This window comes from Balaenoptera ricei, chromosome 12, assembly GCF_028023285.1.
Source record: "Balaenoptera ricei isolate mBalRic1 chromosome 12, mBalRic1.hap2, whole genome shotgun sequence".
In the NCBI taxonomy this organism is placed as follows: domain Eukaryota; kingdom Metazoa; phylum Chordata; class Mammalia; order Artiodactyla; family Balaenopteridae; genus Balaenoptera; species Balaenoptera ricei.
The window spans coordinates 3186326-3258414 of record NC_082650.1 but is presented as its reverse complement, the minus strand read 5'-3'; the positions used below and the strand labels follow the sequence as shown (position 1 = coordinate 3258414).

Sequence of the window (72089 nt, the reverse complement as noted above, 5' to 3'; positions counted from 1 at the left end):
CTGTCGCAGGACACTTTCTTCACTTGGTCCCAGGACACCACACTCCGCTGGGTTTTCTGCAAACTCAGTGGTCTCCTCAGGCTCCTTGCTGGTTCCTCCTCTGCCCCAGGAGTTGTGTGCATGATGTGCTTGTGTGATTGTATGTTGTGTGTGTGTTATGTGTGTGGTGTGATTGTGTTTTGGGTGTGTGTATAGTGTGGGTGTGTGTTGTGTGTGTATTGTGTGTGGTGTGTGTGTTATGTGTGTGGTGTGATTGTGTGTTGGGTGTGTGTATAGTGTGGGTGTGTGTTGTGTGTGTATTGTGTGTGGTGTGTGTGTTATGTGTGTGGTATGATTGTGTGTTGGGTGTGTGTAGAGTGCAGGTGTGTGTTGTGTGTGTAGTGTGCTTGTGTGTGTGTTGGGTGTGTGTGTGGCTGTGTGTTGTGTGTGGTGTGTGTAGTTGTGTGGTGCATGTGTGTGTGTTTTCTCCAACCACCTTCAGCTGTTCGGGTGGAGACGGAGAGATGGACTTCAATACGCTCAAGGCCCTGCTAAAGTGAGGCAGGAGGGGGGCAGGGGGGTCAAGAGTGTGAGTGAGGGAGTGACACAGCGAGGGACACAGGGATCTGAGCTGGTGAGCAGTGGAGAAAACTCAGAGGCGGGTGAGGAGCCGTGTGGGGTTAGCACAAGCGACAGTGGTGCCGGGAACTGGGCTGTTGGAGTTGGGGCAGCTAGAAAGAGGGAGCCAGGGTGAGAAAAGTTGTTGTTAAAAGAATTTCTTTCAAAATGGTTTAGAACTTTGCTTAATTGTGCTAAGAGTTTGATGCCATGAAGTTGGAACAACTATATTATTTTCCATTTGTACATTTACATGTATAGAAAGAAGAATTAAACCTTGGAGTGTTTTTGCCCTCAATTTGTCTGAGATGAGAGTCACATCATCTACACAGAAAAATATCAATGATATTTACTTTCTGCCCTTGGAATATATAAACCCATGAAGATACAGATAATGAAACCATCATTTCTCAGTTTTCTATGACATCACCATTGTAACAGTGAAAGGAAATGGTATGTTCTAATCCTACTCTTGTGAGGGCAAGAGCCTGATTGCCAACCAGAAAAAACATACAGATGGAAGATAAAATCAGTGTTATCGCAGAAACAGACTTTCTACTGTTAGGAAAGTTCCATCCTGATTCCAAGGCAGCAGGAACAATGTGATCAAGCCTCCTGCTGGCTGATGAGTGGTCAGACCTTCCCCTGTCACCAGCCCCTCTTCAACCACATGGTGCAAACACAGGTGAGGGGCACAGTACATGAGTCCTTCCAGGACTACTCAGCTGAGTTTGCGTGTCTTAAAATTAAAAAGTGAAACAATAAAGGAAGGGTGTCTTCAATATTTGATAGTTAGATATTCAGATTGGGAGTGACCCATTTTTCTCTCTTTTTTTTAAGCTAGGACAATATACGTGCTCTCCAACTGATCAAGCAATGACACCAATTTTCAAGAATAGCCAAACCCCCTCGGGTGGCCTTGTGAAGAAAAAGCACGGGAGAGATTATGAGAATGTGAGGGTTAAGCTGAACCGACTCTGACCCCTTCCGTGAGCCCCGCATTGATTCAGAGTCAGGAAGATAAGTGTGCCGACGCGGCATTGCCAAGGGGTAGGTAGATGGGCCCACAGAAGTGTTCTCCATCTTGGAAACATTGGGTCCAGACTTGTGAATGGGTAGCAAAAGGTTGCGTCACTGGTTCTGTGCCAAGAGCGGAGGCCATCGCCTGGAGGACATCAGAACCAACCTCCCTCCCCCATGAGTCACGCCTCACAGGCCCAGACGTGAAACCAGGATCCCAGAGGCCTGTAGTCCAAACTCTGGGACCGGACTTTATGTATAAGCCCTCATGTCTACACAGGTTAAAGCAGACAATTCACAGGGAGCAAAATGTGAAAATACCCTAACCCACTGAAACAGGGAAGATCTCCCCAAGAAGGAGAAAAGAAACCAGGATGTTACCTCAAGGCTTGGGGAGGTGGTGGCAGACATAAATTACACGAGCAAAAACTGCTTCTACCCTAATTATGAAACCACAAACAAGCTGCTTCTTTTTATATTGCTGGGAAAGAAGCATTGCACAAAAGTGTAATGTGTGATGCTAATGGAGTTTATAATCCCATGAAAAGATCGTCAACATCATTAACGATGAGGGAAATGCAAATTAAAACCACCACGAGCTATCATCACACACCTATCAGATGGGTAAGATTTTAGAAACTAGTGATAACACCAAATGCTGGCAAGGATGCAGAGAGACTAGATCATTGTTACGTCGCTGGTGGGAATGCAAAACGGTACAGCCACTCTAGAAAACAGCGCGGCAGTTTCTTCCAAAGCTAAACATTCATTTACCACATGACCCGGCAATGTGACTCCTGAATATTTATCCCAACAAAACAAAGACTTACGTTCATACAAAAACCTGTGCTCAGATGTCCAACGAAAATACTGGAAAGAACTCAGATGTCCTCCAGTGGGTGAGACAAACTGTGGTCCATCCCTGCCACGGACACTGCTCAGCAACAAACACACGTGGATGAGTCTCCAGATGTTGTGCTGAGTGAAAAGAGCTAGTTTCAGAAGACTGTGTAGGATAAGATTCCATTTATGTAACGCTCTCGAAATGACAAAACTGTAGAGACAGAGAACAGATTAGCAGTTGTCAGAGGATGATGAGCGAGAAAGGGAGGGAGCTGTCGCTATAAAAGGGGGAGATCCTTGTGACGGAGCTGCTATGCACACTGATTATGATGGTGGTCAAACAATTCTACTCATAGGATAAAATCGCATGGAACTAAATACGCAAACGAGTGAAAGTAAAACCTGTGAAAGCTGAGTAAGATGGATTGTTTATATAATGTTGATTTCCTGCTGTGATACTGTTCCACAGTTACACAAATTGCTACCATTGGAAAGACTGGATAAGGGGTATAGGGGACCTCTCTGTATTATTTTTTACAAAGGCATGAAAATCCACATTTATCTCGAAATAAAAGGTTTGAAAAATCTGATTTCTTGGCCAGTGTGCAGAGACGATCCCGGGACATTAGTTTCCCAGATGCATTCTGCCCGAGGTTTCCACCTGAAGCGCCCCCTGGCAGAGTGAGGTGAGTGAAGGATCAGCGGCACTTGCTGATGTGTGGTCCTTGATTTCACACGCAGGTGAGGCTCGAGGGCAAGGCAAGACCAGAGGTTTTTAGGTAAACTCTTTTTTTTTTTTTTAACATCTTTATTGGAGTATAATTGCTTTACAATGGTGTGTTAGTTTCTGACCAGAGGTTCTGACAGAGCCAGTTATGCTTAGAAGTCATGTAGCTCTTGCTTGGCACTAAATCCATCCCTTCTAATCTAGCAAAAGACACCCTTTAACCACATTCACCTAGCATTAAATGCGCTTGTGTCCTTTAGTATTGAGAAAGCACTGCTATTTTGATTTCTTTCATAGTGTTTGTATCAATGTCTAAATTCTTCTCCAATGCAAATGTTCCAGTTTAAATGGAAAAGTCAAAAACATTCAGTTGACGTTTAGAAATCCCAGTTTGCAGTTAATTGAGCAATCCTGATGGTGAGATTGGACACACCTGTGTCCACACTCTCCCTGCAGGTCCCTGCACTGGACAACAGGAGAGACAAAACAAGCCAGGCTTCCAGCCCTGGATCATTAGAACACAGTGTCCCCCCCACCCCAGGAGGATCAGACGTTACACGTCAGCCCACCTAGCGCCAAACATCCAGGACCCTCAGACAGACTCGGCTCTCCTTATCCTCAGATGATTACACGGGTCACTGCAAACTCTGTAAACCTCAGAGCTACTGCAAATCATTGTTTTTCCAATAAGGATATTCTACTTCACATCAAAAAGGATTTAATTTTCTAATAGAAATAAGTTGCACGTCTACAGATTTTGCAGTTGCACACCAAGGCCTGCTCAGGGCGGGAGAAAGGTTGCTGGATTTTCCTCCAGCTACTCTAGCTATAGAACAAACTTATTGGAAGGATACTAAGATCCTTCAAAAAGTTTAGGCCAGCTCTTAAACTACCAGGAATTCAGCCAAAGAAAGGAATTAAGGATGCAGTTAAAGATTGGGCTATAACAATTATTGTTACAAATGGCCTATAAAAGCCAACAACAGAAGATTGGTTAAATTATTTACATGTATATATTAAAATGATAACATAAAAGTATGTTAGTGATATGGAAAGATAATTATAATACAGTAAGTTTTTTAAAGGCAGTTTATAAATAGTAACCACAATAAAACGTTATTTTTGGAAAAATATAAATATATAAATGACTATACACAGAAAGTTTGAAGAACGTACACAGTTATTCTATGTGTTGGTCTGTGGGTGGAATTCAAGAGGCCTTGCATTTTCTCTTAGTTATGTCTGTATTTTCTCACTTTTCTTTCATTCATATTATTAAGGAGAACAATATAAATTAATTATATTTTAAGTATAAAATTATATATTAAAATATAAATTAATTATATATATAAATTATATATATACACAAATTATATGTAATATTTAAAAGGTACATTATATAGTTAATATTTATATATAATATTAATACATAATTATATATATTGTATACAGTATATATCGAAAGTAAGTATATTAAGGCTCAGACTTAGGTAGAAAAGGGGAAAAGCACTGGACATTTGTGAGCATTCTCACAGACATGTGTTCAAGGGTCTTCATTTGAGTCAGAAGTTAGATCTCAAAGTACTCTGCAGGAGAATCATTTTTATTTGCCCTATGAGCAGATTTATTGAAGGATGAGACTAAAATAGGGTTCGAGGAACCCAACAGAGCCCAAGAGAAGAGTGGGCTTGTATGTGGTTGCCACAGAACCTTCTGGAAGCCTCTGCAGAATTAGCGAGCAGTCAGGCCAGCAAGTGCTCGGACACCCTCCATCTAACTGCAGCGCACAGGGCCGTGGACTGCTCAACCCCTCACTCTTGACCTAGAGGGGCCCTGAAGCCTTGCTAGAACTAAAGGAGAGAAGTGTTTTAAGAGTGACAATGATGGAGCCAAGGGGGGAATCTCTTGCTGGGCACTCACTCTGCAGGGAAAGGAGGCGAGCTGTCTTCATCTTTGAAAGCTAGTGGTGCCAGCACCCAGGGTTGGCCTCAAGGTCCCGGTGTTGCTGGCTCCCCTACATTCGCTGTAACAGACATTTGTCGGGCACCTTCTTCTAAGTGTCAGGGACTACGGTAGATGCTGTGACTTCAAAGAGGAATGCGTACGTGTGTATATGTTAACCCCAACGTCCTAATTTATCCCACCCCCTTTCCCCTTTGGGAACCATAACTTTGTTTTCTAACCAACAATGACCTACTATACAGCACAGAGAACTAGAGTCAATGTTTTGTAATAACCTATAAGGGAAAAGAATTTGAAAAAAAAAAAAAAAAAAAAAAATATATATATATATATATATATATATATATACACATATAACTGAATCACTGTGCTGTACACCTGAAACTAATGTGACATTGTAAATCAACTACACTTCAATTTTGTTTTTTAAAAAAAAAGAGGAATAAGCAATTACTCAGACGCTGAACACGGAACGCCCAAAAGTGGCACTGGAGGATGGAAAACTGAGAGCTTTGGACCTTGTGACTGAAAAGCTTCCCTGCTGTCTGCTGCGATGACAGAAGAGGAATTAAACAGTGGGAAGAGGGCACGGGAAGCCACAGAGCTCTACGTGCTGCCAAACTGCTCCCATGAGAGTTGTGTCCTTCCGCAAGGGACTGCCTCTTTGAGCTCCTGATTTCTTGCCTACCAGGGAAATAATCCCTCCCTCCTTTGGGTTGTGGGGAGGACGGCCTTAAACCCTGTGCGTTAAGTCCATGCACACAGTAGTTGCTCACCAAGAAATTAATTCCAGCCACAGCCTTGCTGTTTGTAGGCATCCAATAACTGACTATTAGTAAAGTGATTGGTGTAGGAAACAAAATGAAAGAAAATGAGACGTTTGTAAAGCTTCCTTATCTGTAGATTAGATTGCATGGTGGCCGGGAAGTGTGTGGAAACCAGGAAGGATGAAGGATGGGGCAAATGCCTCCTCCCACCTCACATTTGCTTGTTTCTGGGAAGGGCAGAGTTGGTATTGATCCAGGGAATACTATTGTTCTTGCCCTGGTATTCGGGATAAGTTCCACATTTTTTGTGGAATTATGCTGACATTCCTGTGAGGTGCCATCAGAAGCATTCCAATAGGAGTGACCTTGACACGCCCTCAATGTAGCAGCCCTCCTGTAAGCAGGGAGGTGGGCGCATGCCTTGAGTTTGCTATTAGAAAATCATGATGGGTAAACAACAAGGTCCTACTGTACAGCACAGGGAACTGTATTTAATATCCTGAGATAAACCATAATGAAAAAAATATGAAAAAAGAATATTTATATATATATATAACTGAATCACTTTGCTGTACAGCAGAAATTAACACAACATTGTAAATAAACTATACTTCAATAAAAAATAAAATAAAATAGAAAATTTTTTAAAGAAAATCATGAAAAAATATTGAAAGGAGCAGAACCTTATGGTACTTCTCCCCCCATGTCCTCTGCCTGCCTTTTGTCTGTAGAAAAACTTTAGTCAAAGAATAAGTTTAATCAGAGAAGTGAGAAAATACAGAAGCAAAGTAAAGCAGTCAAGAGCACAAAATAATAATAGTTGAGTCATTAAGCAGAGTCAAGGACCTTGAGCTCCTCCTCAGGGGCTATAGATAATATTCTGAGCCACATCCTGTGGGCTGTCTTGTAGATACTGAAACCCCCGCCAGGTGGAAGAAGTTAACTACATGATGAGCAGACTGTAGCCACGAGAAAAACTGCCACAATTCTGAGAACCGGCCTCAAAGAAATGGGAACAAACCAACCCTGGAACTGAAGACTAACTTAAAACAATCAAGATGAGCACGAGCAATTTCAAAATGACTGTCAGAGCTGCCTGTGCCGTTTCTGCACGTAGCCCCCTCCCTCCTCCTAGACACCCCTGAAACTCCCCTTTTAAAGCTCTTGCCCACTGATGGCCAGTGGGGAGTCAGCCTTTGGACACGAGTCCACCCTCTGCCCCAGTTGCCAGCCTCTGGAATAAAGCAAACTTTCCTTTCCACCAATCTTGCCTCTCAAGTATTGGTTTTCGAGTGGCCAGCAGCTGGACCTGACTTTCAGTAACAAAACCGTAAGTAGGATAAAACAACAACAACAGCAATAATAATAATATCTTACTTTTGGATAAAAACTTCAGTTTGAGCAACATTTTTATACAAATTATCGCGTTTATCACGTTTCATATAACCCCATGTGATATATAATAGGCAGTATACCTCCATTACATTAAAGGGGAAAACATATAACCAAGTGACTTCCCCAATGTAAAACATGCAAGAAGGTGGCAAATTCAGGGCTCAGAAAGAGTCCTATCTGTCAGGCACTGCTTCCATGAAGCTACAGACATGGATAAGATGTTGCTCCTTCCCTGAAGAAGTACACCATCTGGTGGTGGATGCAGAGGTGTAAACCATCACGTGAAAAGGGCCCCAGAGATATGGAGGTGGTCGCTCCAGAAAGGAGAAGCCCACCACCAGCAAGAGAGGACAAGGAAGACTTGGCCAGTGAGGCCACGTTTGGGTTGCTTCCTTGAGGAATGAGAAGATTATAGGTAGAGCAGGGAAGAGGGGAAGGATGGGAGGAAGTGGTTCCAAAGGAAGAAGAAGTGTGGGCAAAGGTCCAGAGACACCAAAGCCCTGAAGGTATGCGTGCGTGCGTGTGAAGGATGTAGAAGCTTTCTGGAAAACAGGCGGGGCTCGGCGACAAAGGGCATCGCGTGCACCCAGAGGAGATTTGACTTTATCTTACAGCCAGTGGGCAGCCGCTGTTGGTTTTAACCAGGAGAAAGACAGGATCAAATTTGAATTTGGAACTATTTTGACAGTAGAGAGGAGATGAACGTCTTTTTTTTTTAATATTTACTTATTTTCCTTATTTTTTTGGCTGTGTCGGGTCTTAGTTGTGGCACAGGGGATCTTTCATTAGGGCACGCAGTCTCTTCATTGCAGCGCTCGGGCTTCTCTGTAGTTGTGGTGTGCGGGTTTTCTCTCTCTAGTTGTGACACATGGGCTCCAGGACACGTGGGCTCTGTAGTTGTGGTGCGTGGGCTCTGTAGTTGTGGCACGCGGCCTCTGTAGTTGTGGCACGCAGGCTTAGTTGCTCCGCAGCATGTAGGATCTTAGTTTCCCAACCAGGGGTCAAACCCGTGTCCCCTGCATTGGAAGGCAGATTCTTTACCACTGGACCACCAGGGAAGTCCCAAGAGGAGATGGACTTTTAAGGGAGGAGATTTTTGGCAAGAAAGCCCAGGCAGGATATGATTCTGGTCTAAACAAAGGCAAGGACCATGGAACTTGAGGAGAAGGGATATATTTTTTTTAATTTTTAGGAAGATTTTTAAATTTTTACTATAGGGGATATTTTTGAGAGATCTTTCTAGGGCGGAAAAATAGAGGGTCTGGTAATTATTTGGATATAGGTAGTGAGTGAGAGAAAGAAATCAGGAAAGATTCGAGGTTTTCAGCTCATAAATGTTGGAGGATGGTAATAATTTTAATATAAGAAGGAAAAAGAAAAGCAGATGGGCCAAGGAGTGAGGAGGAGGAATTGGGAAGAGAAGGTATTACATTTGGTTTTGAGCAATTCTTTACAACTTATGAAAGAAATATTTATTGGAATTTATTTATTTATCTATTGGAAGAGTTTACTTATTGGAAGAGTATATGTTAAGACGTTGTTACAGGTTCTACAGTGCTTGGCACATAGTAGGATTCGATAAATATTTGTTGAATGAACGGAGAGTCAACAGTAATTATTCAATGAAAGAATAGTGAATAGTCATTTTGACAAACAGATAAAAACCAGCTGAGAATGAGCTGCTGTCAGTTACACAAAGCTTGTTGTCAAGAGCAGCAATTCACAATTTAAAAATAAAATTACCCAAGTTGTCTAAACAAGATAGAACTAATAATTTACTTACTCTAAGCCAAACTGGCCTTTTCATAAGTGCTAATAATAATAGTCTTGCCAATTTCAGAGATTCTTACCTGTCAAGTCTTAAATTCAGGACACTGTAAACCAGCTTCTGCTGTTTGAAGTCAGATAATAAATGTTTAAAAATCCAGACATATGCACAGATCCTATGCCATAGATGGATCATAAGTCATTCTTTCCCTCTTAGTCTCTCTCCATAAAGACTTTAGAAGTCAAAAACTGGTCTATAAATATCAAAAGTCTAAATATACTGCATTCTCGCCTCCCCAGTAAGTCAAGAAGATTTGCAAACTGAGTCAAGAGCTTTGGCACCCTTGAAGCACAACCATGAACACGTCGGTAACTCAAGGTAAAACACCCAGATGAAACCAGCTCAAAATCAGAACAACCTGATGACATGACCAGAACAGCTGTGTCATCAAAAGCTAACACGGTTTCATAAAACTATAGTATAGAATTTATTGGCAGTTATGGGCATCCCTGAATAAATTGTAGAAATATGGTTAAGTCTTCAACTCCAATAGAGAGGACATCAACTCATATCTCTTGCTGTTTTCATTAAAATAGCTATTCTGTATATAAGTTACCTATTTTATTGAAATGCTATATATTTTTGAATGAAACCATGCCAGAAAGATGACTTTAGGCTAAAATGTTACTAAGCTTGGAAGAGTTTGAGGTGAGGACACCCTGGGCCCTAGTGCTCATTGGATGATGGAGTCCTCCTCCCTGGGCTACTATTTCAGGTCCCCAGGGAACCTGCCCGGGGCTTTCTTCAGGGGGTGAGCCCTGATGTTTTCCAAAACACTTGTCTCTGAATCCCTTGAAAGCATGTACTCAAGAAATAGATATAAAGTCCGGAAGTAATCAGGGTATAACAATAACAGGTTAACTGATCTGCATGTGTGTGGAAGGGCAAATTGGATAAAATGGGAGAGAAAATTCTGTTTAGAGATTGGAAATGAAATTTTATTTGGAGAAGTAAAATCTTCAGCACATTGGATGTATACACAAGAATATTTATTGCAGCATTGTATACAGCCTCAGATAACTGGAAGCAAAGTAAATGACCATTGATAGGAAAATGAATAGAATATAGTACATCTACAGAATATTATGCAGCCAGTATGAAGAATTAATTAGAGTATATCAGTTGACTTAGTGATATTTCTAGGAAGTACTGTCACTTGAGCCAAGGTATAAAAAACATGTATAACCTAAAAGCTGTGTGTACTGTATACAAATATCCCTTTCTCTCCAAATCCTCTTCTTCTTGAGTTCAGATAACAAGTTCAGATAATGAGATTTCATATAGTGAAGGTTACCTGTATATGTATATGTGTATGTATTTACATCTATAAATCAACAAACAGCGTTATGAGATCCCACATTTTTGCATTTATAAAAATATCTGTGTAAATACATATAACAAATTTCTATATTCAATTTTTAAAAAGAAGAAATGAAACAGATGAATTGTTTACATTTTATCATTTGTCTTCTTCTGGTATTTTCATTCCTGTAAAATAAATTCTATCTACACTTTGTGTAGATAATGTTTGAAATATTACATGTATTGTCTTGTCCTCATAATTATCTTCAGAGGGAGACTAGGTGAGAAGAATGGTCCTCCTTGAGGTTAAGTCACTTGCTTAAGCTTACGTAACTCAGGACCGGATGGTAGCCCAAGTCTGCCTAGCTCCAAAACCCTCTTTACTCCTCACAGGAGCCATAAGACCTCCATGGAGAATCAGACAGAATCAGCTCCAACAATGGAAGCATCCTTTGCCACTGAACATGTTGATTACTGCAAGTACCAACCACCTCCAGTTCTTGGGCCCTGGGACTGAGGCCCCGGGAGTGAGGAGATCATAGGATCCTCAGCTCTCAACAATCCCACATCTGCGCAGTGGAGGCAACTGGTAAACCTCACAGCGATGACAACCCACCTTTAAGCTGGAGACACCTGAAGCTGAGCACATGGGCGCCAGTTGTTTTTTCATTCAAGAGGATTTACCAGGTGCCTCCTTCACATTCAGAATAAAGGCTCTTTCAGCCATACATTGTGGCATCTTTAGCACATTTCCAGTCTGTAGCACCCAGACTCAAGCTTTTATTAGACTGAGTCTTTGCAGACAGGGTTGGCCTGAAACAATGTGGAAAAAGGAAGACTGTATTAAAACACATGCAGCGGAAACTAATCCAGGGAGCACACAGATGTACTGGCAGCTACTTGCCTACAACCAGGCCAAGGATAAAGCATAATCAGGGAAAAGTGACCAAATCCATTTCATATTGGAAGGTGGAATCAACTGGAAAGAGCAGCCCTGCCTCTTATACATTTGCTCTTGGAAAGTTCATGTGAGGCTCTGGTGCAGTTTTCCATCGTGATGAATCTGCAGGACTGGTGCTCCCACTCTCACTTACAGCACTGATACATCTGGGTGTACGGTTGCAGCATTCACTTCGTCATTTTCTGCAGACATGGCCCACAGAGCAGTCCTTTCCAGGCTCTGATCCTCTTTCTTGAGGACCCTTCTCTGGCCTGTGCCTCCCTGTGGGTTCTCCCTAGAGCTCCGAGCCATTCCACCCTCAGCCCATAGCTTCCATTTTTTAAAAGGTCTTGAATGAAGTGAAATGTGATTAGTTACTGGGAATGAGCTAACAATGTGCACAATTCAATAACCTTTGTCATTGATGAAATAAAGGAATAAAGCTAATTTTCTCCAAATTTTGATGCAATAATAGCCCATTTTTTTCTATGAAAAACACAGAACTTAAATTGCTTCATCTTCATAGTGTCTTTTCAAGAAACATCATCCACCATCAACTTGAGGACTGCCTGCAGGCAGTAGAGGCAATCCCCGACCGGGATTTGCACCCAAATCTGAAACTCAGTAGCTGTGTGATTTCCGGCAAGTTACCTCAACTCTTCCTGCCTCAGTTTCCTCATCTAAAAGAGGGATAGTAATATTACCGACTTCATAGGGTTGTTGTAAAGACTGAGTGGGAAAATGATCACTCAGAATGATGATTGGTAAATGAGAGCTATTAATAATTCATTAACAGTAAACCTGTAATAAGGAAAGTGTGACAAGTCTGCCTGAAACCAACAGAAGTCTCCCCATTTCTACAGCCATAAAGGTACTGTCTTGCAAGAGGTACAGAGATACCCCTTCATCAACTGTCTACCCAAACCAAACTTGTTCCAGTCCTTTGAAAACGCTCCAGGCTTTGCTGCCCTTCCACACAGAGTCTGTCTTCCACCTGCAATTTCCCCTCTTCTCGAGGCCAGGCTCAGATTCCGCACCATATGTGATGACTTCTTGGAGACGCCAGGCAGAGGGGTTCTCTTCCAACTCACGTGGTCTTTGGTCTCTTCTGCATCCGTGTAGCATTCATCTTGCCACGCTGTTTGCACAATGATTTATGAGTTAGAGTTTACTGCTCAGGCTCGATGGCAAGCACCCTAAAAGCACGTACATTTTGTTTTTCCTCATAAAATCTTGTTCGATAAATGTATGCTGCTGCGTCATTTATTAAATATCCCATTCGGGCTTGCCAACAAGCAAGCGTGGTAAACCATGTATGCACTGGGAGTTGGCAGGAGAGTTTAAAATGCCAATTTATGATAAAAAAAAATAATTAAAGTCTCACTGGAGCTTATTATCATTCCCTGTTTTGTTTCCACCTTGAAAATAATTACAAAAGACGCTAAAAATTTGTGACACATTTTCTTTAGTGTCTCTTTGCATCTGCAGGGGATGGTAGAGTAGATGTGTTCTGGAAGTTACTATTTTCCTCTCTGTCTGCGGTGGGACCCCACAGATCTGTGCTGGCTGGCCTGCTCCAGTTCTGGGGCACCTGCTTTGCCTTGTCTACTTTCTAGTTTCAGTTTGTTTCGTGAATCCTACTTGACTTCCGCCTGGGGAAAAGTACATTAATTCTGACCATTTATTAGGCACTTAGTACATACCAACTACTCCATTCAGTGTTTTACAACCAGCAGTGTGCTGGTAAGGATTTAACAGGTGCACGGGGCGGGGCGGGGGTGGGGTGGGGCAGCCCTGACTTGAAGGATTTGCCAATTTCCAGGGTGTAAATGCAGCCAGTTCTGCTCGGATGCTTGCTCTGACGCTTGAGGATTTGTCCCAGCATGATTGATATATTAGGGAACAACTTGAGCATAACGTGAATTTCAGTTTGCTCACGTGTGTTTCATCCCTGAGAACCCAGGTGACAGAAGCAGGAGCACACAAATGGCACACGCGCTCGGGTCACCAGGACGACAAGCCACACCCACTGCAGCTGGTGGTATCCTCTCTGTCTGATTTCAGAAGACCCTCCTGCCAGCACTTCTGTATAACATCAGCTGCACTCCTTCCCCCTCGGAGCTCTGGGCCCTCCCTATCCTCAATTTCCCCTGTACTCTCCCCTATTTTGTATTTTCCCCTCTGTTTCCTGTTCTTTTGTTCTTGGGGTCTTTCTTCTCTCTCCCCCTCTCTTATTCTCTTCCCCTTGCAGACAGGGTGCTGGGCATGGCGAGCCCCCAGCAATGTAAGCACTCACTTCCACAAGCAAACTTCAGACTTCATCAAGGTGACCTTTCCGAAGTGACACATTTATCACAGTATCCACACATTTCTTAACCAGTTAACATGGACAAACTGTGCTGCCATTTTTATTGAGTTACTATCTTTCTATTATGTGTCACTAAAAATTTTTGAGTGTTGTGGCCCTAACTGCATTTTACTCTAAGTCCCGTGGTTTTTAATGCATAATTTTGCCAACGGGTTGAATCTGAGGAATGCAGACATCACGTGATAGCAGAAGTAACTGCCCACTCCCCTTGGAAGAGCTGGTTGTGTGTGTATATCTGTCCCCAACTCTGCATTAGTGACGTCACAGTGGTAACTGAAACCCACCAGTGGGAGTGTGTTTGGGGGGTGGGACTCAAGAATTTACGTCTCCATCATTCCCAGGCGACACTGATGTTGCTGGTGCAGACTTCGAGGACCACTGCCTGAGGGTCAGAACCCCCTGTGCCTCTCCTTTGCGGGAGCCGGGAGCCACCCCACCCCTGCCCTCCTCCTACCCTCACAGGGGGAGAGGAATTGAGGAAGGCCCAGTGGAAGCCCCATTTGTGGTGTCTATACTGATGGATTCACTGCCTGGGAAGAGTGGGCTGCACTCCTCTGCTTCCGGAGTAGGGAGAAGTGACCCTCCCCTTCTCCCTGGCCTTGGCGAGCTGGCCTTGGAGTCATCTCCGTTTGGATTTACATCCACGCTCCACAGGCCACCAGCTTATGAGCTGCGGGGCCTTGTGCAGATCAATGAACTTTCCCAGCTTCAAGTTTTTTCATCTGTAGAGTGGGGATAATAATACCTTGCTTGAAGTATTGTTGTGAAAATAAATTGGTATCTGATCCCCTAGTTACAAGGCTGGGTAGGAAAACAGAAGTCCTTGTAACACATTTTCCCGAAGGAATTGAATACCTAAGGAATTGAGTCCTCACTCAAGCCTTCCCCACTCCACAGGAACGTGTATCCCAGACCATCTCATCAATACCTTTGTTTGTCAGTCTTTGCTACTTTTGCTAATGGATACGTTAAGACAGAATTCAATGCCAATGGACTGCAAAACGAAACTGCAATTCTTTCAAGAGCTGGAAGATTTCAGGAAGCCTGTGAGTCACGTGAGAGATGTGCCCTAATCATACGCTCCATGGACACGGTGGAAGCTGACGGTCAGACCAGATGGGGGAAGAGAGAATCAACAAGGACGACGATAGGGTAGGCGCCTCAAACAACATGATTTGAATATCAAAGTATGATGAACAGTCCTTAAGAAAATTGATAAAAAACTATTTTTACCAAACTGACCCTATATGAATGCTGAGAAAGTCGGATGTCATAAAATTTTTATTTTTTGTAGTTATCTGTTGAGTTCCAACATCATTCTGGCTGTTTTTGTTGTCGATAGGAAGTAAAAATGACTTAGGGGAAAAAAATGGGAAAATAAAAATATAAAATGTTATATAATTATAGAATAATAATAAGGGCTAAAATATGAGGAAGAACAAGAATGTTGATGTAAGAGATTTCTTTAAAACATATTATTTTGCATGAATCTAGTCCAATCTCTTGTTTTTCCTTTATCGTTAAGCTGGACTTCCTTATTGTTATATTATCTCCCTTAAAAAGTGAACTTAGACTGACTTAGAAAATATGGCCAATTTCCAGAATTTAATACATGCTCTATGATCTGAGTAGGAGAACCCAGAGAATGCTTCAATAGTTATCCTTACATACACAAAAGTACAATCTTTGCTAACTGTTTTAACAGGCTTCTGTGGTTTGATATTAAGTTTTTAATCCAACATAATTCACTCACAGTAACATGGTTTATAGTCTTTTTTGCCATTTTCAGTTTGCACACCGAGCGCTTCTGCAGTCTTTATCTTACGCTTTCTGTCGAGAGGATGAGAGATGAGCTTGCTTTCCTGCAATTTTGTCTTAAGGTGGGAGCATCGTCTACCTGTTTTGCATTTGTTAGTGCCCTAGAAAGGACATCCTGGCAAAAGCTGTGGTTCTTCAAAGCCTTCCCATGGGTGGTTCCTTCTGCTAGAACCTTCTTTTTTTGCACGCAGAGAGAGCTCTTTCTGCAAGTGGGCATTCACGAAGACTCCCAATACCTAGGAAGAGCAGATCCATCTGGAACGCAAAAAGGGGCCTTTTGAGTCAGGAAGACAGCAGCCAGTCTGGCAGTGGTCATGAGAACAAATTTAAACTGCACCAGTCTTCAGCTGAACCAGGGAAGTCCAAAGCACTGAAAAATGGGAAATCCGTATTAAAGGATGATTCACAGCCTGATCTAGTTAAATCCTCAGACGTGAAGCAGACCACACAGTAAACGAAACCAATGGCAAAAAGTCAACGAAATAATGTAAAACTGGAGTACAAGTTGGGAGATCTGGTCTCTTATCCAGATTTGATCAAGTATTTGTGTCCTTTTTGGAAAGTTACTGATTTCTTTGTACATTATTTGCTCATATAAGTTCAAATGATGTAAAATGTGGGTTATCTTTGGCTCGAACATGTCATGTCATTGTATATGCCTTCAAGCTCTAAAGGTCAGTTTATGGGAGGGACCAAAGCCCTACAGGCCTTTCTCGAGACCGACATAAGCAACACTCACTGTTTCGTGGTGTCCCATAAGCTGGTGAAGGATCTGAAAAACCACTTCTGAACTGACACAGAATCACACTAGACTCACCAGCTCTGTAAAGTAACAAATTAGATCACAAGCAACAGAACAAATGTCAATATGCTGACTCTGTTTCTGAATTTATTTTATGTCTTCTAGTAGGGTATTACCTTTATACTCTTTTTCCCTTTTAGGCTTTGCAGAACTTCAATTTAGGATGAATAGCTAGATCAAACTTGGTCCTGTCCAAACTGAGATCCCCTCCTCGGGACACTCTCTGAGCTATTGGCTGTCACTCTGGTTCACATCTTCAGTATCTCACCGCTGAAGTGCCTCTGCTTGCTTGGTTCCCACCAGCAGTTGGCTGCCCTTCCAATTGATTCCATGAGCGATGCTAGATTACTCTTCCTGGAACCTCACCCACATGTGCATGATGTGAAATTTCAACCCCTGACCCTCAGGTTCAGGGTCCTCTTCAATGGCTCCGATCCTCCTTTTAATTTTGGTCTCCTCCCAACACCACTTCTTCCATTTACAGAGGTCTGATCACCCCTTTCAGCAGTGCCCTCCAACTGCTGTTTCTTCTGGTTTAACTTCCAACTCTCCACAACGCTGAGTCTTTCAGATCCAGATCAAGTCATTGCCTTCTCCATGCAACTGGTGATCTTGCTTTCCTTTAATAAAGGATGTTTGATCCATTTACTCATTCAACAAACTTTTATCGCAGAGCTACAATGTGCCAGGCACTGTTCTAGCTAGAGAGTCAAAACTCCTCAATTGGCATTTTATCACACACTTGCTCTAATAATTTATAATAAAGAGTTAACCTTCATCAACAATGTACTGCTCCTAGCAGTGTGTTAAGTACTTCCCGACGTGTATTATTTCCTTTTCCCAGTAACCTTCTGAAGTGGGGACTGGTATCCTCCATTTCTTAGACGAAGCAGTGAGGCACAGAGAAACTGAATGATTTTCCCAGCCGGGATTCACAGTTGGCTTTCCGGCTCCGGAACCCCCCTCTGAGCCACTATCCCGCTTGGTCTCTCCCCACGTGGCCATCACTGCCCCTGCCACGGGCTGCCTGGCACCATTTTTAGTGTTTCGCTTGTGCATATCCTGTCTCCCCAACTTTAATAAATTCCGTGTCTCTCAGTGAGCGTAACAGCACAGCATCTAGGGCAACTGGGTTCACCCGATCGTGATGAGATTTTGCCGGAATTCCATGTTGGAATCATGGTAATAAGTGTATGACATGAACTGCTTATGTGTTATAGGATGTGGGGAAAACACTGGGAAATCATACAGCGCCTCAGTTTCACCTACACTTCCCACCTCCCCTGAAACTTGCCACCTCTATCGGGCTTGTCCTTCAATCTTACTGTTACAATAAAACCTGTGACATTTTTGCCTTAGATTTCCATTCTGTCTTCTTAAAGAAATAGGGAAAAGTCTCCAGAAGCCTAAGAGCTTTGGGAGCAGCAGGAAAACCACACCCCTCTAACCCCGCCCCAGCAGGACAGCCCGGTGTGGACTTGGGTCTGCGGCTGCCTTTAATTATCTCACCCGTGTCCCCCAAGGCCTCGAGGCCCGAAAACGCAGCTCCACTCACTTTGCTAAGGAAAACTTTTCTGTGTGTTTCCTTGGCCACTTTTTATTTTTATAAGAGCAGAAAGTGGCCACAGCACATTCCTAACCCAGAGTTGTGGGCTTCCCAACACCTCTCCTAACTGTGAAACAGCTGAGAAGCCTCTCTCCTGGCCGCCTCAATATTACATTTCAAATCCAGCATTAGGGGAAATTATGAACCGAAACAGAGAGACCTGAAAAATGAAAACTCTGGTTTTTTGAAGTTGCTGCTGAGCTACCATTTTGGCGTTCACTGAAACTTTCTAACTGAACTTTGTGTGCTAGGCTTGGCCGCATGGCTTTCTCTGCGACCTTGAGCCTCTTTTCTCTCTGTTCTCACAGAAGTGCCTTTAAACCACATACTTAATAGCCCTCCCAACTTATCCCTTACAGCATTCAATGATGACATATTAATTTCTAAAATACTTCTTCAAGGGGTAGGAAAAGGAAATTTGTTTCTTTGTTAGCAGTTTACTATTTTTTTAAATTAATACACTTTTTTTGGAGCAGTTTTAGGTTTATAGAAAATTGAGCAGGAAGTACAGAGAGTTCCCATACATCCCCTCCTGCCCTGGACTTGGGTTCCCTATTCTTAACACTTTGCATTGATGTGGCACATGTGTTACAGTTGATGAACCAATATTAATACATTATTATTAGCTTAGGTCCATTGGGGGTCCCTCTTGGCGTTGTACATTCTATGGGTTTTATCAAATGTGTATGTCACGTATCCACCATTACAGTATCATATATAGTAAAACCACATACAGAGTGGTTTTACTGACCTCAAAATCCTATGTTCCCTCTGTCCATCCCTCCCTCCCTCTTAACCCCTGACAACCACTGATCTTTGTGCTGCCTCCATAGTTTTGCCTTTTCCACGGTGTCATACGGTTGATGCCATACAGTATGTAGTCTTTTCAGGTTGGCTTCTTTCACTTAGTCATATGCATTTAAGGTTCCTCCATGTCTTTTCCTGACTTGATGGCTCATTTATTTTTAGTGCTGAATAATATTCTACTGTCTGGATGCACCACGGTTTATTTATCCATCACCTACCGAAGGACATCCTGGTTGCTTCCATTAGTGTTTTTGGCTGTTGTAAATAAAACCACTAAAAACATCCATGTGCAGGTTTTTGTATGGAGAGAAGGAAATTTTTGAGTGAAATTTTTAAAAATAAAAGTATTACAGCAGATGCCATGTCCGACATTATTACTTTTGTGATTACTGATGTTATTAAGATTGTGTTAGCAAACCTGGAGCCAAAAGCAGTGGTACTTTGACAGCTGAAGCATATTTTATAGAATGTCCACATCCACAGGGACGCCTGATTTGCTTCTAGATATTCAGGGCTTAACATCTACCTGTTAGGAAGCCTTTGGCTCCCAAGGAAGGAGAAAAGCCACTGTGCATCAGGTAGGAGCACACTCTGAAGCAAGAGAAAACCCAGCCCTCAGAGCCTGCACAACGGGGCTGTGTTTCTCTGAGATAAGAGGAGGGGAGGGCGGCAGCCGCCGGTGTGGTCCTCAGACCCTGGTCTCCCCATCCTCCCTCCCACCGTCAGTGTTGACACCACTTCTGCCACCTTCATCCCTGTCAGCTCATGGTTGCCGGGTGGGTGTGGCAGCATTCAAGCCGGGCAGACAGGAAGGGGCAGTGCCAGCATGGCCTTTACAAGGGAGCACCCGGTGTCCCTGCAGCTTCTACGTGGGTTTCTTTGGTTTGTATCCCACTGGCCAGGCAGTGTCCCATGGCCACTTTTGGACCCAAGGGAGGCTCCGAGGCAAGCATTTAGTTCTTCACAGCTCTGTGGTGGAGGAAATCAAGGGGAAGGACAATGGGACTGGTTGTCAGATTGGCTAACCCCACAGGTGAATAAATAGCCAACAACAGCAGCAAACAAACTCAACACAGCTCCAGCTGGGCTCCGTCTAAGCACCTTACAGCCCCCAAGGATCTCCTTGCTGCTCGTGGGGAGACCTGGTTGGAAAGAGACGCCCAGACGGGCTGCCGTGCTCCAGGACATCTCCTGGCGGCTACCAGAGTCCCGTTTTCCATCACTGCTCAGCAATACGCGCACTGAACGTGCCTGGACAAACCAACCTCCTGTATGACTAGTCGTTTGGCGTGTACAAGACCCAAGCTTCCCACCTTCTGATGTTGAAGATCAGCCTCTGAATGTAGGGCTGGAAGCACAGAGAGCATAGAAGAGGCAAAAAGTTCACTTTCATGGCATTTCTCATTTATCTGCCACTTCCATTGCTTTGACTTAGGCCTCGCTATCCCTCACTTAGATCTTTGCAATGACTTCAGAATTGTCTCCCTCTGCCAGTTCCCCCACATTCAATTCATCTCTCCCAGGGTTTCGAGCTGAGCTTTCCTGAAACGCGAAACAGATCGGTCCCTCACCTGCTCACACACCTTTGCTGCCTCCCCACCGCCTGCCAGGTGCAGCCCTGATGCCCTGGCCTGACGTCCAGCATCTTTACAATCTGTCTCCATCTCTCCATCCCCAATCTGGCTACGCGCCCTGCCCCTGAGCCTCCACTCATGCTGTTCCTTCTGCCTGTACTGTGTTCTTCTTCTCATCAAAATCCAGGATTTCAATGCACAAGGCATAGAAAACCAAACACTAATCCACATTAGAAAACTCTAATATAAGACACATATTAAAGCATTTTAAATGTGAGTACAAGAGTCATTTCTCAGTATAGACGTGTTTTTAAAATATGGACAAGGAAAAAGAACTACAGAAGACCAGAGAATTTAAAGACTCTGTATCCTAAAAAACGTCAATAACCTAGTAGAGTAATAACGTGTAGTGCAAACAAGGTACTACAACAAATAAAAATGGAAAAGCTGCCAATTCCTGCAGCTATATGTTGACAGGTTACATAACAGTATACACTTTCATTCATATGAAAAATTTTAAAGCTACATAGAGAAGTGCAGATTGTTTATACTCCTTTGTTACAATTTCTGAGCATATTCCTTAATCTTTTGGGCCTCAACTGTCACATTTATAAAACGGGCATATTCATACACTGAACAGAAGATAGGGAGAGAGACTAAAAAAATTGTTGGAGGTCTTTCCAGCTTTCACATGTCCAATACTATTACGTATTTAAAAGCAAAATAAAATAATGTCTCAAAAATTATTAAACTATTTCATAATAGTAGCCTCTTATTTTCAGCAGTCTCTCCTTAACTTGTGTACGCACAGGACTAATACAGGCAAATAATACAGGCAGATCTAGTCTGGAGGGAGAAATACTGCATTAGCATGAGAAATACCTAAATTGCTATTATTTCTCCACATTTATTTTTTATTTTTATTTTTTTTTAATTATTAGCACCTTTAATTATTATTTATTTATTTTTTTGGCTGTGTTGGGTCTTCGTCTCTGTGCGAGGGCTTTCTCTAGTTGCGGCGAGCGGGGGCCACTCTTCATCGCGGTGCGCGGGCCTCTCACTATCGTGGCCTCTCTTGTTGCAGAGCACAGGCTCCAGACGCGCAGGCTCAGTAGTTGTGGCTCACGGGCCCAGTTGCTCCGCAGCATGTGGGATCTTCCCAGACCAGGGCTCGAACCCGTGTCCCCTGCATTGGCAGGCAGATTCTCAACCACTGCGCCACCAGGGAAGCCCTCCACCTTTATTTTTAAGAGTTCAAGAGAAGGACTCAGTACCCCTGGCAACTTCTCTCCATTTCACTTAGTCCTTTTCTAAAACCTCTGTTTGGGTGACTTGATTCTATGGTTTCCTGTGATTTAATTCTTTCAAGTGGTTCTACCCAGCTCCAAATTTTACTGATGTCTCTACAAACCTAACAAGAATGATGAAGGTCGTGCAAGAAAAACAATTATTGTGGAATTTCAGCATGTTCAGAACTGCAAATCCTATGATACTCACTTGCAGGATCCTTTTTGTTTCTGTGAGTGAAGAAACTAACCCTTCCTCCACGTGTGAGGAATATTTTAAAACTTTCTATTTAAACTGTGGCCTAGTTCACCAGATTCTACGTCTTCTTGTGGTTCTCACTTGATTTTCAAAACTTAACTGTTCGTACAAGAAAGCAGGGAATTATAGGATTTTCTCTTTACATCGTTCTCTGTCCACTGAGCACATGAGATGTCACGTCTGCTGTGGTTCAGAATTCAACCGTGTCATAGAATCAAAGGGTGAGTGGGATCTTAAGATTCTGTCGCAGACATAGGGTGGTGCGTTTTCAAATATATCTTTTCCTAAAGAGGGATTAACTGCCTACGTCATGATTCAACCTCCGCCCTGTCGGAGCATTTGATGGAGTGATGGGCGGCCCGGAGGCTGATGATAAGTCACCATCAGCCATGCAGCTGGACCAGGAGCAAGTCCAACAGCTGCCCAGCCCTGCCTTCCAGGAGGGGAGCATTTGCCAAAACAGCTCAAGGTGCAGGCACCGTGCAGCGGGCAGGATGCACTCGGGAGGCTGTCAGATGTTGGGGGTGGGGGCATTATCTCTAACACCTTTCCCTGAAAAACTGCTTAAGGACTCATTCAAGGAACATCCATCCCTACTGATAATGGAAACTAACATTTTCTAGGTGCCCCCTCTGGCCGTCACTGCGCTAAGCTCTTCACACGAATGACTTTCAGGCAGTTGGACTCCAGAGCCCAGTGGGGTCTAAGCCCACACCACTTCGCTCTAGGACCCCCTATTAGTTAAGGGCTTCTGGTGCCCAGGGCGCTGTGCTTGGGCTTTGGGAGGATAAAATGAGGAACGTGCACAAGATACAGCCCCCAGCCAAGAGCTTAAAAGCTTTTGAAGGAGGTAAACATGTTCAGAGACAGATAATAACACAAAAGCAGCAACCGTCTTTTAAACAGATTTGTTCTCTCTTGGTTTGAAATAGTTTTGTTTGAAGGAGTCCAGGCCCACATCACCCTGGAGACACTGCAGTGCTCAGGGCCAGGCAGGGGACCGGAGTCCAAGTCCACAGGCCTGACTCAGCTCACGTTAGTCTAGCGCCAGCTTTGGGGCAGCTCAGTAGAAAAACATGGAAACTTGTATTTCTGATCCTTCCCAGATCAGAAGTCACATGGAGAGTTTCTCACTTGCAAGAGAAGCAAAAAGGAGGATTCGCTGGTTTAATGAACAGAGACCCGGCACCTCCAGGACCGTAGGCTGCATGTGCATCTTCAAGCCAGGATCTCCCAGCATCTCATCCTTCGGCCTCACAACACCAAAGACAGCAGGACCTGCCCAGAGCGGGAGGGCTGGACATTCATGTGCACACAAGCGAAGGACAAAGTGGCCCAGAGTGAACGGGAAAAGCCAAAAGAAACTTTTGTTCTACGGAAAGAAGTATTGACCAATAATTATCCCTTTGGCCTATGATTGGAAAATGTTTCAGCTCCCTGCACATATCAATAGAGCTTTGTTTCCTGATCCTTCTCTCGTCACTCTTTCTGGAGAAATGAGAGGTGATCGCATTCATGGGATGGCTGAAAGGAAAAGGTAGAAACGCAGTGTTCAGCCACAGGCACTCTTGGACCAGGCTCAGAGAGTTAGACCAGCGCCCAGGTCGGGCCACATGCGGAGTGGTGACGTGTCACAGTTACTTCTGAAGACATCACAGAGCTTCAGGCTCAACACCTCGCCGCAGGCTGTTCTTGGCAGGCATCGCCCATAGAGAACAGAGTGAAAATTTGCAATATGCTCAGTGGAGTGGGAAGCCAAGGTGAGGACATTCCTAAAAAATGTTCCTCCAACCAATGGTTTCCATATTGCCGAGCAAGAAACCATCTTCTCTCGAGCTGGGAGGAGTGCGGATGGGAGGATGGGAGAGGGGCCATTTCAAAGTTCTTGGCTTTTCCCTCTGTCTCTAATAATTTTGTGAAGAAAAAACAGTGTTTTGCCATAAAAATATAATGAGCCATTTATCCACTGCCCTCCCTATGAAAAATATTACATACCATTCTAAAAAGAAACACGATAATTTATGTCTAGTTTTTGCATTCACATTGAGAGACTTGCTATCTTTGGATGATTTGTGGCAATCAGCCTAGAAAATTGATTCCCTGGGTACTATTTCATCCAGATCCTCTATTTTTTTAGAGAAAAGAACACGAAGAGGGTAATGAAAGCTGTGAGAGAAGAGGACTCCCTGGAAGTAATTCGTGCTGCTCTGGGGGCCCCTTCTCCCCAACTCACTTCCTCCCCAGCTGTCGGCCTCCTGGCAGACAGGCCAGGCCCAGGGATGGACAACCAAGGGGACAACCAGAAGCAGTGACCCCAAAAGTTTGGCAGCCAGGGTTCCCTACAAGGCAGCACAGCCCCTGAAATCAGTGAGGGCACATGTTCGTGAGGTCACTCCTGCTACCTCACCCCCACTCCCCAGCGGTCAGCCTGCAGGTACAGAAGCAAGGAATAGTCTAGTAAGAAAGCACAGCCCTTGAGATGCGAGAGCGGCAACAAGCCCAACGCACAGGGTTAAAACCGGGCTGCTCTGTAAGAATGAATGCTTAGAGGGCAAGGACTGAACCTCCCAAGCCACGAAAGGGGGTGATCAAACAAGAACAGGTGAAAGAAACAAGAATCCACGAAGACTATGGGAAAGGAAAATAGAATTCTTCAAATGAAAAAAGTTAATAAGGGCTGAATAGCACACAAAGTCCAAAATAATGTGGTGAGAATTATTGCAAAGTAGCTCTCCCAGAGCACTGTGCAATGTGTTCAAAAAACACACCATAAAGAAATGGAAAGTATAAATACACGTGAGGGATGCAGAGGACCAGCAGGAGTTCTAGGAGGAGAAAACAGAGAATGGAAGAGACACAGCGTGTAAACAAATAGCAAGACATCGTCTAGAGCTGAGGAAGAAAAGCCCTAGAATTTGAAGGTCGTTTTCCACTGAATTCCATCCCAGATAAAATGTTAAGCCCACACCGAGACATGCCGTCGCTCAATTTCAGAACATTAAGGACCAAGAGAAGCTAGTTGTCATGAAAGGAGAGGTGGGGAATAGCTGGAAGTCCAGTGAAGCTGTTCAGATCAAGGTGACAATCCAGCAGATTTCTACACAAGGGGGAGTGAGTCAGCTGATGAGGTGAAAATGAAGATCTGAGCGAAAAGGAGCAACCAGTGGCTCCTGGATGCTGGGAAGGCAGAGGTGTGTGCAGAGGACAGGTGGAGCCCAGGCAGGGAGGGAAGGAGGAGGACACAGTGACAACGGAATACGAGACAGAAGCTCATGTCTGATGCCCCAGGAGAGGAAGGCTCAGCGTGAAGACGGGCGGGCAGGCCACGAGGCATGAGTCTTTGGAATTTGCCCCCTTGCTTTCAATGTGTCTGTGGGGTAGAAGGAGGAAGACAGAAGAGGCACTGCCAGCGGGTGGCATCGGAAGACCTGGGCTGGGCCAGAGCCAGGGCCAGCCGGGGGCCAGTGTCTGGGGACGGGGGGGTCCAGGCTAGGGACAGCGGGGATCCGGGTGGATGCATTTGCTGAGAGCCACCAAAGTTTATTCATTTAAAAGTTATCACTGGGAATTCCCTGGCAGTCCTGTGGTTAGGACTCCACGCTTTCACTGCTGAGGGCCCGGGTTCGATCCCTGACTGGGGAACTAAGATCCTACAAGCCTTGCAGCTCAGCCAAAAAAAAAAAAAAAAAAAAGTGCTCATTCAAACATTGACACCCACGGAACGTGAGTGCCCAGAGAGAGCGCTAAGCTGGGCATGAAGGCGGCCCCGCCCTGGGTCCTCAGCACCAGGTCACAAGCCGGGTGACTGCAGGCCGGCCCGCCGCCTTCCTTCTTTGTAAGATGGGCCCAGGTTGACAAGGGGCGAGGCCCACCTTGCAGAGGCAGGTGAAGGCTGTGCACACCCCAACGGGCTACACGAACATGAGAGGGCACCTCATCACAACGAACGAACGGGGCAAGGCGGGCAGGACCTGGCTGGCTTCCCACGGTATCAGAGCCTTACCTGCGGGCTGGGCGGAGGCCAGGGCCCGGTCAACAGCCCTCCACTCCCCCGGGTCTGGTTGGAGAGGCCCCTGGGCCAGCCTGGGAGCCGCTAGACGGCGGTCTGTCCACCAGAGCCCTCACTCCAGCGAGCTTCCCGGGCTCTGCTCAAGCTCCTCGGCCTGGACGGCGAGGCTTGGGCTCAGGTCCCACCAGACCCAAGGTTTCAGTAGGTCCTCAAGCAAGACGTGCCCTCCTGCAGAGCACAGAGCCCCACGAAGTCCTTTCCAGAAACCCCCCTGCGCCTTCTCTATCTGTGGTGAAAAGGTGGTTTGTGGGCAGCGAAGGAAGGACGTTGGCCCAAGACGTCAGCCAACATTCATGCCTGGACCCTTGGACATCACCGTGCTGTCACTTTATGTCATCTGACTGCCGCTACCAAGCCCTACCCGAGGCATTTCACACGTGTGACGGCAAATCCTTACAAGGACCCCGTGCTCCAGGATCGTTCCCACAACAGCCCTGGAGATACGGAAACATGAGGAAACCGAGGCTCAGAACTTATGTTGCCCGAGGTTTCACAGTGGATGGGATGCACCGGAGATTTGAACCCAGTTCCTTCGCCCCCAGCCTGTCCACTGGGCAAGACCACCGGTGCCAACGGCAACCATCACAAGGAAAACTGATCAGGAGTTGGGGAAGACCTTTAACCTGCGATGAAAGATGTCAGGAGCCACACCACCGGCCAGCTTGGCGTCTGCTCGGACAGGGGCCACCCACAGGCGACAGGCCCCTGGGCATCGGGCTGCATTCCCGATTGGTTCCACATCCTCAGGCGGGAACGTGGACGCCCACCCCTGACTCATTCTTCATTGCTTGGCTACGTTCAGCTTTGCTGCGCCACAATTCAGGTGGGAAGGAACAGTCCAACAAAATCATGAAGAAAGATGTTTTCCATTGGGCCCTAAAAGACGATGCAATGAGGTCCAAGTTGTTCCAGACTCTGGTCACCTGCTACGGGATGTCAGCCGCAAGCAGTTTGTAAAGTGTCTGGAAGACAGCGGTCAGAGTGTGGGCTCCCAGATGGGCGGCGGGTGCTGTCACATCTAGTCCTACACTAGCCAGGAAAGGCAAAAGATCAACTGTCTTCTTTATCATCAGTATGAATTCAGGGTCATGAGACTAGCAAGGTGCCCCAGTCACTGACTATCAGCACCACGATCACCCTCCCTGGGGGAACAAAATCCATCTGCTTGTGGACAAGCCTTTGCACATGCACCAGAGGCACATTTGTGACCAGCAAATTAGCTGTCCACTGTGCCCCATAGCGTTGCTGGTTCTGTACATTGAACCTGATTATTTCGTGAGTTAAAATATAAAATAAGCACATGTGGCCCCATGCACACACATACACACACACACACAACCAAGCTGTGATTGCTATTCTAGCCACCCGATCTTAGAAATACAGAGAAGTGCCAGGAATGGAAATTTTTCAGTTGCTGGCAAGAATGCAACCAACCTTTCCACCCTTTAAGTGAACGTTCTGAAGTAATTAATCAAGATTTGTGTGGTTTCCTCCTCCCCCTCCCTCTCTCTCTTACACACACACACACACACGAACTCACACACATGCTGACATACACACTTACACAAGGAAAGAGGGAAAGTATTCTTAATAGTAGTCCAGGGCAGCTCAAAATCTCTGGCTGTAAAGTAAATCTGCCTCCGTTCCTAAGACCTTACATTTGAAAAGTGCTTCACAGTTTTCCAGATACTTCCCCAGACATCCTCCCCTTGGTACACACGCAGGCCTACTGTGTATGGTCATCTTCATTTTCACGGAGGACGAGTCGGTGCTTTAAAAAATAGCAAGAACCAAACGGTTCCGGATTCAAAGCCCGGCTCTACGTCCTCCTTGCTGTGTGACCTCTCACAAGTGATCTAACATCTCTGGGTCACAATTTCCTCGTCTAAAATGGGAGGATAAAGTCAGCCCCAGGGACTGTGGTGAACGTTTTATTGGAAGCATCCAGCATGAAAATGGACTAGTGGTTTTACCGAGAAAGAAAGCGGCCCAGGGAGCATCGATGACGGAGCCAGAGCCCTGGGTGACAAGCGCAGAGATGCCCCTCGGCCTCGCTGGAAGGCGCCTCCATCCTGCTCTCCTGCTTCCAGGCTTCCCTCTCGGTCTAGATGTCCCTTCCTCATTTTCCAAACGTGGTAACTCCCCTGCACTTCCTCACCCAGTCCAGACATCACCTCCTCGCCCACCGGGGCCACAGTAAAGCCCCTCTGCCCTCCGCACTCTCGCAGCAAGGGCCGTGCGGGCACCTCACAGGCCGCACTCTGAGGGCAGGTGCTGTGCATTTAACTCTGGATTCGAACCCCTGGGTCACAGCAGGTCACCAAAGGAAGGCAGAGCAGAGACAGCCAAGGTGTCGGCCACACCGTAGTTACTTGGGTTCCCAGCAGGTGAAAACCCAAGCAATCCAAGGCAGTCACCTCTTTGAAATCTACAGGCAAAGCTATCTCATTATTTTCTCTCTGTTATTGCCAAGAAATTCTTCCTTTTATCTATAAACCCTCCCTATAAATGTAACCCACTTCCTCATCATCAGACCTGCAGCAACAGGGAGCAATCTGTCCAAGTTTACCCACAGTAACTCCTGCGTCCTGTCCTCCTGAAGCCGCCGGCTGCACTTCGAATCAGGGTCCCTCCGACCTGGGAGTGGCCCAGACAGCACACAACTCCTTGTTTCAGAGAGAAAAGAGGTAAAATCCAGGAGGGCAAGGAACACACAACTGAGCTACTTCTTTCTTTTCTCGTGGGACCAAAATTCTCTATCCTCTAATCACTGGTTTTTCTATTCTTTTTGTATCGTTACCAGTTTACCACTTTCCTTTTTTAAAGGTAGAGAGAAGATGTGGACATAATACCTCTGAAATATTCGTAATTTTTAAAAACACCCAACCAATTTCAGTTGAGTGAGTGACGCTAATGGAACTTACCACGAGACTAGGTGATTCCTCTCTCGTCATCATCAGAAATGTACAGAGCACTGGCGACACGCCAGCTACGGCACAAGGCCCACGGGATATAAAACTTTATAAGGCCCAGTGCCTATTACCAAGCAGTGCCCAAACTTGAAGGGGACAGCCATGGAAACAAGTAATTACTAGGTAGATGTGTAAACACAGTAACAGCTGAAGTACTTCTTAAACAAACACTTTGTTCTGGGCACACAAGTCAGCTCAGGCAATCATTAGAAGAGTGTGTCAGGTAGAGTGATGATGGTGAAAAGGGTGCTGGACCTCTGCTCGAGAAAATCAAGGAGCACTTCACAAGGAGAAGAAGCCACCGTGGTCACTAAGGAGAGAAGTTCACCAGGCAGATGAGGAGATGGAAAGCGCAGAGGAGGGTGGTGCCAGGGCCCAGAGGTGGGAAGCACGTGTGGGTCCAAGAGGGTGGAGCGACAGGGGTGCAAATGAAGGACCCCTTTGCCAAACTTGACCCTGAAGACCACCCGCTAGTGTTTAGCAGGGCATCTTGTGGACATGTTCTATTTTAGAAAGCTCTCTAGCAGAAGTGCGGAGATGGTATGGGAAACACGTGAACCTGAGCTGGGAAACCAGCCTTCCGAGTGACACGGTGAGGGACCGAGCTGGGGCCCAGGGAACAGGGAAGATGTCAGCACCCAGAGGAGAGAAATGATACGGGGGCAGGACTCACACAACTGTCAAGGAAAGGGACGGCCCAGGTTTTTAGCGGGTGACACGGTGAAGGGTGTGGCCGTGCCCTCGTGGAGAGCTCGGTAGGAGAAGCTGATCTGAGCACACACAAGATAAACCGGACTTCGCCTGAGTCTGGAGTGTAAACCCAGGTATGGACGCAGCACGGCATTGAACTTGGGACTCTGGGGCCCGAGGAGCTCTGGAGGCATAACCCACAGCCCTGTCCGAAAAGGACAGCAGGGTTTTGTGGTCTAGACCCTAACCTTTCCCCGGGGTGTGACCACCGGGGCGCTGCGCTCCCGCCTGGGACTTCGCTAGCAAGCCCTCACCTGCCTCTTTCTCCGTCACTTAACACACGGCTGCACGTCGCGCTGCTCAGAAAATAGAACCTGGCGCTGACTGGGGTTTGCGCTCCTGACTCCCAGGTGTGCGTCTCCACGGAGAAGTGTCTGGCCAGGGCCAGTCTGAGTTTGGCCTTGGACTCCAATCTGGAGCCCCGGGCTGACTCTGTGACGTGGTCCACAGCCCAGCGTGCAGCTGGGGCTCCGTCAGAAGGCGGTGGTCAGTGTCGGGGCCGAGCCCCTGGCTAAGCCGCTCAGGACGGGCCGAGGAAGAGGGTACTGCCGTGGCCCCTGAATCCCTGGGGCTTGGCCTTAACTACACCAAGTGTTCAGGAAACCATGTTATCTGTTACGACTCACCAACCCTGCTTCGTGCCATTGGATACGTGAGTTTAGGGAGACAGAGGTCCTCCGAAAACATGGTTAAACACCGACATCACGTCTTAGTCCACCAGACCAGAGAACTACAAAGATGGGTCTTTATCTTCCAAGAGATCTAAGACATTTGAACTTCAACGACACCTCACTTCTCAGAACCAGATGAGCGCTGGGCGGGGAAGAGGTAGGGGATGGGGAAGTACACCATCTGCAGGAAGAGCAGAACAGTTACCTCTTCCGTGTGCTTCAGCGTGGAGGCTTGAGAGACCAGCATCGCTGTGGGTTATTTTCACTCAGCTGTGGACCCTGGTTTCTTGTGTGTTTCACGGAGACGGCATTCAGACGGAGGCGGGAACCCGTGGGAGTCAACATCACCCACCCCCGCCCCGGCCATCCTCTCCTTTGCATTTTGTGCCCTCGCTGTGTTTCCCGTTGCCGTCTGCATACTTCCCTGTGTCTGGGACACCATGGGGCTTTGGGCCCCCGGGGGCTGGCGCAGTGCTCCCCCCACCACACACAGGCCAACACACTGAAGATGCTGAAACATAACTGGTATTGGAATCCCACTCACTTTTTCTGCCGTCACCCAGCAGAAAGTCCCCTGCTTTGCCACATGGACTCAGAAACAATTCTCTACAATTTACCAGACGTTTATTAAGTCTTTGGTACGATTTTGCAAGGCATTGTAGCCAGGGGAAGATGGGAGGATAAAAAACAGTCATGTCCCTGGCCTCACGGTACAGGAATTAGGTAAAGTGTGTGCCAGGTGCTACATAATAATGTATCTATTTGTTTCATTATAGTTACTCATGTTCTCCTGATTTTATGCCAAAAGGGATTTCACACAGCTTACAAATATACACCCAACCAACAGAGCAAAAGAAAATAAAACAAATAGATGAGAAAGACTAAACAGCGGAGAATGAGGAGGAAGGAGAAGAGGAGAAAGGCATGAGGCCCGTGCACGAAAGAGTCGCCGTAAAAGCCTCTATAGTCTTCAGAGGAGATACCGAAATGGGCCCCATGGTTTCCAGAACTGAACGGGCAGAGGGACCCAGTCAGGACCATAAAGTGCTCACTATTCACCGAGGGCCCGGCTGACGCTCACAGATGCTCTGGACTTCGACTCTCCCTCCGACGGCTGTGTCACAAGCTGCGGGATTTGAGAGAAAAGGAATCTTGACTCAAACAAAGGAAAAGAAATTATTTTGCTGCCATAAGTTTTGAACTCCATCACTACTAATCTTCTTTCCTAAACGATTGAAAAAAAGTTTAAAACAAATATGAGGAAAAAGGTCATTTAAATTAAGAAATGACATCTGCACGTGAGACGGAGGGCAGAAGAAAGAAATGTCTGGGGCATTTTCCTGGATGTAATATGTCTATCTTTTTTTTTTAATTAATTAATTTAATTTATTTATTTTTGGCTGTGTTGGGTCTTTGTTGCTGCGCGTGGGCTTCCTCTAGTTGCGGCGAGCAGGGGTTACTCTTCGTTGCGCTGCGTGGGCTTCTCGTTGCAGTGGCTTCTCTTGCTGCAGAGCATGGGCTGTAGGCGCACGGGCTCAGTAGTTGTGCCGTGCAGGCTTCAGGAGTTGTGGCTCGCAGGCTCTGGAGCACAGGCTCAGTAGTTGTGGAGCATGGGCTTAGTTGCTCCACGGCATGTGGGATCTTCCCGGACCAGGGCTCGAACCCGTGTCCCCTGCATTGGCAGGCGAGTTCTTTACCACTGCGCCACCAGGGAAGTCCCCTACATGTCTATCTTTAATTCTCGGAATGGATTGCAACTTTGCCTGAGAGACAGCCCAGCGATTGCTCAGGAATTATCTTCCCAGGCTCTAATCTTTTTTTTATGCGTTTGTACAGAGATGGTGTGATTCCCCTGCTTCATTAAGTGTGTGAGTAGGTGGGTAGCTGTTTTCCCCGCAAACTCTGTCTCCTCCTAGGTTTCACAACAGCGTTCCTCAAAATTATACTCTTGCTAACCTTTCTCAAACACGGAATGTAGATGTCAATATTAAATATACATACAGGAATGCTGGTGCAGGTGGTTAGCAGTTACAGCATCCAACAGAGAAATCCAAGATTAGGAGACAATGCAGGTAAAAGATGTTGATAGTCATTCAAAAATTATAGGAAAGTGACACAAAAGGTTGTAATCAAGGGAGTTGATCTGCGGCAATGTCCTTGTCCCAGTGGAAACGATGGAGGAGGGACAGTGGGTGTCAGCTCTGAGGAAGGTATCGGAGAAGCAGGCGAGCGAAGATGACTCGCCAAGAAGCTCGATATTAGTGAGGGGTACAGGGTGCACCTGCATAAAGTCAGGTTTCAATACAACAAATGCACAGCCATGGTTGTATTTTGTATGGCATCCGGGTCCAAACCTACTGGGCTGCGCGGGGTGGGGTCATCCACACTGGTGAAGCATAAGCAGAAAGCCTTATCAACATGCCAAACTGCTCAGTAAGGCCTATCACGGCGACCCACTGTCACAGTGGGAGTCCCGGACCCAAATGCATTTCTAGAAAATGGGCCAAAGACATAAGACACTGATTATGTTTTAGTCAAGGAGGAGCAGAATCGGGCATGCACCTCTAAGATGTTAACCATGGTGAGTTGTCATGACTGAGAGAGACAGAGAGAGAGAGAGAGAGAGAGAGAGAAGGGAGGAGAAGGAAATATACTCAGTTCCATGGCATTCTTTGTCACCTATCCTGACCAAATGACATGGGAAACCTCAGTTGTATCTAATCGGGAGCTTCCTTGTGAATGAGGAGTTTAAAATGTTCTGAAAATAATTAACAGATCAAAAGTGAAAAATCATACGATTATATCTATAGGAGCTAGAAAGTAGTTTGATAAAAAAATTCTGTATTCAATGTCCACTCTTTTAAAAAGAAAGCTACTAAAAAGAAAGCTATTGATAAAAGATGGGGGATTTCCCTAGTGGGCCAGTGGTTAAGAATCCACCTTCCAATGCAGGGGACACGGGTTTGATCCCCGGTCGGGAACCCGCGCACCACAACAAAAGATCCCGCGTGCAACAAGTAAGACCCGATACAGCCATAAATAAATAAATATCTTAAAATAAAAATAAAAAATAAAAGACCAGAGGCAAGGCTGGAGACACAGCGCATCTGACCTCATTGGGAGTTTTAAGATCAATGGGAAACTGCCTAAATGGTTTTTTGTTTGTTTTTAAAAATTTTTATTGAAATATAGTTGAATAACAATGTTGTGTTAGTTTCAGGTGTACAGCAAAATGATTCATATATATATATTCTTTTGTAGATTCTTTTCCCTTATAGGTTATTGCAAGATATTGAGTATAGTTCCCTGTGCTATACAGTAGGACCTTGTTGTTTATCTATTTTATATATATTAGAATGTATATGTTAATCCCAAACTCCTACTTTATCCCTCCCCCTTCCCCTTTGGTAACCATAAGTTTGTTTTCTACATCTGTGAGTCTATTTCTGCTTTGTAAATAAGTTCATTTGTATCATTTTTTTTTTACATTCCACATACAAGTGATGTCATATGACATTTTTCTTTCTCTGTCTGACTTATTTCACTTAGCATCATGTCCAGGTCCATCCATATTGCTGCAAATAGCATTATTTCATTCTTTTTTATGGCTGAGCAATATTCCATTGTATATATGTACCACATCTTCTTTATTCATCTGTCAATGTGTCTAAAGGTTTGATACAGGGGTGTGATGTGATCAGGTTTGCATTTAAGAAAGATCACCCTGATGGATTTACCTGTCTCTACCCAAGAGCCAGTAAGTACTATGATAAGTGGGGAAATGAAAGAAGCGTTCCCATAGCGTCTTTATCATTGTTCATGTTAATGACTTCCTGGAAGTGTTAAGCTGTACAATCAGATGAGAAGGAGGTATACAGTTTGGAAAGGGGAAGTAAAATTACCATTTCTTGTAACTGACCACCTGAGGTACTTGGAAAACTAATCTGAAGGATGAATATAAAGGACATAAGAGTCAGTAAGGTAGATGAGTACAAAGACAGCATTCAAATGTCCTTCGCTCCTCCTCCTCTTTCTCTTCTGCTTCCTCTACCCTTTCCTTTCCTGAACAATTCAGTCCCAAAGCTATGAGACGGGGGCCGACAAGACAAGCAGCCTCGCCAAGGCCAAGGTTGGGGAGAAGTTGTGGTGCCAAGATCTGGGAGTCAGGGCTGGATGGATGAGGAGAGTGCCACACAGGGGAGGGGCAGCCGCAGTTATGGGGCACTGGCTACACAAGGAGAAGTTGACCAAATAACACACAGGTGCAGATATAGCCAGGTTCCTTCCCTTTATCAGAGAAGAAAGATGCAAATATGGAAAAGGAACAAACTTAGAATGAACCTTGTGACACTGGATTGGAATGAAGATGTTGGCATGAACTCCATATTTTGAATATAGACAGGTATAGAAAAAATACAGATGTAAGTGCGTTTATATATGTGTGCATACCTTGGTCTCTCTGCGTAGATAGATATAGAGATCAAGACTGAGGTAGAGATAAATATGTCAAAAGATACAGAAGCCACCTTGAAGGGGCTCCCACCAGCCAAATCTGGGACTACTTGAGCTTCAAAATGAACAGTGGTAGTAATGTATTGTAATCCACTGAATAAGATAGGAAAGCAAGAGTCCAAACTCATGTAAATCCACAAATTGTACCTGTTTTCTTAGGTCAGTCTCCCAAAGGAATAGAAATAAAAGCAAAAATAAACAAATGGGACCTAATCAAACTTACAAGCTTTTGCACAGCAAAGGAAACCATCAACAAAACGAAAAGACAACCTACGGACTGTGAGAAAATATTTGCAAATGTTGTGACCGACAAGGGCTTAATTTCCAAAATATACAAACAGCTCATACAACTTATTAGTAAAAAAACAAACTTATGTAAATCAGCAAATTAATAACTGAAAGTTTGAAAAGGAAAAGAACATTTACATGGATCAAAGTACCTTCCCACAAATTCCTTACTAACTCACAAGGGGGAAAAATGTAACTTACAATGGAGAAAATTGGAGGACACTCCTGTAATCAGTTGATTGAGTGGTCAAAGTGGACATCTTCACTAATGGGACAAATTCAATTCGTGGGCCACCTGTTAAGGTGCATAAGAAGAGCACAGCATCATTTCTATGACATTCTTCCCCCTCAAGAGACTTGCTACGAAATAACTTGCTCATAATTTTCAAAACCACAAAGGTCATGAAAGTCCATGAAAGACTGAGAAATTGCTCCAGACTGAAGGAGACCAAAGTGACAAATGCCATGTGTGGCTCTGGACCCGATCCTTTCATTATTAAGGACGTTATTAGAACAACTGACAAAACATGAAGAAGTGGAAGATTAGAAGGTAGAGATGTATCAGTGTTCATGTAAGAGAATGTCCTAGTTCGTAGAACTTGCCCAGGGTAATGGTTCAGGGAATAAAAGATCTTCCTATTGGGCTTGAAACTTTTCTGTAAGTTTAAGATTATTTCAAAATTTAAAAATCAGTTTATAAAAATATCCATAGCATTCACCATATATAAGGAACTACTCCAAAATATTTAGTGCAAGAAATGATTACATTTATAAGGGCAATTCAGAAAAAAGGATAAACATACCTAAGAATGAACTTAGAGGAACTGGCAATATCTATATGAAGAAAACTTTGAAGCAGTATTAAGTAACACAAAAAAGACATTTTTCATTATATGGCTTTTGTATCTTTTGAATTTTTACCAATGCATTTGTTTTCATTCAAGAATAAGTGAATGAAATTTACAGCAAAGACAATGCATTGAGGAAAACACTATCAGAACATGCATTGGACCCCTTATCGAATCTACTGAAAGTTGTTTAAAAAAAAATCTCTTTTAAATAAAGAAAGAAATTGCACAGAAATAGACTCTGGTTGTAAGATCCAATGTGCTTAAACACGAGGAATGGTTCCTCACTACCCAGTGAGCACATCAAGGCCATCCATGATTCAACTCACCCAGGGCTGGGAGAAATGGATCATGCCCTCTCAGAAACCTCTGTAACCCTTCGAAAGACTTCCATGAAGTCACTCACTTAATGGCTCCTGTAACACAGGCTTGTCTTCCATAAAGATTGAAAATTCCTTAGGGCTGAGAAAATAAACTCTGGTCCATCACTCATTGCAATTCTCTGCTGCTTTGCACATAGTAAACATGTGATTGTGTGATTGTGAAGTTTTCCTTTTCTTTTCTCTCTCCCTTGACCCCAACTCAGACCCAAATTGTAAATGGTGTTTCACCAATTAAGAACCAAGTTTTACATATATTTTACTGATGATGGGAGGAAGGGGAGTAAAGCTATAGTCAGTTATTGTCTCTAATTTTTACAAAGAGAAATGGAAAGTTTAAATCATCAGACCTGGGGGGGTGAAGCAATACTAACAGCCACAGCTGTTCCAGATGTTTCCAGAGATAATTTGGCATTAATTTTTGCAAATTGGCATGTAGGCAGACACAAAGCTTTTATTTATTTATCTCATTATTTTACCTTTTTACCTATCAAATCTAGAGTAGTAAGATTTCACACTGAAAGGAGAAAACTAAAGAACTATATGTACCCATCACATTGACTCTGATTTAACTTTAAACATTTTAAAGTATAAAACAACAAGTGAGACTTGACAAAGTAGCAATCAAGGCATAAATAACAGAGGTTAAGTCCACCCCCTGTGAGGGGGTGAGGAGAAAAGGTACATTCTATCACACAAGCCTAGAAGAACCTAACTTAAAAAAGCACACACAGATAATTACTCCCCAAGCACATCACGATGGCGAATTAGGCATGAAAAGTTTTCGAGAACGGAAAAATGATTTTAGAAAGGAAAGCGTGCCTTTCATTCTATCGTGGAAGGTGGAGCACATTCTGTTCTACTCACTAGGTGGAGTCACTGGGAAACAAGGATTCGAGTTACTGGTGGGGATTGCCACCCCGCAAAGCAAAGACCCGGAGGGGCTCGCATTGTTTCCTCCAAGCTGGCCCCAGGCTCCCTGCACTGCCTTCTGATCTGCCCTGACAGGAGCACCCAAATATGGACCTTCTCCCCTGTCCTCCTGTTCTCCTTCCCGCTCACCTTCCACCTCTTCGTGGGGACCCACTTCTCAGGTGTGTTCCAGGTTCTCAGTCATTAACATAAAATCACTTGTTGAACAGCTACTCCGTGCTCATTGCTGGAAGAATAGCTGGAATGAAGACTTGATCATGACTTGACAATGTCCCCAGTCTGGCTGGGGAGGCAAGGCTCACACAGGAGTGTTAGCTGACAGCAAAGCAGAGAGACGACTGCAGCTACCAGAGCAGGGATGTGATAAACCACCTGGGACTGAGGCCCCGTAGGTGCCACTATGTTAATGGGTTTCACTTCCAGTTAACACAGGCAGTTCAGAGCCCTCTTCAGATGGTCCTGAATCCAAAGAAATTTGCATGAATTCATTTAAATTATTTATTTATTATTTTTCACCAAGGGGCCATAAAAATTCTGGTGGTGTGGCTATCCGTTGTCATGAAGATATCTGTAAAATGTGGTCTAGACCAGGGTTTTGTTACTTTTTCAACTCACAATATGAAATTTATTTTTACAATAGGACCAAATGAGCACACACACAAGTCACTAAATAATAATTGCCGCTTGCAGGACTCACCCTCACGCTCTCCACCCCTTGTCTTCCCCCTTATCCCCTTCCCTCCCCCCCCTTTTCCTCCCCTCTCTTCCCCCATCCTTTCCCCTCTGCCCTCCTCCCATCCTCTCCCCCCTTCCCCCCATTCCATTCAGTTTTTAGAAATACAATTTGGGTTTACTAAAAATAGATTTCATGACTCACAAATAGATTGCTACCCACAATCCAAAAAACACTGGTTGAGACCATTCCAAAATGTTATGGAATTGAGGGCTCTGAGGATCCCCGCGTATGTTTTGTGAGTGAAAGATACAAGGAAGGTTTATTGAGGTTAGTTGAAGTTGACTAAGAAGGGCATTATGTTAACAAAAGCTTGAAGTCTCTTTTTTTTTTTTTTTTTTTCCCCTGGCTGTATTGGGTCTTCGTTGCTGCGCACGGGCTTTCTCTAGTTGCGGCGAGCAGGGACTGACTATTCATTACGGTGTGCGGGCTTCTCATTGCGGTGGCTTCTCTTGTTGCGGAGCACGGGCTCTAGGTGCACGGGCTTCAGTAGTTGTGGCATCAGGATCAGTAGTTGTGGCTCGCGGGCTCTAGAGCACAGGCTCAGTAGTTGTGGCGCACGGGCTTAGTTGCTCTGCGGCATGTGGGATCTTCCTGGACCAGAGCTCGAACCCATGTCCCCTGCATTGGCAGGCAGATTCTTAACCACTGAGCCACCAGGGAAGCCCTGAAGTCTTCTTAAAAAACAAACATACTGAAGAAACATCCAACAGTCCTTGGCAGTCTAAAGATGTTTGTGGTACAGTAAGGTGCCCCTGGAAGATAAAGATGGACTAACAACATCATTAGCTTGTCAAGACCACCATCCAAGGATGGGTGAAGACAGGACCTTTACAGAAATATCCAAAGAAATGTCGAATGACTGGGCATTACTAGTCTTAATTTATAAATAGAGGAACAGTTCTCCAGGTAAGTTTCTTTTTTTTTTTCTTTATCACAATTCAGCTTCTTGGATATCTGGGCAATTTCCTTCTTCAATAACATGACAGAATTTCTTAGCAAAACTTAAGCATTTTTGCTTATGAATTAGCCACCCTGTAAACCAGTCATTGAAGTTTTACCCTTATACTTTCTACTGTCTGAAAAATACCACTTGAATCAGTCTACTACATTATTGAATAATGCTACAAAAGTTTGTAGTAATTTTATATCTTCTTTGGAGAAATGTCTATTTAGGTCTTCCGCCCATTTTTGGATTGGGTTGTTTGTGTTTTTGATATTGAGCTGCATGAGCTGCTTGTATACTTTGGAGATTAATTCTTTGTCAGTTGCTTCATTTGCAAATATTTTCTCCCATTCTGAGGGTTGTCTTTTCGTCTCGTTCATGGTTTCCTTTGCTGTGCAAAGGTTTTAAGTTTCATTACGTCCCACTTGTTTATTTTTGTTTTTATTTCCATTTCTCTAGGAGGTGGGTCAGAAAGGATCTTGCTGTGACTGATGTCCTAGAGTGTTCTGCCTATGTTTTCCTCTAAGAGTTTTATAGTGTCTGGCCTTACATTTAGGTCTTTAATCCATTGTGAGTTTTTTTTGTGTGTATGGTGTTAGGGAGTGTTCTAATTTCATTCTTTTACATGTAGCTGTCCAATTTTCCCAGCACCACTTATTGAAGAGGCTGTCTTTTCTCCATTGTATATTCTTGCCTCCTTTATCAAAGATAAGGTGACTATATGTGCGTGTCTGTCATACAGAGTGAAGTAAGTCAGAAAGAGAAAAACAAATACCATATGCTAACACATATACATGGAATCTAAAAAAAATGGTTCTGAAGAACCTAGGGGCAGGACAGGAATAAAGACGTAGACGTAGAGAATGGACTTGAGGACACGGGGAGGGGGAAGGGTAAGCTGGGACGAAGTGAGAGAGTGGCATGGACATATATACGCTACCAAATGTAAAATAGATAGCTAGTGGGAAGCAGCCGCATAGCACAGGGAGATCAGCTCAGTGCTTTGTGACCACCTAGAGGGGTGGGATAGGGAGGGTGGGAGGGAGGGAGATGCAAGAGGGAGGGAATATGGGGATATATGTACACGTATAGCTGATTCACTTTGTTATACAGCAGAAACTAACACACCATTGTAAAGCAATTATACTCCAATAAAGATGTTAAAAAAAAAAGTTTGTAGTAATTTTAAAATTGCTTTCCCACACCATATATAGACTATCACTAGTAATTAATGCAGAGCTTCTTATCAAGGCAAATATGTGTGGTTTTCTTTCTTCATCTCTTTCCTCTACTTTTACGCATGGAGTAATAACTTTTATTGGAATGACTACATGAATGCATATGGAACAGCCCCTTTTCTCTAGAATCTTTCAGGCCAATGGGGATCCCAGAACAATGGAAATGACCCTCATGCCACACAGAATGTGGTGAGTGCCTAAGGCCACCCAGAGCCCCAGACCCAGGAGGAAGGACACCCCACCCTTCTCGTGGAGATGGCCACGGCTTCATGGAGAGGGTAGACGTTCTAAGGGGCCTCCAAGGATGCAGAAGGGTTCTACGAAGAGAGACTGAGTGGTGAGCAGAATCCTGGGAAGAGGAAACTTCATAAGCGCTCCTAGAAAGTAAGTATCAGTTTAGCTGAATGGGAGGGTCCTGTAAGGGGAGGGGTGGGAGAAGCACACAAGATGTTAAGGCTTTCACTTTGTGTGGCTATCTTTAGTTGACCACGCATTGGCACATCCATTATCTCAGTGCCATCTCTTCAGGACTACAGTGTGACAGACCCTCATGCCCAAGGAGAGCGTTAGTACTTTACAAGAGAATAAAAGGAGAGCTGGTGACTTCCCTGTAGGAGAAGGGTTGGTGATAGGCTGCCTGCACTTGTTGGAGGGGTAGGGTTGCTCTGTCTGACGCACATAGTTTCTTCTAGAAGTGGACTCTGCCCCGTCTGTCAGAACGAGAAATTCTGTCTTTGGGGTACTTGGGCCAGGCCAGCAGGGTAAAGGTTTTCTTTTCCTCCCTGCTCTGGGGTCCTAAGGTCTGACCTGGAGCTGCCATTCGCCTTGTTACCTTGGGGATGGGCTTGCAGGCAAAGGAGCCCTGTCCAAGGCTGGAGGCCCCACTGCTCCATCTTTTACTCTCCCCCAGGGACTCCCTGAAAACCGGCTTCCCCTGAGATTTGTTCTCTTTGGATTTTGCCACTTGTAACTGACAGGGACCTCAGCACAGATGGGCTAAAGCAGGAGAGCTGGGGGCACAGAGCCCATCTAGGGGGCTCTTCTAAAAGTCCCCCTTAGCCCTTTTCTACACTACCTTCTGGGCATCCTAAGTCTACAGAAAAGTTCTACTAGAAAGGGAATTCCATTGTTCATTCATACATTTATTCAACAAATATTTACAGAGTACTTAATATTTGCCGGGCTTTACTCTAACTGGAAAAATAGCCAAAGAGGTTTCTGTCTTTATGGAGAACACATTCTCACAGGGAGAGGCAGACTATAAACAAGTAAGCACAATAAGAAAATCTCAGGTAGCATTTTTGTCCTACGAGTGAAACATCACATCCCCACAGTGACCCAAGGTTCCAGGACCCTGTGTGGCCAGCAGAGAGCACACGTCAAGCACTTACTCAGAAGATGTTTGACAAAAGAGAACAGAATGGGATAGAAATATATCGTAGTGGGGACACTGAGTAATCCTTTTTGGTTTTCTTTCTTCAGATGAAAGTCTAACTCATGTTCAATGACTTAGCACAGAAATGGAGCTGTTCCCAACATCACTCTCACGGATTTCATGAAATCCTGTCACTGCAACATTTCAGTTCCACTTTGCGATTCTTTTGCACTTGAGACCATCAAATAACAATGACCTCAAGTCTGACAATCAGAGAGACTGAACAGCAAAAACTAAAGGAAATGGGCAGGAAAAGAGCTTAATATTAAGCAGAGAGAGGGATGGATTAAATTAACATGCTATCAGTTGATAATGGATTTTTCTTGTATGTTACAACAAATTATTTTTCCCTATATACTTTGGACATTCATAATGAAGTTAAAGGAAACTCCTCCTGCTCTACAAGTTATTGTTATTTATATGTGTTAGTTATCATTTTAATCACTTACAATAGGCAGCTGGTTTTTATCCAATCCCAGTGATTTTAAACTGGGTCATCGAAATCCACTGGGTCTAAGTGAAACCAGGGTTTTAACAATGCCTTGCAATCTTTTGCTGGATGTCAAGCCAGAGGTGATGCTGTATTAAGAACAGGAGACTAAGCTGTAACAACAACCAAAATGTTCCAATTAACTTCAAGTTAGAGGGAACATGTGGCCAAATACAGCTCAAAGTCAGGGTTTGAGATTGAGAGATTTGCCCTGAATAGTGTATTATAGCCTGGAGATACTCAAAGCCCTACCAACAGCCCTAAAAATATTCTAGGACTTAAGACCCCATGGGCTCACCTGTGTCTGGCTGCTACTTCCACACACTCAGGTCTGCTCCACGTCAACCCAGACATGAGACTCAGGCCCTGCACTGGTTTCCATTTACAAACGAGGTGTTGAAGAAGTTGGTAGGCTTATCAAAGAATTCAGGACACACAGAGGAGCGCAGCCGGCACCACCTACCAAATTAACCTGCAGTCACCATCAGTCACTTCTGGGTTCTGATTCCCTGTCAACCGCACCACTAGTAGGGGTCCTCCTCTGAGTTGGCCCCCACAGCCTCCTCTTTTCTGTTCTCTCTCACATTCTCGTTTTCTTTACACTCAGGGACTCTCCCTTTTGCTGGAGCAACCAAAGCCCTTGCCCCTGAGGTCCCAGGGTCTCACCTTCTACTGTTGGTGTGCACCAAAGCATTTTTCCAAACCAAGATCGTTCCCTTCCTGAGAGATATTCTGGAGCTAAATGTTAGGATGATTGCAAGTCCTCCACCAGCTACAGCACCTGTTATGTAAACATGGGTTTTATTATTGCAGGTCAGGGGGTGGCATAAAGTCACATCTGTCTCTTTTTCCTTCTCCTTCACAGTTAGCCCAGGGAAGCCCCAGATAAGACAGGCAAGTGACTGTCTTGATGCAGAAAAATGGAAAGAGGCAAAAATCAACATCATGACAGTGCTCAAGGATAGCCTGGGAAAGAAAACTGAGCCTCCTGATTATATTTTCCTTCTTGAAATGAAGTTATGGACCTTCCTAGGTAGAGATTCCTAAGTTGGGTAAGCTTTCCCCAAACAGAAGTAAAAGGATCTTCCTTATGAGCAACTTCACCTCAAGACTCTATACCTGGTGGGTATTTCACCTTCCTTCTCAGTACCTCCTCCTTCAGAGCCAGCAAAGCAAGCACAATATACTTCTTAAATGAATAAGAATCAGGGCTTCCCTGGTGGCACAGTGGTTAAGAATCCGCCTGCCTATGCATGGGACACGGATTCGAGCCCTGGTCCAGGAAGATCCCACATGTCGTGGAGCAACTACTGAGCCTGCGCTCTAGAGCCCGTGTGCCACAACTGCTGAAGCCCGCGTGCTGCAACTACCGAGCCCGCGTGCCGCAACTACTGAGCCCGCGTACCTGGAGCCCATGCTCTGCAACAAGAGAAGCCACCGCCATGAGAAGCCCGCGCACCAAAAAAAAGAGTAGCCCCCGCTCGCCGCAACTAGAGAAAGCCCGTGCACAGCAATGAAGACCCAATGCAACCAAAGACAAATAAATAAATATTTTAAAATATATTAAAAAATGAATAAGAATCAAAGTCAACATCCACAGTAGAGAAGAATAACAAATATTTGTGAATCAAAATTATGTACAGACTTTTACTATTAAGAACAAGATCTAGTTCATTTATCAAGATTCTACATCTGGATTGCAAATGTTGCCATGTTAAAGGGCTTGGAATGCATCAGGGATTTTTCTCATGAATATAAGGTTTATAATATTCAGACATGTTTATAGAAAACCATACATCTTCATTAATGGACTCCAATGACTGATAAAGCACATTCCACAAATGATTACAAAAATGAGTGTGTAGGATAATGTATTTAAAACAAATGAGTTTTATGTCCACCAAAAGGCATGTACACAAGTTGTTTCATATCAGTTTTATTTGTAATGACCCCTAAATTGAAATAACCCAAATACCCATGAGTAGTACAAAGGACAAGTAAATTGTAGACTATTAATACAATATTACTTAGCACTCAAAAAGAACAAACAACTGTAACAACGTAGGTGAATCCCACAGACATAATGTTGAAGAAAAGAACCCAGACACAAGGCTATGTGCTGTCTGATTCCATATATGTGATTCCCAAAGCAAGGAAAACCAATTAATGGCAATAGAGTTCAGAAGAGTGAGTAGGGGTTTTATTGGGACAGAGCACAAGGAGCTTTCTAGAATGCAGGAAATGTCCTGTATCTTCATCTGGGTATGGATATATGTTAACATTAATTAAGCTGTTCACCTAAGAAAGTGAACTTTCTGAAAATGTTATAGTTCATTTAAAAAATATATATATAGGTATGTAAGCAAAATCCAAATTTATAGAGTTACGAATTGACTTGTACTGCAGATTTGAGTGTTCAACATTTTATACTTTCAGAAAGAGCTTTTTGCCATGGCATAAGTAGTGAATTATCAGAATATGTTTTTACCTCTCTTTACAATATAGAAAGAAGTCTGGCAGACACAACCTTAACCAAGTGATCAAGCTTAACATCACTAATGACAGGACCAGCTGACATCATGTGTCCTCTGATGTGACCCAATGTCACCTGGATAGTATCCTTGTCCAAAATGTTTAACCTGAATCTGATCATTTGGGAACATCAGATGAATCCAAACAGGGAATTTCTAAAAGATTATTGACCTGGACTCTTCAAAAATGTCAACATCAGGGAGCATTTCTAGATTAAAGGAAATGTGACAACTAAATGCCATGTGTGGTTCTTGATTGGATCCTAGATTGAGGGGAAAAAATGGGCTATTATTGGGGAAATTTGAACATGTGCTCCCACTAGATAATATTATATCAACATTAAGTGTTCTTAGTGTGGTTGCTGGATTGCGGTCATTTAGGAGAATGTCTTGCTCTTAGAAAATAAATCTGAATTCTCTAGATCATCATAATGTCTACAAATAACTCTCAAGTGGTTCAGCCAAAAATAATAATCATTGTGAGAGAAAGAAGAAGAGGAGGAGGGGAAGGAAGAGGAGAAAACATAGCCAAACGTTTGTCCCAGTCACTTGGGAATGAGATGGACCCACCTCAACCCAAAATTTGGTTCAAATGTCGAGACTGGTGATCCCACACACGCACCAAGAGGGTGTGGTAAAGTTTATTGCTCTCATAACAAGGCTCTGCTAGGGGAGCAGTGCAGACTCCCAGGCATGTCTGAAAATGGCTTGAGAGCCAACAGTGCAGGTTTCCCTGTGGTTACAGGTGGTTCTGCGAGATTCTCATGTAGGAGTCAGGGCTCGTGTGGACTGAGTTCCCACGGGCACCAATGGAAGGACCACGTGGGCTGTCGCATCAGCCTGCCCAGGTTTGGAGCAGACAGGAAGCTGGGTGGTGGGATCTGAAAGCTGTCAGCAGCCAACCATCAGAAATGGAGTCAGATTCTGTATCACATTGTCACATTGGTGATTTAGGTGAAGAGGACCTCAGCACGCACTGTACACATCCTGCAGCTTTTCTGTAGATGGAAAACTTTTCAAAATAAAAAGTGGGAGAAGGGAAGATGAGCCTACTGTCCTCTCACATGAGTACCAGGCACTAATACCTTAAAATCAATTTAGTCCTAAGGAAAATTATTTTTGTAAATACGTGATGCTATGTTTTAATCATCTGTGCATGCTTAATCTCAAAGTCAGTGTTCTTTCACAAATGAAAGATTTTTACATCTCAATATAAATATTCCTTCTTATCTCTATCCAGTTACAAGTAGAGTTATCATGGTCACTATTAAATGGAATATTCAATACTTTAAGATGTCTTAGTTACAGAAACATTGGTCATTTCACTCAAGAAGAAATTATTGAGTGCGGAATATGTACCAGGCATTGTATTAGGGGCAGGCATAAAACAGTGACCAAGACAGGAATTATCAGTTCTAGATGAAGCTTAATGTCTTAACATACCAGTTAAGACATTCCCCTCTGCCCTTTGTGAGTTTATATTCTGTCAATATTTAAGAATCTAAGTATATAAAATGTATAAAAGTCACAAAACCCAGACATATCATTACAGTTACGTGAGAATTTAAGAGTAATACTTATACCAATCATAATTTTCATGGGCTCCCCAGAAGGTGTATTCGTATCCTATTTTATAATAATGCATATTTTAAATAACATAATTCTTTCTCTGTTATTACATAAATTTATAGCAAAATCACAAACCTGTGCCTATTTATAGTAACTGACATGGACAGAACACAATATCGTATCCACATCTGCTCTAAGCAGAGAGTTGGAGAAGAAAAACTGTCCCATAAATCCTAAAGTGCATGGTGCTACAGTTGCCCTACATCTAGTACTGCTCAGACTTCAAATATTCTATCCCACTGATTTGAGGAGCTTGCTTATATTTGCTAATCACTCCATTTTTAGGTCCCCAAAGTGTAGTGTCCATAGTGATAGTAGATCACTGCAAAAGAAAATCGGGGCAGGTGTGGGCAAATAGGCCTTTGGTGGAGTTTCAATTGTTGTCACCTTTTTGATTCAACTTCTGTATCTGGAAATTCACCAACAGATAGATGTGTACACGTGCTCAAAAAAATACTGCATGGTTGCTTATTACAGCATTATGTATAAAAACATTAATTCCATAAGAATTACCAGTTATGTTACATTGTGCCATGGAATACTATACAGACAATAAAAATCAAGCAGATCTATATATGCTGGTAAATTTCCAATACATAAGTAAGTGAATAAAGAAAGGTACAGGAGAAAAGTATGTGGAGGATGTTTGTGTCTGTGTAAGAAGGGGATATCACGTATGCACTCCTGCACAGTCGACCCTTGAGCAACTGCACAAGTTCACTGCTACACAGGTTTTTTTTCAATAAATACATATAGTGCTACACGATCCACAGTTGGGTGAATCTGCATATGCAGAACCAAAGATGGGGAGGGCTGACCATGGGACTTGAGCATCCTTGGGTTTTTGTATATCCACAGTGGGTTCTGGAACCAATCCCTTGAGGATTCTGAGGGACGACTGTATACACACACAACATTTCTGGTTGGTGTCATAAGAACCTTGTAACGTTGGTGACCTTTGGGAAAGGTGAATGGGGTTGGAGGGGGACATACTTTGCATCTTTTCTGTAAGTCCTGCTCTGATATTTACACTTTTTACCATGTGCATGTGTGTATATGCGTGTGTGTGTATAATATATGTGTGTGTGTGTATATATATATAATATGATGATGTTGATCATTGTGATTGCCACATTGTATTCATCAAGGAAGAGAACAGAAAGTTAAAGAGCTTTCAACAAGAATCTCATATCACAGTTGAGCAGTTCTTATATTAACAATGCTCCTCCAACCAACAAACTGAAGATAACTTCAGCTTACCTAAGAAGCCAAGATTCCATTTGCACGGTTAAGTCCAGTCATGGAAGCACTTGAAGGAAACATCTCCACAGAGCTCTCACCTCTGTTTATTTGCAATCCTGTCTCTGCACTGGTGGGAAGGGGGAAGGTGGGTGTTTGTCGGGGGCAGGGAAGGGGCTAGCAAATCAGAGTATAAACAAAACTGCTTTCAACATAAAGAGTAGCTTCTAAACCATAGATCAGAAGGTACCCTCAGTTAACACCCCACCACGCTCAGAGTGTCTGGTAGCTCTGGAAAGAATGGAGAGAAAGCATTGCCCCGGCCACCAGCCTGTCCAAATTGTGCAGATGTTAAGTGACTTCCCAGCCTTTCACATCAGCAAGAACTGCTGTTTATCTACTTCCTTTGCGAGTTACCATTTAGTTTGGAGCCGGTTATGGTTTACCTGCTTCTTCATACAATCCTATTCAAAGTCTTAAAAATTTCACCATCCAGATCTTCTGATTCAACCTTCTGATGTTACAGATGAGGAAACCGGCAACAGGCGTGTCTTTTTAGACTAATGGGACTTCCTTTCTGGTCCATGTGTGAGGACTCACCCCTGAATGCTACTCTGTATTCTGGTCCTTCTTTTCCCCCAAACTCTCCTCTCCCCGCCAACCATCTTTGGTGCACTGGAGAGCAAAATGGTCTTTCTGGTGGGGGCCAGAGAAACTAAGGTGAGAACTGAAAAATCTCTGAACTGTAATGCTCTTCGCCATCAAGCTTCTGTGGAATGTGCGCTTGTGAGATTTTCTTTAGGGGTCAAGATTTTCTTCCAGGGGTCAAGGCCACTCTTTCATATTAATGATTATAAATAACCCTTTAAGAGATTTTTTTATAATAATTAAAAATCTGATCAACTATTCTAAAACAATTAATCTGTTAGGAAAAAATCATTTCAACTGGTTTTAGGGGGTCATGTAGACGTAGGGCAGTTAACAATCTAGATGTTCAGCTTTAACTGGTTTTAGAGGTACAGAGTTGCTAATACTTCCCCTGCCCCTGTTTCCAGATGCCCCCAAAGCCAATGGCCTGTGAATAATACAGGGAAGCCACAAAACCCAGAAGCCAGTGTGATGTCAAAGAGGAACACGATTTTAAGAAACCAATGTTTACTTCAGTCATTAACTCGTCAGATGAAGGAATAGCTACCCATAGACAGTTTCCCTGTGGCTCAAGAAATCTGAGGAGTGTAAAACATGAGTAGGTCAAGGGTCCTGTTCAAACCTCCCCTAAACTCCTTCACTGCAGAGGCCCCTTTTGGGTGACTTCACACCCCAGAGTGACAGGAAACCAGAAAAACTGGGCTGGATAGGATCTTAACCAAGCTCATCAAAGATAGAAACTACTTATTTTTAAAACACTCATGAGATTAACTGAATGTAATAATAAACATTTGAAATCATTTTATATCCAAAAATCATCTTAAAAGAAATGAGAATTAAAACCAGAAGACAAAACAATACAGAACAGTTAGGGTGTGGGTGGGGAAGGGGGAGAACAGAAATGGGTTTCCGAGAGCCTACTAAGAGCCCACAGGGGCTGAGAGAACAGGTTTCTAACTAGAGGGTAAGTGTTGGAAAATAGGCTTTAATGTTATATTTCAGTGTAGAGGAGCTAATGCAACATCATGTGATTAGACCAAAGTATTTAAGTAAATAACAATTCCTTGAAAAGGGACCCATATGAAGGCAATGTGAAGAGAATGAAAAAATAGAAGTATCTTCTTATGGGATAAGATCAATAATTATAATTATTCAGTGTTTCCATCAGAGCCTCTTCCCACATGGTCTTCGACATACATACCCATCACCTCCACAGCCAGATGAATGCTGTAACATACTCTCACGTCTAAGTTCAAAGCCATGAAAGACAGTAGATGCAAAGCAAAGCAAAAATTGTGGCCGGCACTGTCCATTTGCACACCAGATCTCTCTAAGTTGTAAAGACAAAATCTTTCTATGTTTAACATTTTATGCAAATATCTCCCATCAGTAGAGTCTGAACACACGTTGGACACAGAGCCAACTGGGGCCCACAAGAGGACCACACCCTGATTCTGATCGTGATTTTACACATATGCACACACGTCAGATAACTTCAACGGACTTCCAAATAAACATTCAGCCAAACTAGGACAGGGCACTTCACTTTCCCCTTGCCCTAGCTGAACAAATAAGTCAAAAAGGAAACCATCCATGTGTGTTCACAACAACCCGTTCACCATCTTACCATCATCTCATAACGAGTCTCCTGAAGAGAAACGATTAACAAAACAGGAGCCGTTACAGGAAAGAGCCACCTAGGGCCTGAGCGGACACCTAGCCTCGTGACAGGGGCGCAGATCGGTGGCAGGTGAGGGCGTGCATAGGAGCAGTGGTTTCTGTTCTTCACTCCACTCTCTCCAGGCAGCCTGCATGCTTGTTGGCTGTTTAAAACTTTAGACCAAGCCAACCTGCTGACAGACGGTCTTAAAATCAATGACTCCCAATGAAACTTAATTTCCAATTGCCTTGATCTAATAGATGCTATAATGTGCTTTCAGTGGTTGAAATGAACAAACACATCGGCCTTCCAAGTTGCTGGAACTCGAAAGAAACCCCTTCTGCTACACAAGGTCAGCGAGACTGACGTAAATGCTTTTCTCTTCAGTGTGCGCATATTGTCAAGTTTGGCTGAGAGACTCAAAGGAAAGACACAGCCTTGAGTTGGAGAGGTGATAAGATCCAGGTCCTTAAGCATGTGTAAGTGTCCTTGTATATTTTGTTGCAGGTGCATAACCACCCGTCACTCAAACACTGGTTTACACCTGGCCTCCCCATCTTCCATGGTCAAAGTACCCACAGCCATACAGCCTCCCATATATGTAGAGATGTGTTTCCATCACGTTTGGTGAGTACCATGACTACCATTTCCCAAGGAAATGCATTCACAATCCTATGGTACTTGAGTATTCACACACTTAATGGTTTCTACAGTTACATATTCATAGGCAATTATCTAGTAGCATTTTTATTTGCCAAATGCAAAGGATACAGTAAAATCAGTAGACATTTTTAAGCTCTAACAAAACCAATCTGTACAATAAGTCACTTCAAAATTATGATAAGCTCTGAATAACATAGATACAGGTACTTACTATTGCCTGTTATGACTTACAAAATATTCTCGGCCGGGTACTAACACACTAGGGAATGTGGGAATTTTGTTACTACTGTTAGTACAGGACCTCCAGAACATAGCTTTTTAAATTCTAATACCACACATTTCCACCAAAAGGACGATAAATGTTTGTTAAAATACAATTCTTATTGCTTTTTATAAATGGCAGCCATGCATTCACTAATTATTAGAAAATGGCATAAAATGTATCCAGGTTATTTACCATGCTAATCATGTCAGTTCCCATAGACTTCACTAGTTGCTTAACCAAAAGAACATAGTATGCACCTTTGAGAGTAACCTCGGGTCAAAACTGAATGCTGAGTATAGAGCCGATGAATTTGTCAGACACCCATGGTGATACCGAATTATTCTCCCCAAAGATGGAAAAATACCAAAATACCATTCAGATAGAATCATTGCCATATTTGAATTTCTTACCAAATGCCTTTTTTTTTCAGTAAAATTAATTGAAGAGCTATACTAACTTTTGCTCTAAGATCACAACTGAGCAAAGAAAGTCAGAACATGGGCAGATGCTGAAATACAACCTCTTCTGAGGTGAGCGGTCGACATTGCTCTCACCTGCTTCTATTAAACCCCACTGCCCAGGGAGAGCCAAAAGCAAACCCTGTGCTTTAAAACGCACACAAGCCATGCAAAGGGTTGCAAGGGGACACAGAGATTCATGTTTTATGAGCAGGAAGGACTTTGGTGACTTTGTATTTCTTATGACGTCAAAGGAGAAAAGCCATGGACTCCATTTTGGAGGTACACACCCAGTCCCCCGGTGTTCCGACCTGCCCCTGCCACCGACCAGGCCACAGGGCTCCCCTCTGAAAAGAAGAGCAAGCCCAAAACACAGCTCCTCTCCCTGCCTGGGTTCAGACCATTCCCCCACAGGCCCTTTCACCTCCCCTTCCACAGCTTAACCGATAACAAAACATTTGCATCTGGTTCATATTTCCTTTGTGTTTAAACTACAGTCCAGAAAAAAACTTGACTGGTTCATTTGGGCCTACTTGGAACCCAATTCAGAATACTGTAAGTGAAATAAAAGGTGTCTGGCTGGGTTTCTTTTATGTGGCAATCAGATATCCAAGTATTACTTTTGCTTCCACAGGAAATTTCCCATCTTCACTTTTTCGTTGGTATGATTCTAGGCAAAGGAGTCCCCAGATGCTTGTAGCACGGCATCTCCCCTTGAGATCACCGTCCACCATTAGGTCTGCCTCAAACCTCACCTCCAACTTCGGGAGGATGCAGAGGGCTGCCTGAGCAGAAGAGGATTCAACATGACGCAACCCTGAGCATCCCTGGACTGGAGAAGCCTGGGAGAAGCAGCAGCCCTCCTGATGGCCCTTGCCAGCAACACACATGAGGGGGACAGCACCAGCACCCCACCCTCCGGACTCAGGCGCCCTGCACAGACGTCAGTACAGGCCACAAAACCGTAGGACAGCTCGACACCCCCATGTATGTGACAGCAAGGCAGTCAGAGGACGGGAAACGGCCAGCAATCCCCAATCCATGCCCAGCCTCTTCCAGCCTCCTCTCCCACCCCACCCCACCCTCCCCTTCTCCCCACAGAGTTTCAAGTTCACCCAAATTTGGGTCTTCAATGTCAGCCTAATCAGCACATTCCCACTCCCCCACCCCCCAATTTCCTGGAGGCACATGTAAAATCCCATTTGTGGGGAAAAAGTCTACTCAAGTCGCCTTGACATAGGGAGCTGCCCAGGGCTGGCTGGAGCATTCCTGCAGAGCACGTCAACTCCCAGACCGTCCCTGCAGGCTCCTTTCCTCTCCTCCACCCCTCCTCTCCCTACCTTCCTCCTCGCTGCCGCCCTCAAAGCAGGCAGTGGGTTCCTCCTCTGGGAGCCCGGACTCTCCTCCACCTCCTCCACCCTCCAGGGCTTTGCGTTTCTTCGACATCTCTGCCGGGGCTGGGGCTTTGGGGTGTTCTTTCCGCACCCCCAGCCTCCCCCCTCGGAGAGGAGAGTGAAGGTGGGGTTAGGTGGAGGGGAGAGAGACGGGCGAAAGGGGTGGGGAGGAGAGGCCAGGGAGGGAGATGGATAGAGAGGAATTGCTGCTGAAGGAGGGAAGGCACTTTGGGGAAGCAGGAGCCAGGCGGCCAGGCGGCGCAGAGAGCCTACGATCAGCTCAGCAGCAGCCCTCCGTCTAGGGGGCTCTCTGCTCTCTCTCTCTCCCTCTCTCTCCCTCTCCCTCTCTCCCTCTCTCCTTCCTCTTTTTCCTTCCACTAGAAGGGTAAGCAAGCCCAGAGGGAAAAAGAGACCAAAAAACCAGGGAGGAGAGGCTCTTTGGGCACTCAGCTGATTTCTTTCTAATTTAGGAGGGGGCTAGGGTGGGTGCTGTGTATCAGGACTTCTGGCCCTGTCTATAAAGGACTGATGTCCTGGGAAGGGATGTGTTGGGAGGGGGGAGGGTGTTTGTGGTGTTTGGGAGGGAATATTTTCAATGGATTGCAAGGAAAATTGGGTAGAATGAAGAAAACAAAATGCTGCAGGATGCAATATAGTGATGGCTTCAGGTGCTAAGGGCACAGGACCCCCTCCTCCTCTGTGACATCCTTTGAGCTTTTGCAAAAGGGGCTGGGGGAGGTGGAGGGAGGCCCAAGGAGAGAGGCAACAGAGGCCAGAGGCAGAAAGGGGAGGGGAGGGGTCTCATCCCCATTCAGAACTGAGGAAGGAGGCCCAGAAAGGAGGCAGGAGGGTGGGGGCCTCCTCCCTAGGCCCCTTTGGGTCTAGCCTTGCAGAGGCGGCCGTTTGCAGCTGGAGGGCAGCCTTGCAGGGAACTTGGAGCTGGGAAACTCGGTCCAAGAAGCAGTAGCCGGAGGCGATCGCTCAGGCGCTGGACTTGGCTGCCCTCCCTCTCACCTCCTCTGCCACCCCTGAGTCTTCTGGTTTTATCCACTCGGGTCTCTTTTTTTCTCACCTCCACTCATCACCCCTCTTCCAAAATAGTCATGTCCCCAAACAACACACACACACACACACACACACACTCACTTTCTTATTGCCAAAAAGGATGGAGGGAAACGATGGTAACTTTTTTTAAATGTAGGAAAAAGGTTGGATTTGAGTTTTTCTGGACTCTCAAGGGTTAAACAATAGGTAAAAGGAACAGTCCACTTACCACCAAAGTATGCGAAGCGCCTATCTGCTTTCGGCTTCAAGTTCACACACTGAAAAAAGAGAGAAAAAGCAAAGCAAAAAGGAAAAAGCGGGCGGGCCCGGAGCCCCGTGGGTCCAGGGCTCCATTGAGAACTGCGCACAACAAGTTGCCCGCGAGCCCAGGTGGCCCAAGTTCACGACCTCTCCGAGAACACTCGCTTCTGCTGCACTGGGCAGGCATATTCCAGAGGCGCGGGGCAGGCTGCCTTTCGCGCTGCTGTCCCCGGAAAAGGAGCCGACAACTCTGAGCGGCGCGTGGCATTCCTCTTCCCCCCGTGTCCATCTGGGGGTCTCCGGGAAAGCCGCGCTGAGCGCTCTAGGCGCCAAGTAAGACCGGTCCATTTCAGCTCATCGTCCCGCGGCCGCAACTTTGGACCCACACACCTACAGAGCACCTAAGTGCGAGTGTGCGTGTGTGTTTGAGTGTGTGCGCGTGAGTGTGCCAGCCTGTGTGCCCGCGCGCACCGGGCTTTGGGGCGCATGTGCTCTCGGGAACGACTCTCCCTGGCTGCCAGGAACTTGGAGAGTTTTCCTTTAAGCCGGAGCTGCTGCTCGGACACCCCCCCCTCCCCCCCCCGCGTCCAACAGGAGGCGATGACGTCTGTAGCCTCGTTGCCAGACAGTCCCCAGGCTGCCGCTGCCGTTCATTGACAGGAGCGGGCGCTCCGACGTCAGCAGCCGGACCTTTGGCAAAGCTGCTCGGGCGGAGACGGCTCCCACCCCCGCACCTGCCAGCCCGCCCGGGGGTGGGGGGGGGGAGGGGGAGTCATGAAATCAAAGTCGCTGGGGAGGGGCGCGGCGAGGCTCCGGGGCTCGAGGAGGAGGGGACTCCGCTCTGCCCTCTTTATCCTGGAGCTCCAGAGTTTATAAATAGCGCTGTCTCCAGCCAGACTCGACCCCTCCGCCGCAGCCCCCGCGGTGCCCCCGCCCCTGCCCCTGTCACTTTGCGCCGGACTCGCTCGGCCGGGAGGGAGGCGCGGAGGGGGCGGGGAAGCAGGGAGTGGAAACAGACGTTGCTTCTCTTCCCTCTTCCCATTCATAGATTCGGCTTGAGTCTTGGGGCCGCCGCTCGGCTCCAGGAGCCGCAGTGAATGGATGGACGCCCGCGCGCGGGGACCACTGGGTGGGCAGGGTGTCGCCCACGCGGGAACATGCCCCCTCTCCTAGGGGCGGGTGGGAGGACCCCAAATGACCATCCTTAAGAGACCCAGGGCCTGCCCTCTCTTGCTCCTCCAACCCCGGGGTTCTTTTCTGCCCCCGCTGGAACGCAAAACGCAGAATCGAGCTGCGCTCGGCCCCAGCACCATGGAGAGCCGGGACGCGGACGCAGCCTGGGCCACTGCGCGGCGGCCGGGACCGTAGCCACAGGGAGGGGAGCGGCCACGTGGCGCAGGGCAGTGGCTGGGGCCGAGGGGGTCACCTCCCTGTGCGCACCCTTGGCTGCACAAGCCGGCGCGCTCTCCCCTCCCGAACCCCAGGGCGCGGCGTGGGGTTAAGGAGGACCGCAGGGCGGGTGCCCCACCCGAGCCCCGCTCGCCGGGGTCGTGGGCGCGCGTCTCCCGCGTGCTGCTGCCGGGAGCTGAGGGATGGCGAGGCCCGCGCCGGCCCGGAGCGGGACGCGGCGCCCCCGTTTGGGAGCTGCCCCCCCCTTCTCGCCCAGGATCCCGCAGGATGGAGTTCTGAGGCGCCCTGCTCCCCGCTGGAGCTTGATGGACGCGCGCGAAAGCTTCCATGGGACCCAGAGCACAGTGCGGCCGAGGGGATCCTGAGCGCCTTTGCTACCCCAGGACCCGCGCGCGCGGTCTGGGTGACAGCAGAAGCCCAGGAGTGTGGAGACCCACCCGCAGAGCCCTTCAGAGCCCGGTTTGGCCCAGCCTATTTGAGAAGCTGCCGATCAGGGGGACTTCTCCCCGTGCGCCTGCCCCCCCGCCCCCGTAAAGGCCACCCCTCCACCTGGGCCCTGGCCCCAGCCCCTCTCGCTACTAGAGGAAACGCCTTCCCAATTCCCTTCGCATCCCCTCCTAAGTGCTCTGCTGGGTCCGTCCCACCACAAGCAGACTGTCCTTTCTCCCATGGGGGAAAAACAAGTCTTGACCACATCTTCTCTGCTGTTCCCACCCGCTTTCTCTCCCCTTTACAACAAACAGCTCCCAGAAGTTGCCCTAGACTCTTGTCTCTGGTTTCTCTCCTCTCATTGGCTCTTGAACCTAGGCCTACAAGACCATCTTAGATGTTCTAGCTCAGCGACTCAGCAAAAGCCCGCTCTCCCCCAGGTCAGCGGTCACCCCCAGCTGCTCAGTGCAAAAGTCAGTTCTTAGCCCTCCCCTCGCCTGACTTCCCCTGACTTCTCTGTGGGGCAGAATCCACGGTTCCCTCCTCCAGTGGACACACCCTTCACTCGGCCTTCAAGACAGCACACTCCCTGGTTTCCATCCTACCTTTCTGGCCATTCCCTCTGGGTCACCTTTGATGAATCTGCATCCCCCCAACTTCTTGATGTTGGAGTGGCCCACGGCCCCCTTATCTTCTCTCACCACCTGCCCCCTTGGTGGTCTCACTCGGCCTCCTGGTTTTAAGTCCTGTCTCAACGCTGAAGACTTTGCATTTATATATTCAGCCCAGACCTCTCCCCTAAATGTTAGACTCATGTCTCACTAGCACCTCCACCTGGGTGTCTAGAAAGCATCGGAAACTTAGGAGGACTAACTGGGTCCTTGATTTTACCCTCACCCCAAACTTGCTCTGCCCACAGTTTTTCCCACCTCTGTAAACAGACATTTCATCCCCACTCCCTGGTACCCAGCCCCACTGGCCGTTTATAGAACCCATTCAGAATTCTGCGTCCGCAGATCCTCTCCAGACCCTTCTTCTGCTAAAGATGCACGGGACTAGCTCTCTTCCTCCTTCTCACATTTACTCTGGGGCCTCCTCGGAGAAGCCTCCAGAGGGCACCTCACTTAAAACTTCAACTCACTTCCTGTCCCCCATCCTTGCTTTACTTTCCTCTTGGTGTTCCTTCTGGTTTACTTATTTGCCTTGTTTATTCTATCTCCCCACTAAAATGCTACCTTCACGAGGACAGGGATTTTTGCTTTGGCTTATAATTGCATTAAAAACTAGACTTAGCCTCACGAAGTTCCTCACCTCACCACACATTCAGGAGATGCTGGATTTGTTTGGTGACAAATAGAAGAAGGTGAGCTTAGAGACTGTCCGGGGGCATTTCTCCACCACAATGGTCCCCAAATAAACTCTCCATCTGAGAGTGTGGGAGCCCCGCCCGAGGCCACTGTTAGGCCTCTGGGTGACTCTATTCTCTCCCCACTCACTTTCTTATTCCATTGCTTCTTTCTCTTTTTTTTCTCCCTGTTGGCCTTTTCTTTCCTGCCCAAGCCTTAAGGCTGCCATAGGCCACAAGGAGGTAAAGGGGAGCCGAGCTGCTCTGGGTCCTCAGAGACCACAATCCTTCCCTTCAGCCCTGTTTTAGTGTTCACACCCCTTCTCATCCAGCAAGTAAATATCCTGAAACTGTAGAATGTCCACTCTATGTGCCAAACATCATATTCATTCAGCAGCCACTGAGCTCTAGGGGCCAAAGCTTGAAGGCCCAGATCTGCCCCCAGGCTCTCTGATGGGGGAGGGGAAGGGGCACAGAAGGGGCCCCGGGCTGTGTGCTGTGCAGGAGGTGGCCTTGCAGGCTGGCAGGGGCCCCGCCCAGGAGGCCGGCCGGGGCCAGAGGCAGGAGAGAGCGAGGGTTTGGAAGGCCCAGTGCTCCAGGGTCAGGCCACGCTAAGGAGCTGGAGGTGTATTCTGAAGGCCTGGATGGGTTTTCAGAAAGGAATGAAATAAAGTCCTATGTGTGTCAGGAAGACAACTGGGGAGCGGTGGAGAGGGGGTGAGACCAGAGACAGGGCGAGCAGCTGAGAGGCTGTTTCACGGATACGGAGTTGAAGGAGGGGGCAGAGCTGGCCGTGTGGGTGAGAGGATGTAGGAGGTGAGGAAGACGGAAGTGGTTCTAGAATGCACACATGGTGGCCCATCTTCTGAAGTAGGATCTGAAAATTAAGCCGAACTGTGCTGAGGATTCCAGGGAGACTGACGTCAAGGAGCAGACAGGTCGGCTCCACTGGCTGCTACAAATAAGTTCTGTTTAAGATCTGTCACCCACCTTGCACATCTGGAAGCTCCACGTTACCTGCCAGCCTGAGCAGAGGGGGTTGGAGGGGCTCAGGTGAAGACTCACGGGAGACTGGTGTATAAGCCAGGCCACCTCGTTCATCCCAGGGAGGTGAGTCTGTGAAGGCTGGGCTTCCCTCTTCCTTTCTCCTGGCCACCCCTTCCCACGAACACATCGGATTACAGGACACTATATGGGCTTCAAGGCCACTTCGTCTAAGCTGTGGAAAGGGGTAATGAACCGGTGGTGCCGGCCAGCGCAAGTCACATGGGCTCTGAGGGGGACTCCCTCAGAGACTGCAGTCAGGATGTCCCGACTGTGACCTGGCTTCCTCGGGGCGCCCTCCACATTTCTGCTTCCAAAATGACTGTTCTCCTCCCGAGACCTTGAGGAGAGCCATCAGAATAAAAGGCTCTGTGGGAGCCTGGGGCTTCTCCTGACACCTGTGACGCTCAGCTTGCGAGTGGAGCTGCGTCCCACGGAGACTTTCCATTCCCCTGGTTCTTGGAAGAGCATTTCCAGGTTCTTCTCATTCCGAGAAGAAGTGAGATCTTTGGATAATGGAGTGTTAATTCTCACCTCCTCCAAGAACGGTCTGGAGAAAACAAGCAAAATCAGAGTAGGCTTCGTGACAAAGTGGCCTGCTTGGCGAGCACGGGTGGGATCTCTGGTCCAACCAGCTGAGCACAAGCATTTCTGTGCCTGGAAGAATTTCTAAGTTGTGGGAAATGATTTTCAAACGGATATTGCAGATGTAGAAAGTCTGAAAGTAGCTTATTTAACACTGTGAATGGGTTAAATAGAGTCTAATCACTGATTTGCAGAGCTGGAAGGAACATTCAATTAACTAATGAGACGAATCCCCTAGCCCCGAAATGCTGTGCTATAAATGAGGAAAATGAGGGTAAATAATGTGACACAGCCAGATAGTAGTGGAGCTCTGAGTAGGCTCTTTTTTTAAAGGAAGGACAATATAGCTGTGGATTGTGTTCAGATTTTTAAACCGAGCATTTAAATGCAGAAACTTTAGTTATGTCATATCTGTTCCATAAGTAGCGTGGCTTAATTATCCTAAATATTTCATCTATTTAAATTTCATCATTCATGTTTTTTAGACTTATACTTGGATATAACTTGAAATTTACAGAAAACTTGCAAGAATAAAAATGGTACAAGGCACCTCCATGCACCTATTACTCAGACTCTCCTCTTGTGAACTCTTACCCCCATGTTCCGTGTCACTTGCATGCCCTCTACTTTTCTAATCAGTTAAGAGTGAGTTGTACCTCTTGGTCCTTTACCACCCAAATACTTCAGTGTGTATTTCCTAAAAATAAGAATATTTTCTTATATAAACACAGCACTGTAGTCAACTTCAGTCAATGAACATTACTGATAGAGTACTTTTATCTCAACTCCATCCATATTCCAGTTTTTTCCATTGATCCAATGTCTTTTAGACACGTCCTCCCCTCCAGAGCAGAAAGCTGTCTAGGGGCAAGGATTTCATTTAATTGCTCTGTTCTCAGATCCTCTCAATCTGGACCCTTTCCTGAACCGTTCTTTGTCTTTTATGACACAGACATTTTGGAAGACTATAGATATCCCCTCCCCCCATTTCTGAATAAACCATTTCTCAGTGTGGGTTAGTTAGATGTTCCATCAGGACTGGATTCAGGTTATGCGTTCTCAGCTGGAACGCTACAGAGAGGAGGCTGTGTCTTTCTCAGAATAGCATGTCGGAGGCTCTGACGTCCACCCGGTTCTCACTGGGGGTCTGAATCCTGATGGGGTTCTTGTTTGATGTCTCCACTGTGTAATCACTCTTTTTGTTTCACTTGCAACTAATAAGCAGTCTGTGCAGAGACACGTGAAGATCTGGCTAATATTCTGCCCCAAATCGGCTTCAACTGAGGGTTCCAACTTGGTCCACTCCTGCTTCTTTAGCGTTGGAACTCAGCACACCCTCTACTTTCACTCATCAGCCATGGGGTGGGAAAGAACCCTCGCTCTTCCCTCATTCACTACTTTATGTATCTACTTATTAGTGATGTTGCGAGGATTAAAGTGTCCAGGACTCACAAATTCCTAGGTCTAATGATTTATAATTCATCTTTGCATGCAATTATTTTGCCATATTTGGTCCATAAAAGGACCAGTGAGAGTCCTGTAAGCTGGCTCCTGCCCACACGAAATGCCCTATCATTTTCTGAGCTTTTCCCTGCTTTTGGCACAGTAAAATGTTACAGACCCATCTTGTACCTTCCTTGCCCCAGCCTGGAATCAGCCATTCCTCCAAGGAACGCTGGTCCTTGTAGTGGTATTAGAGACCAAGATCTGGGTACCAAGGTTGCTCACTGCTAGTGGGGTGTCCTTTCTTCTTGACCCTTGCAGCAGACAGATCTAGGCAATTAGTGAGCGCGCACACACACACACACACACACAAATATATGCACATGCACACATACATAGACAAACATATGTGTGCACATATACATGCATTTACATATTTCAGGAGTCTTTCTTGCCTTCTCAGGGCATCTGTGTATGTCCCTTTATCACAGTGAGGGCCCTCCTGCCCCCACGCTAACCACATCAACGTGTTTTGTTACTTGCTCAATGCCATAATGTGTCTGAAAGTTTCCTAATTGCTTTGCCCTCACCCCTGCAACAAAAACAACTAAAGGAGGTCAAGATTCGTTTTCCATTCTCCCCCCAGCACCTCTCACTACATGGTACAAAATCCAGATGATCTAGAAATTACACTTTGTTCGGAAGTTGTCAGTTTGTTCTGTCTTCTGTATTTACTTTCCGTTTCCTTTCCTTTGAAGGATGACAGGATTCCTTTGTTGCATTGCCCTTTCAGGTTCAGGGGTTTCCCCTTCCTGTTCTTATCGATTTAATTTTATTCTCTGAGCATGTATTTTTGAATATGCTTCTGAAAGTCAAAACTATACTTTAAATGCACAGAGAGAAGGCCCCTCCATCTAAATTCTTTCCATTCCATCTCCCCCCACCACCCCCAGGCCTGGCTAGAAACCAATTTCACTGTTTTCTGGTTTATCTCAACTCTGTTTCCTTTTGTAAAGGTGGCAGATATGTTTGTTTTCTTATTTTCTCCACAAAACTTACACTCTATATGCTCTTTTGCAATTTCCTGTTTGTGATTAGTAACATCTCCTGGAAATCACTCCCTATTGTTTTTCAGTATCTTCCTCAGTTTTTAACAGCAGCTCTACTGTGTGCATGTCCTATGCTTGGACAATTAAGCAATCTCCAATACTTTACAATTACAAATAAGTGCAATAAATTACTTTCTGTTTTTACATTTTCATACTTTGGAAGGTATAACTTCAGAGTAAATTCCTTGAAGTGGAATTGCTGGGCTGCAAAGTAAATTTAAACATAGTCTTGTTAGGGGCTTCCCTGGTGGTGCAGTGGCTAAGAATCCGCCTGCCAATGCAGGGGACACGGGTTTGAGCCCTGGTCTGGGAAGATCCCACGTGCTGCAGAGCAGCTAAGCCCGTGCACCACAACTACTGAGCCTGCGCTCTAGAGCCCGCGAGCCACAACTACTGAGCCTGCGCGCCTAGAGCCCGTGCTCCGCAACAAGAGAAGTCACGTGGCAATGAGAAGCCCGCGCGCAGCAACGAAGACCCAATGCAGCCAAAAAATAAAATAAATAAATTAAAAAAAAATAAGTCCCTCATCTGGCAGGAGGAAAGTAAAGAGAAGCTGGAAAGGAGAGAGTACTCAGAATTAGGTTTATGCTAAGGCAACAGGCGGGCATCAAGTGTTTTCAGTAAGGTGACAGGCTCAGATGAGCTTTCTTTTCTCCAAGGTCCAGCTGTTTCCCCTCCCTCTTAACCATCCAAGATGATCTCTGCAAAGTTCTTAGAGAGTAAGCAAAATGCATTATAGTCTCCCTGCCTTGCACCAAAAGCTAGAAGATGAATTAAAAAAATAATAATTTAATTATGGCTGTACTCAGAGGCAGAGACTGTCAGCATCCTCCGAGAGGCAAAGCCAACAGGGGAGATGGGAAACACAGGGCAGGACCGACCGTGGGGGACGGTCCAGAAGTGCCGGCCCAGAGCAGCAGTGGGGGACCAACCGGGAAGCAGAGGGCGTAGCTAAGACCACCCGCAAACCCCACCCTCCCCTGCTGCCCCAGGAACAGAAGTACAGCCCAACACGGGGTGACATATTTCCCGGTCCTCGCCTGCCCTTCGATGTGGCCGCCGCGCTGGGTTCTGTTGAGTAGCTGTAGCAGAAGCCGAGGTGCCGCCCATCCAAGCAGAAGCCCAGGAGGGACCCGGTGGGTGTGTCTGCTCTGGGCTTTCCTTTCCTTGTGGCCCGAATATCTGTGCAACCTTGGAGGCCACGAGCTGCCAGCCTCAGGACCGTGACCCGTGTCTTAGCCTCGAGTGGCTTCATGGTCAGGTCACCCGTTACAGCAGCAGAGCGCTTCTCTCGGACCACTAAGTGCCAGAGGGCAGCAGGCCTGCACCATCCTGGCCCCCACGCAGCACCCACGGCAGCAACCGAACAGCCAGCCTCGTCCATATCCAGGCACGACTGCGCTCAGGGCAGAAAGGGCAGCGCGGTGCTCAGGGTGGTGAGCGGGGCTCAGATCGAAGGACCAGCTGGGTGACTCCCAGCCGGGGAGCATGTCCCATCCACCCACTGCTGGCTACACAATTTGTTGGGCCCCATGCAGAGTGAAAATTCAGGGATTCTTGTTCAAAAACATTCAGAATTTTAAGAAGGTGACAGGCCAGTAATAAACAAGCCTGAGCCCCACCGATGCAAGACCCCCGGTGACTTGAGACACAAGTCACCGGTGGTGCCCTGCATCTACCCTCCCTCTCCACGGAGTCCGTGCCTGGGGACCTGTGTTGCCCAACCCCCCAGCAAGCTGCACACAGGGTGGGTGACTGTCCCCTGGGGTCTCAGCTGCAAAGATGAGCTCCCAGTCAACAACCGCCACTCATTCCAGGGTGCCACGATTGTGCCAGGAGGACTCCCAGGGCTCTAAAACAGGAACAAAGCCACTGAAAAAACAAGCACACAGGAGAACTTCACTTAATTTCTCTCCGGAGAATTGAGCTGTGAGCAAACTGCTTGGTGCCACTGAGTTCACCTAGAGCAATATTCCTTCATATAGAATCAGGAGCCGTCACAGGAGCCTTGGTGTGTCGGGCAGAGTCACGGCCCCAAAGACATCCATAGCCTAGACCCCAGAGCCTGTGACTGTGGCCCCTGACATGGCAAAGAGGACTCTGCAGTGTGACTGGGGCGTGGACCTTGAGATGGGGAGAATAGCAAATCACCCAGCTGGTCCCAGCTCAATTTAATCACCTTTCCCGGCCGTGGGCAGAAGGAGGTGGAGCAAAGGGAGCGTTGCTGCCGGTGAAGACAGTGGAAGGGGCCAGGAGCAGAGGAATGCGGGAAAGGCAAGGACCGGATTCTGCCCTGGAAGCTCCAGAAAGAACGCAGCCCTGCCCACACCTTGCTTTTAGCCCAGTGAGACTGGGTTGGATTTCTGACCTCCAGAACCGGAAGATGATCAATTCATGTTGCTTTAAGCCACCAAATTTGAGTTCATCTTACAGTAGCTGTATGATACTAATACACTTAGGTTAGCAGTGACCGAAAAAGTTGAAATTATTTTTCTTTCCCCGGATCCATTCTGTTAACGTGTGTCTGTAGTAGCCTTGGGGGGCAGGGCACTATCAAAGGGAAGATTCAGAGGGTGTAAGGATTTAGTCCACTCTGGAACATTCTCAAATCGATATAAAAGGCCTAGAAAGCCCTTAGTGACTTTTAGTATCTTATCTCATGTGGGTTCTAAGGCAACAGAAGGTACATTTAAAGCTGGTGTTTGCAACTCGGGTGCCCTGCCTGAGGGGTGCCGTCCTTAGAATCGGCAGTTTGAGGAGGAAACCTGGGGAAAGTAGCATCTCTAGAAGACGCTCATGTTTGCTTGTTTGTTTATTATGGTGAAATATATACATAACATAGCAGTCTGTAAGTGCACAGTTGAGTGACATTGGTCACTTTCACATTGTTGTGCAACCATCACCATTATCCCAACTTTTTCATCCTCCCAAGCAGCAGCTCTGTCCCCATTAAACAATAAGTCCCCATCCCCCCCTCCCAGCCCCTGGCACCCACCCTTCTACTTTCTGTCTCCATGAATCGGCCTGCTCTTGGGACCTCATATAAGTGGACTTATACAGTATTTGTCCTTTTATGACTGGCTTATTTCACTTACCATATTGTCCTCAAGTTCATCCATGTTGTAGCATGTGTTGGAAATTTGTTCCTTTTTATGGCTGAATGATATTCCACTGCACGGATAGGCCACATTTTGTTTTTCAATTCATCAACAGATGAACATTTAAGTTGTTTCCACCCTTTGGCTGTTGTGTTTAACACTGCTTTGAATATTGGTGTACAAGTATCAGACTTTCGTGTGTTCTATTCTAAGGTATACTTAGGATTTGCTGGGGATGAGAAGGAAATTCTAACAAGAGAGCTTCTCAAAATCTCTCTCCACCAGCGAGGCTGCTGCCTGCTACAGCTGAGTTGGAAAGTTCCATGCCACGAGGACATCACGAGTAATATATCTACCACACCAAGTGGATATGAGAGTAGAGATGTCAGAATTTAAGGCTGAGGCTAAATTGTAGCTGTCAAGGTCAATCCTCTATGATGGATTTTCTAGCACACTGTGAGAAGGGTAAATCTGGCCAGCTATTCTGTTCTGGAGAGTGTATGGAAACCCATTGATTTGGAAATTTAGATGTTTCCCTTCAGTCAGAACTTTGCTCCTTGTAATAGAGAAGCAGTGTTTACCCTCAGGCCACAACGGCTGCATCTGACCCTCCCCCCACCAACACCCCTCTGCTGGGCTGTCCCCACGTGGCCCCGGCAGAGGAGGCTCAGCCCCAGAGCTTTGCACGAGAAACACGCCCGGATGGTGGCAGGGCCCTGGATCCGACAGGCACACTCAGAGCACAGCATCACTCATCTTTTTTCTTATCCTGAAGAATTTTTTTAACATAAAAATAACCCTGACTCATAGCACAGGGAGATCAGCTCCGTGCTTTGTGTCCACCTAGAGGGGTTCCGGGATAGGGAGGGTGGGAGGGAGACGCAGGAGGGAGGGGATATGGGGACATATGTATATGTATAGCTGATTCACTTTGTTATAAAGCAGAAATTAACACACCACTGTAAAGCAATTATACTCCAATAAAGATGTTAAAAACAAAAATAACCCCGACTCCAGTAGGTTTCAGGCCATGCCCAGCGGGCTAGCCGGAGAGGGGCTGGAGGCGATGTCTGGGGGAGTGCGGGGCTGCAGGGGCTTCCGGCGGCAGGAACCCCCGGGCTTAGGCATCCTGTTGGACCTCATGGGAAACGCGGTGCCTCCGTCTCTCCAGCCTTAGCTCCCTTCCCCTGGGGGCTGCGACCTGCGGCCTCCAGGCCCGTACCCCTCCCTCTCCATCCAGCACTCTCCCAGGCAAGGCGGGACGGCGCTGGGGAGGCTCGGGGGCCGGCAGGGTGGCCCAGGGGTGGCTAGGGGGGCTGCAGAGCAGGTGCGGGTATGGGGCGGTTGGCAGATCTCGGGGCGGTGCGGCAGGGGCGGGCGCGGGGTCACAGAGGGGAAGGGCCCGCGGGAGATGCCGGTCCACAGAGCGGGAGGCGCAGCAGAAAGGGCGGGGGCGAGCTGCAGAGGACGCGGGGGCGACGGAGGGGGAGCGGCGGCGCACGGGGGCGCGCCAGGGGGGGTCGGCAGAGGACCCGGGGCAGCCGGGCCGCGGCGCCCAGGAAGCCGGCCCTCGCGCGCGCCCCTCGCGGGCCCCCTGCGCCCCCATCCCCGCGTCCCGCGCTCGTGGCTGCTGCCGTCAAAGCTGCCTGCGTCAATGCTGCTTGGTGACACACACAGCTTTTTTTCTCCTGCTCCTTTTTCTCAATGAGAGAAGCCTAATGGGATTTTTATTATCAGACTCATAAATCAAACCGCTGGGGCCATCACGCCTGGCACGTGCTTAGCACCCCTCCTCCGCCCCCAGCGCAAAGGGGGGCGGAGCTGCCTTTCCTCCTCTATAGAAAAAGCTTTAAATATTTCATCCGTGCGTGGTGAGGACCGCAGCTCTGCACCCAGCACGGCTGGGGTGCCGGGGACCGCGGTGGAGGCGGCCCTCGCCATCAGTGGAAGCGTCTTTGCAGGGCTGTGGGTCCTGCGTGTACCACACACACAAGAACAGAGTAAAAATAGGATTTGCAGGCAACTGGGGGGCTCAGACCCACCGACCACTAGTCCAAGCTGCTGCTAAACGTCGTGTCGGTGGGAGCTGTTGGTGCAGAGTCGGTAGCTTCTCCTGCCCGGCTTCTTTTGTGTGGGTGTGTTATTGACACAAAACAGAACACCAGCTATGAATGCAAATCAAGGAGCAAAGACGTCAGCAGCAGAAGCAGTCAGGAGCGGCAGGAATGCTGTATGCTAATGCCCGGTGCGCGCAGATTTCTAATAAGATAAATAGGCACTGGTGTATCTAATCAAGGCCTGGAGGCAAACAAGACAGCTGGGGAGCCCCTGTGAGCGCTGGAAGGTGGGAGGCCAGGTTAATCCCCAGGGGGATAGTCCCAGGAGCCCCTTTGGTATTTCCATGGTAGGTTCCACCGACCACAGGCAGAAGCCCAGCAACTTCACTGGCAGGCCCAGGGACCAAGCTAGTGGGATAGGGACCCTCAGGGGGGATATCCCGGCTGGCTTTCAGACGTGGGCCAGATGCAGAACTGAGCTCCACCTCTGGAAGCCACCCTTAGCAAGAGCTCCATGTATTCAGGCCTGTCATCCACAAAGAACCCAAGAGGCTCTGCAAGCAGGTGATCTGGGCACTCCTTAACCAGGTCTCCAGGAGCTTCCCTGATAGAACCGCTCTGTCTCCTGGGTCTTCCCTGGGCCACATCTACCCGCTCAGAACGAAGAGCAAACTGCCTTCAACTAAAAGTGAGCATTCAGAGCACAGCGGCCTTGGAATAAAATAGCTATAAAGAGTGTGACCTAATTTGTTGCAAATTCATAATAATTTTAACTCTCTTTCCCCCAACCTGTGGCCTCCATTCCTCCAAATTCCTTCAATGGCCATAAATACCAACCAGAAGCAGAGTCGTTGTGTCTGTTCTTTCCAATTCCAGACCTTTCGCATCTTAAAACTGCAGCGGTCCCAGCCGGAGACCCCGGCTGCACACTGCAACGAGGGAGAGGCTTGTCTGCTTGCCTCTGGTCACCACTGTGCCCAGGTGGATGGCTTCAGCCAGGCCTTCTCTTTCTCCCTGCATTTTTACAGCAGGACAAGCTCTCTGCATGTGTGTGAACTTCCTTCATAGGAGTTAATAAGTCAACTATTGCCAGCTAAGGGAGGCGGGTTTTGAAAGAGGGATCACAGCAACTCCTTGATTCCCCACAGTCTTTCACTGCAGCGAGCGGAGAGGGAAACAAAAACACTGAGGAGAGAGCCACCTACAGAGGACTCAGGAGCAGCTGAAGAAGGGACACCAGGAAAAGAAAAAGGAGTACTTACAGCTTCGTTTGCGTCATTCGGATGTAACCCACAGATGCCCAGGATGACATCTTTTACACTGAATGTGGTACCCAGAAATTTGGGGTGCACAACAGAAAAAGAAATTGGCATGAAGACATTGTAGCCTTAGGACACTGTTTCAAATATAACCTCCATCATTTCAGTGTTTAAGCCCATATTCTGATGTGAATAATATCTATGCACTGCAAAAGTAGGTTAGGTGCAATAAATATAAAACCTAACTTAACTTGTGGATGGATGGACTTCAGTAGAAGATACCAATTGGCAGCTTTCATATTGCACAAAATAAGTTAAATTTGGTCCTACTGCAAAACGATTTCGATACACAATTCGAGCAGCAGACATAACGAATGCCACCAGAAAATTATTCGCTTACTTTTTGCCTCCAAAGGAGAGAAATGATACATTCTGCAAATATGTGAAGATACAGACGTAAATGGATGCCAGAGAGGAGAAAGGGGAGTAGGATCTGTTTTGAGGGGAGGAAACGCGCCTGGTCAGGGCGGAGGAGCGGGTCCTGCCACTGACATTCACCAAGGACCGGATGGGGTGGGAGGCGCCTACTAGCGGCTGGCTCCGCCCATGCGGTTCCCGAGAGCGTCCCGTGCGCAGCTCAGATCCCAGCCCCGGAGATTCGGACACACCCTGCTCTAAGGGGCCGGGCAGAAGCGGCCACCGGGTGGAGAGACCCACCGAATCGGCGCCGAGCTGCAAGGCCTCCTCACGCTGTTGCAGAGACTGAGAAATGGAGGGCGAGTGGGCAGGGCGCCTTGGTGCGGTTTGCGCCACGGCACCCGGGGGACGCACAGTAAACAGACATCGTTTGCAGCACTGCCCTTAGGGGAGGGAAAGCCAAAATGAGGACTGCGCTCTGTACGTTCTACAGCGAGATGTTAAATGCGCCATCTCCCATCCTGCCCCTTCTGGAGGGCTGTGCAGTGTGCGCGTGTGTGTGCGCGCACGCGTTTGTAAGCACATCCTTTGCGCGTACACACTCACAAAAGCAAACAGTAGTCCTGTATAGAAAACATGTATTGCCTGTAATTTATTTTTCAATGCATACGTATCCTTTAGATATTTCAGTACACACTCTACGTGTTCATTTTTATCACACTCCTCGGTGTGTGGAGGGAGGGAACACAGGAGCAAGAGATGTAATTTGCGCGTTAGGAAGTGGGCTGTAGCTCCGCTGACGTCTGCACCTCGTGCTTTGTTCCGTTGCCATCAAAGTGACTGCAGGTCCCAGCCACTGCAGTGATACACATGCGCCGCTGGCTACGAAATCCTCCACGTTACCGTGGCTTTAGCTCCGTACTCTTGGTATATTTTAATTTTATTAGTTGAAAGGAGGAGGGGAAAAAAAAGGAAATATTAAAGGACTTTAGGATTGTGTTTTAAACATGCTTTTTCCTGTGTGAAAGATTGACACGGTAAGATTAGAGAGAGATTTCACGCCTGAAAATGTTCTTGCTAAATGGCGTGTCAAATTGAGTTCTGTGGAATTGTATCAGTATTTCTTCCCGAGAAGAAATAAATCTCTTAATGGTACTGCTTCTCTTTTCTTTGTATATCAGTGTTTAAAACTATGCGGAAAAAAACATTTTTAATGTGTTGTCAATCCTTACGTGTTATTCTTCTCAATTATTTTTGAGGGGCTTCACCACTTAAGATTAAGTGTGATTACATTTGCTTTCTAATGTATTTCATTGTGTAAAGGTAATGGGAGATATGAATTAAGCACAAATGGTCACAAATGAACCATAATTAATATCTGCATAGTTCTTACAGGTTGTAAGGTAACAGCAGTGGGAACGCTGTCTATGCGGGCGCACGGGGGACTTTCTAGAAGGATCACAGCGACTACTCTGAGAACTGGTCATTGGGCCTGGGTACGCGCGGATCAATTACGGGGTTAATGCTCTTGAATAAGTAGGGGCAGCAGATGCTTCCTGGAACCTTGAGGTCAAGTTTCCAGAGGTGGAGACAGGAAGGTGGGGAAATCACTCTGCAGAAGGAAAGCCAAGGTGTTTGGTGTCTATCTTGGGAACCATTAACAGATGACAGTGAATGAGCATTGATCAGCTTCCCAGGGCTGCTGTAAGAGAGGGCCACAGTTGGGAGGAAACAAATGTGTTGTCTCACAGTTCTGGAGGCTGGAAGTCCGAGATCAAGGTGTGGGCAGGGCCATGTTCCCTCTGAGCCCGGGTAGATCCTTGCCAGCCTCTTCCAGCTTCTAATCCCTGCCTCTGTGGTCACATGGCCTGCGCTCTGTGCGTCCCCTGCTATACTTATATGGACACCAGTCATATTGGATTGGGCCTCACCCAAGTGACTTCATCTTAACTTGATTACAGCTGCAAAGACACTATTTCCATATAAGGTCACAGTCACAAGTACGGGGGTTAGGACTTCAGCATAACTTTTCAGAGGACATAATTCAACACACAACTGATGTTTTGGGGTTGCACCATTCGGATGGCAACTAACTCAGTCCATGAGGAACTAGTCCTGAGTTTCTCAAAAGACGAAACTAAGAGAAACAGAGGGAATAAGTCGGGAGTTCTCACACTGTCTGGGTTACAGTGCTTCAAGCCTGATGGCGTTAGCAGCCTCAACGAAAACCAGGTCAGTACTAGCGGCTACAGGGGTACCTGATCCTGGGGCAGGTACTGATGGGGCGACGAAGGGGCAGACCCGCCGGCAGTGAGGCTGGCTTCTCAGACACCGGGGAGGACTTGGGCACAGCAAAGCCCACGCCAGGGGAAGAGAGGAAGAGAGGGGACCTGTGGGTCTTTGGGTCCTAGTGACTCTGGATGCAGGCTCAGCACCACCAGCTTAACCCGTCTCCGCCCTTTCCCCTCCAGTCCTTCTCCAGTTGGTGAGATCTGGGGAAGCAGGAATGACCGTCCATGTGCTGAGCACAAATTAACCAGATGAGTGGCTGGATCTTTTATTTCATCCTGATGTGTGCCATGTCGTGTAAAGACTCATGCGTGACTACGTTGTGTGTTAGTCTATAGGAATAACTCACAGGTGAAGTCCAGCCAGGCCAGTGATTTCCAGCTGTCTTCCACAGAATCCTAGAGCTGGGAAGAGGTACCCTAAGGAACACTGCAGGGATAAATTTACTTCTCTAATTTAGATAATAATGTTAAACTGTAAATTTTAAAATTAAGTTTAAGAATTAAAGTGATCCTAAAAATAAAAGTTATAAGAGAAAATAAAAGCTTATTTTTAGATTTTTATAAACTTTTTGGTTACAGTCAATAGATTAACCTTATCACATATAGTAAGTGCTCCAAGTGCCAGATTAAAAAAGAATTTATCTGAGATATCAGCGGATGCACAGGGCAGAAACGACATTTCAGTTCAATTCCAGGTTAGCTAATTATCAACAAACAAACAAAACAACCTTCCAAAGAACAAAATACAGTAGACGGTTGATTTTTTTAAATGTACGGCTAAAATCATACTTATTCGTGAGAAACTTGAAGCTCTCCTACTAAGATTAGAAATAAGGAAAGGATGTCCTCTCTGATCATTGTTTCAACATTGTCTTGGAATTGACTTTTGTCCATTTGTTTTCTTCCAGTTTTGTTGAGACATAATTGACACACATCACTGTAAAAGTTTAAGGTGTATGACATAATGACTCGACTTACATATATTGTGAACTGATTACCAAAGTAAGTTTAGTTAATATCCATCATCTCTTATAAATAGAAAAAAAGGAGGAAAAATGCTTTTTTCATTGTGATGAGAACTCTTAGGACCTACTCTCTTAACAATTCTCCTATGTAACATGCAGCAATGTTATCTACAGTCATCATGTTATATTAATACATTACCTCCAAGTACATATTTATCTGATAAATAGAGACTTTTGTCCATTTATCTGAAATTTTAGAGAGGAGAAGTCCAACTACTGCAGGCCGATCAGGGCTTGCCTGGAAGTGGAGGACTGGTTTATTGCAGAGAGAACTTTTGGGGGTAATGGAAATATTCTATAACTAGATTATGGTGGCAGTTACACTGTTGTATACCTTTATCAAAACTAATCAAACTGCACACTTAAATGGGTGTGTTTCAGTGTGTGCAAATTATACTTTAACAAAGTTAAAGTCCACTTAATAAACCAATTCCCAAAAAAGAAGAAATGTGAAGCTCAAGACACCAAGCCAAGCTCTAAAAATCTTGCCAAGTGACAAGTGGTTCCCCCGTGGCCGTAATGGTCCTTCCCCCAGCCAGGGAGTGCTGGCGGGGATGGTGGGAGCTCTGCAGAAACCATCCCAAACTCAGATTACATTAAAATTCCTGTTTAATGGAAG

At 46.1% G+C, this 72089-nt stretch overlaps 1 long non-coding RNA gene across 1 annotated transcript; it reads right to left on the bottom strand.

Annotated features, from left to right (window-relative positions):
* Positions 1-30965: 30965 nt before the first annotated feature.
* Positions 30966-54089, bottom strand: LOC132375785 (uncharacterized). The gene is made up of 3 exons (XR_009506112.1): positions 53927-54089; positions 35365-35458; positions 30966-31489 (listed from the first exon to the last, which is right to left on the bottom strand). It is a non-coding gene; the product is annotated as an uncharacterized LOC132375785 (long non-coding RNA).
* Positions 54090-72089: the final 18000 nt, after the last annotated feature.